Source organism: Peromyscus eremicus, chromosome 6 (assembly GCF_949786415.1).
Source record: "Peromyscus eremicus chromosome 6, PerEre_H2_v1, whole genome shotgun sequence".
Classification (NCBI taxonomy): Eukaryota; Metazoa; Chordata; class Mammalia; order Rodentia; family Cricetidae; genus Peromyscus; species Peromyscus eremicus.
In genome coordinates, this window is record NC_081421.1 from 118,031,710 (window position 1) to 118,103,798 (window position 72,089).

The window sequence follows — 72,089 nt, forward strand, 5'->3', positions numbered from 1 at the left end:
GATTTTGCTGGTGTGAGATTATTTATTACCTATGTTTTCATGGGTATATTTAACCTCCTTGGGTTGGGGTTTTCCTTCTAGTACCTTCTACAGGGCTGGATTTGTGAGAAGATATTGTTTAAATTTGATTTTGTCTCAAAGTGTCTTGTTTTCTCCATCTACAGTGTTTGGAAGTTTTGCTGGGTATAGTAGTCCAGGCTGGCATCTGTGGTCTCTTAGAGACTACATGACATCTCTCCAGGCCCTTCTTGCCATTAGAGTCTCCTTTGAGAAGTGTTTCTAGTTTTTTAGTACCATAATGGAATTAAACTCCAAAATGAGCTTTGAAGAGGGGAGTGATACTCACATCATATTTATTCAGACAGATAAGTGCAAAATAAAACTTTAAAAGTAGATTTAGATAAATTGCCTGATATTACATGATTGTGTGTGTATGTGAGAGACAGTGTGTGTGTACGTGCATGTGTGTGTGTGTGTGTGTGTGTGTGTGTGTGTGTGATGAGTTTCTGGGTATTCTGAAGATCTGACATAATAAATGGTTTAATGAACTGATGGATTAAAAACCTGAATAGACTATTGGAATGGTGAATGGTGGACAACAAGACTGCTTGAAGTGGGTCACTGAGCAGAGAGTCCATTAGCATAGCTACATCTTGCCATGTCTCCTTATTGTAACTGCTTTGCTCTATTTCCTGTTTGCCATGAGGTGAGTAACTGCCAGCATTTGCTCCTGTCTCTACAATGTTCTGCTTCACTATGGGCCCAGAGTTGTTGGCACCATAAACTATGAGCTGAAATCTCTGGAAAAAGGAACCAAAATACATTTTATCTCTTAAGTTTCTTCTGTTGGGGATCTGGTCACAGTGATGGTGCAGTCTAACACAACCTCCTTTTTTCCCTAGGCTTTTGGGACACAGGAATTTCCTCAACATTCTCCTTTACACATCATGTATTTAAAGCCTGTTTTTAATGCGCCATTCCCTGAGCTCTTTGTAGTAAATGCTTCAAAACTGAGGCTTTAGACTTTTCTTTTCTGTTTGTACTCATGACCTCAAAAATGCCATAGCTAGAAGAATTTGTAGGGAGGATGTCTCTGATGATTACACCCTTAACCCATTCTCATGGTAACTAATGTCCAAGCTCCTAGGATGCTTCGCTTGCCAGTTCCTTCCATAATTTTGTCTTTATTTGGAAGATGGCAATTATGTCCTTCTGTCTCCAGATCTTAAATGGTTTTCTCTAGTTTGTTTTTTACCCGGTTTGTTGTGAAACCTTTCAACTGCCAACTTCATCTAAAATTTACCTTCTTTCTTCCGTCTCCATTGGAGAGCCAGGCCTTCGTCACCTCTTATCTACATCATCTCACTGGCTTCCCAGTCAATGCTCAGCTAATCCCCTGGTTTCTGTTCTCATTCTCAGTACATGAGGCATGGGTGCTAAGTCAGGGCCAATCATGTCACTCTTCTTCAGACAATGCTGTAAAGGCTATCAATTTAACACAAGGTAAGAGCAAGTCAGTGGATCCCCAACTCTCTTACCACACACCAGCCAACTCAGTATCATCTCCCTGACATCACACAGGCCTTCTTCTTTGCTTATTCATCAGTCTCCTGACATTCCTCAAACATTGCAGAGTTTGCCCCTCCTCGGACCTTTAGCCACTGGTTCTCTCTGCCTGGAAGACTGCCTCTGTCCTCAGCTGCACAATGTGTTTGTTCCTTTATCTCTCTTATTGCCTTGTACCTAGGCCTTGTTCTTCCAGGATGTCTTTCCTATTCACTCTCATTGCTGTTTTGTTTTCTCTGGAGTACTTGTCATGAACCAACTCTCTGCATGTATTTGCACTACATCCCCATACTGTAACATAATTGCCAAGGACACAGATTTAGGATTGTTTTATTCATTGGTAGTTCTCTGTGGCAGAGCTATAATTTTTTAGACAATGTACACACACACACACACACACACACACACACACACACACACACACACACACGGAAGCAGACATGTTTAATAACCAGGTGATTCTTGCTACATAGTGAGCAAGCCCCTAGGGATTTCACCTTTGAACAAACAGCAAACAGTTAAATTTTGTAAAATGTTGGAAAAAATGTTTCTGTGGATTACAAGAAGTTTTACAGAGCTAGAAGGTGTAATATTTAGATAGTCATGAAACAAATTGTATAAATTAGTATCATCTAAGTTCAAAATGTCAGTTACCTGTGTTAGTATGGTCATAAACATGTTTCAGTGTTTCTACAACACATTTTTTTAAGAATCAAGAAAATGGAAAACTATTTTGGGAGATAGTTCTATAATCTACAGAACAAGGCAATTTCTCATGACCATTAAAAATCTCTATAGATCCCAAGGGACTCCAGATAGGAGCAGCCAGACATCTTGGCATCCATGCAAAATTGGGTATGACAATTCATTAAAAACATCTTTTGGAAAGGACTGGTGGTTTTCTAAATTGTGAGGTGTGGGGAGGGGGTTAAAAAGACATAAAACCAAACAATCAAAAGACTGAAATCCTAAAACCATGTTCAACTGGCTGACAGCTTTTCTTAAAAAAAAAAAAAAAAAAAAAAAAAAGAAAAGATTCCAAGTGTCACAATACAGTATTCATTTTCAAACAAATAAAATGAAGTGTATGAACAGGAGGAAATAAGTGGAGATGGACACAGCATGCGTCAATGTCCATGGCAATCTTGCTCAGTTGCATGCATTTACGAACTCCGGAGTTCTGCACCTCATCTTCCTGGAAATAATAATATGTGGAATTTAGGACTATTTGTTTGTAATTTAGGAACATAGTGTTTCATCTTTTTGAAGTAAATGAGACTTATTCCTAATGACATTATCTTACCGTGAATATACGCACTTCTCAATCAACTCACAGCTTGGTGCTATGGATAACAGGAAATGCCATCTAAGGAGGTTGCCTGCATGCTGGAATCCCACACAGACGAATGGTAGAGAGGAGACTATGGAAAACGAGACCCATCCTGGTAGGTGAGCAGCATTACTGAGCCAATCAGCTTTGCAACCAGGTGGCTAATTTCATATACTAGGAAGGAAGAGGTTCACAAAAATGAAAGTTTTGAACTGAGTTTTTTTTTTTCCTGCTTTTCAAGCTTGAAAAATAAACCAGAGATCTGACTGTCTTTATCCACCCCTCTCTGCTTTCTTAATTTATATAATACCCTTGTTAGGCATTCTGATCACAGTCTTTAGTATTTTAGTTCTCTGTTCTCAGATAAAATCAAATTGGCATGAATTACTAATTTCTTAGTAGTTGAACTATTGGTAGTTCTGTCCATACAGGGTATCATCAGAAAAATATTTCAAACAGAAGATTGAAACTTACAGAAGAAAAAGTGGTTCTGACTGTGGACAACTTAAGATTTCAACTTTAATCAAAGTGAATAAAAATAATTCTACACACATACACACACACACACACACACACACACACACACACACACACACACACACAGCTGAAGTTTGATCTGTGGATCCCAGACAGTCCCTGTTAAGCCCAAGGAAGGCACCCTTTAAACAAGTATGCACACATAGGTCCTGGGCTGCACATTTGGATGATTTGTGGCATAGAATCAGAAATTGTTTCAACTTTTTTGAAGGGGAAGAATAGCACAGTTTAGAAAAAAAATGTACAAAACCTGGAGTGATCTCAATTCCTGGAAACACCCATTTTTTTAGTAAATGTAAATCACGGAGAAGTGACTCTCAAATTGTTTATTCTTGACTGGGAGTGTGTATCAGTGTGGAAGGGCTGTGTGTGTGTGTGTGTGTGTGTGTGTGTGTGTGTGTCTGTGTGTCTGTGTGTGTGTGTCTGTGTGTGTGTGTGTGTGCATACACGATTGGAATGAGGCAAACAAAGCAATACAAATATTCCATTGCTTGCCTTTGTTGACAGAGGCTGGAGACATAGCCTCTAGAATGCTGAGGAAGAATTTTTGCAGAAATACATGAGAAAAGTACCCCAAACTACCTGCTTTTCTCCACACTTTACATTTGTTTCTCTGCATCTTGGGCAAAAATAACTTTAAAGGCGCGCACACACACACACACACACACACATACACACACACAGACACACAAACACACATACACACATACACACACACACAACACAACACAAAGGTGATTCATGGAGCCACAGAACTAAATGAGAACGCTCTTAAAACATTCACAAGAATGAGAAGTTCCTTGGATCCCCCTCATCTCCATGCACACATCCTCAATTAAAACAATGCCCCTGATAGCAGGCAGTGTAATCTGCATTTTATTTCACTCATGAGCAAAATAACAAGTTACTCAGGCCTGCGGCACTCATGAGTGATATGGGGCGTGTAATATCCTTTCCATTGAGTTTCCTATTATTAAGCTTGAAATAAGGAGTTCAGAATTAACTGTGACAATGATTTTATCTAGTGTTGGCATCACCATTAGCTTTTGCAGTTTACTGCTAATAAAAGTTTAAATTTGCTATTACTTCTAATAACCTTCTTGCCACCTTAGCTGTAGAAATTAGACAAAGAACCCTGCTGACATGTGGCTAGTGACATTTTCTGAAAGTGTGGAAAACTATGATGACAACAGTGACTGTTATTTACCAAAGTATAATAAAGTCAGGCCTTGCTGGCCTTGGGCAGCCTAATCTAAAGCACCTGCTTCTGGGGGCTTGCAGGGGCGGGCCTATAAAAGAACAAAGCATAAGATGTTGGTTTCTGTCATTGTTGTTCCAAGCCTCAGAGACCAGTTTCATAGCAATCCAGTATATTCTAAAGTAAGAAAAATAATCAGTGACATGGCCTGCAGGAATGAGGAGAATGTCTAAGTAACTCATAGTCTGGTTAATACAGACACTCAGATTCACTCAAAGCAACGGGAGTGGACCTGCACGGTTATGCTTCCCACCAAATCCCAGCAGTTATTCATTGGACCTATCATCTGAGATACTGGTCATTGCTCTTCCTCTGATTTGTTCCCCTAACTATAGGAATAAGATTGCTTTCATGCCCCTATACTCTCAGCAGAGTTAGTAGATCTCAGGGCATTTAGACTTCTGATTATATCTCAGATTTATCTGGTAGCCTTGTTCCAATAAAAATTCCACTAATAGTGAACATAAATGTGAAAATGGGACTCAGAATACAGAGAAATATGATAATGAGTCCAAAGCATTATTAAGGCATTTACTTTGAGTCACATAAAAGTAATTATCAGCTTGGACTGAAAGTGCACACATGCAGTCATATTTTGGGATGGCTCTGGCACATCACCTTCTGTCCCAGCACATTTCACTGCAAGTCATGCTGTGTCATCGGAGGTTTGGATGCATGTTCACTGGGTCACTATGGTTATTCTCCAAATTCCTCAACATAGGGTAACTTGTCAGTCAGTTAAAAGCACACCTTTGGCAATGTTTTTTGTTTAGTTAGTATTTCTTTCCTTAGTTTCTTCTCATTTTTACATTATTGAATTTTGTTAAGAAACAAATAACAAAGAAAGAAAGAAGTTCATTTTCTAACCCGGGGCATCCACTGGGCTTCTTCAGTTTGCCAAGAAGTGAGAAGTTAGCACTTGACTGCAGGGCTCTGAGCAAGACTAGCCTGTAAGAGGCCTAAGAAGCTGGTGAGCACATGAGAATGACTGAGCTCTGAATGGGTTGTTTAGTACAGGAGGCCCAGACCTCTCACAGCCTTGACACAGTACACAGTGCTGCAGCGTGTGGAGGCCTTTTGGTCCACTACTCATTCTTCAGGCTTCACTTGCTGGAACACCATAATCACTTCCTGGTGGGTGTTAGGCGTACATACATCTTTCCCTTTCCTCCTCCATGGTTCTTTATCTTAGTTCAATACTTTAAATTAGGATTTTACTGCTGCTTTTTTCTGGACTAGATCAGTGAGGTAAGATGTACAAGTGTTAATGCTGGTCTGACTGGGTCTGGAAAGGTGCAATGTGGAGGATGCCCATGAGACCACATGCAAAGGGAGCATATGGATCTGGGCAGGAGACCAAATGGTATACTCATATTATGACCTTCTTGGTGACCCAGGAAGTATCCCTTATGGCTTTTGTTAAATTTCATAATTCCCTCTCAAGTCTAGGAAATGCAATCTTAGCATTCAGAGCCAGAAAGCAATGGTATCTTTTCCTTAATGAGTCAGGGCCTCATTCCCTATGAATGTGAGCTATTCTTCTCACATCTGGGATTCATCTGTTTAACCACAAAATGTCGGTTAAGACAGAAAGAATTCAGTGGAGAAAGTGATACTCAAGGCCAGCCCATGTGAGTTGACTGGGAATTTGGTCAAAAGAGATAGAAAATGACTGAAAACCAGGTGAAAGCTACTGCTGGCGATTTAATGAGAACGGGAGCAAGGCAAGGCAACGTTGTTCTCCCTTCCCTGATGTGGGACAACACCTTTCACGTTTTAAAGATACTTGTGCCAATCTCTTATCTTCAGTCTAACCACGTTGTCTCTCTAAACTCCATCCCACTCTTTCATTATTTAAAAAACATCTTAAATTTGTTTTTACTTACATCTATGTGTGTGTGCCTGCTGTCTGTATGTGGACTGTGTGCATGTTCACAGAGTCTAGAAGAGGGTACTGTCAGGTCTGCTCGAGCTAGAGTTACAGGCAGGTGTGAACTGTCCACAGTGGGTACTGGGAGTCAAACTCCCATCTCTGCAAGAGCAGCGAGTGCTCTCAGCCATCCTGCCATCTCGCCAGCTCTTATTGGAAATTTTTGACTTTAAAACTTTTTGCTGCACCGGGGAAGGAAACCAAGACCTGTCCCAGTGCACAAGTCATTCCCAAAAGTGGTGCACTTGAGAGGCTGACAAGGGGAACAAGGGCCTCCTGTTTCCACACTGGGCCTTCATCCTGACACGGCTCAACTTTGAGGTGTAAAGGTGCTGATAGAGTTGTTCAAAGGACCCTTGTTTCAACATCATCAGACTCCAGTCAGGGCTATTAACAGTGAAGTGGTCAGGAGCGTGTAGCAGCACTGATATGAAATGATGCATTTCTGATTTCTATCACAGAGCTTTAGAAAATACAATTAATTCATAAATTATTTTTACAGTAATACTGGCTGTACTAATTTCCATAGGTGCCTTACATTTATTAATTTTAGGTAACTGTGAATGCTGTGTGTTTGATGAAATTCTTATTAAACTAGAAAAAAAACTTCTCTAAACTCATTATTTGCTCCATAAAACAGGCTGAAACTGTATATATATATATACAGTATATATATATATATATTCTGGACAAATTGTTTGCTATCCTGTTAACTATTTAACTGAGATTATTCATCTCTCAATTGTTGAAACCCGACAACAAACAATAAGGTGTCTTCTGGTGCACACAAACAGCTTTCACTCTGTTAATTGGGGCTAATGAGAGGCCACTGAACTTTCCTCCCCCTGTTTTGTTGCTTCTCTAAATTGTAGGCTGATGGCATTTAGAACAGTGACTTCCCATCCCTCGCTTGCATTCTTTTTATTATCCACTAGCACTCTGTTTTCCCTCTCAGTGTCACCATATGAGATCGCCAGGGGAGCAGCTCTGCTTATCATATGTGCGAGGGAGATTAGCTTAAGGTGAACCGATGCAGTCACTGGCTGGAAGGGGAACTTCCATTTAGGATAAGGGAAAGAGTCCCAGATAATTAAGTAGGATTCATTTATCCTCTGTTATTTAAAGACACTTTTCTCCTTAAAAGCAAAGACACCAGACTCTTCTGTTACATTCTGCACTTATTAACAACACGGGGTCTCTTGTTCCTTTTACCAGCCCTATGGGATGGGCAGTATTTCTATGGGAAATCAGCCTGGAGCCCCAGCTGAAAAAGGAACATGAGAGAAGAGGAAGCAGAAGGTCTCAGTAAGACAGCTTTGAACTTGATTTCTACTCCACAGTTTCCCTTGTTTGTTTAGGCATGTGACAAAGATCCTCTGTGTTTTATGTTTCCTTATTTAATTTATGGAATGATAAAAGATTTAGTGGGGCTTGGAGTCACCTGTTTTGCTGAATGAGCTCAGGATTCATTCATTCATAAAACTGAAATTCTGCTGTGTTCCACATGGGATAAAATTTTAGGAATGCAACATTAACAAGTAGCTATCCTTTTTTGACTTAGTTGTGAAATAGCAGGAAAAAACACCACAAAACAATGGGATTTCATTGTCCTATAGGTTAACAGCATAGTGATGTAAAGAGACAGACCAAGGAGGACTTAGGATGGAGAAAGGCAGCTTAGAGACAGTGACATGTCGGAGGTTCAGAAAAGGGGACAAGTTATCAAAATCAGATATATTTTAAGTTATATTTGGACAAAAATATTCAAGAAACCAGTAACACAATATTCAATAGAGAGTAACACAAAGAAAAGTCTAGGAATCACAAATACATAGTGTGGAGGAGAAAAGGGTTCCCCAAGGTAACAAGACTAGTAGTAGGCAGGGAAAGAGGTAGGTCTAAGATCATGGCTAGAAAAGGCTAGACACAGATTCTGATGATTTCCTGATTTGGAATTCTATCCTTTATTATCAGTCTTTATTTTTACAAATTTATTTATTTATTTATATATTTATATATTTATATATTTATTTATTTATTTATTTATTTATTTATTTATTTATTTTTATGTGTATGTGTGTGCCTGAGTGTGTGTGCATCACCTTCATTCTGTGTCTGCAGAGGCCACCAGAGAGCACTGGGATCCCCTGAGACTGACGCTACAGTGCTCTTAACCACTGGGCCAAATTTCCAGTTCCTATCTTCATAGTCTTTCCTCAGTTCAGTATATGTGTATGTGTGTGTGCACATGAGGTATATATGTGTATGCATGAGTATATGCATGTGTGCATTATGTATGTAAACATACATTGAAATGAGTCCTTCACATAAATGCTTACTACTTTAAAGCTCATATGGTCTTTACAACCAACTTGTGGGATACATTATAATCATGTTCTAATGGTACTAAAATCTCAACAGACCTTGAAAGAAGTCATCAGCTAGATTTATAATCCTTCCCTGAACTTTTAAAAACAGATAGGCAAGTTCTAGCTATTTGAGTCTGTTTTTGAAACAGTTAAAATTTTAAAAGTTGCCTTTGATGAGATAAAGTGAAGGGGGGGGGAGAAGAAAGAAAAGCAGCCTAGCCATCCAGCCAAGCAAAGGTGGGTGGCATGTCACTTTAGTCACTTTATCTGTGTGTGAATCAAGCACTCTCATGGACTGGAAGAATTGTAAATATTTCTCCAGTGATTGGAAATTTGCAGAGAATACTCTGTCAGTAGGTGACTTTTCACACTTGAATTATTACAAATTTAGATCCAGAGATATATGAATAATGGATAGGCAGATAATTTACCTATGTATGTGTAACATAAGAACTGGATTCTGCATAGAATGCACATTTTCCAGCCAATGGTATCATTTTCCGTATGAAAATATATAAATTTGCATATTTTAAGTGAGATCTGTGATGTTGTAATCTTTCAACCCAGACCAGTTAATTACAGAAGCCGCAGTGAAAACATTTAGGAAAAAAAAATCACAATACAAAAATAACATAGCCTGTATCCAATACCTAGCAGATTTAAGTGCTTACAATAAATAGCCTCTTTAAATGGTATGGTTTTTTAAAATATAGCCCATGGTTCATAAACATTTTAATCCTGTTCTGGAAAACATGTGACTAAAATTTTTATAGTTATAATACATTATTTTAAAATGTACTTTGCAATCTAATGCTCTTAAAGAAAATTCTGCTTTTCTATTGTTCTTTTATATATATGTATACAGAGAGGATAGAGTATATTTCTGAAATCTGAGAAAAAACCAAAATGGACAGGGAGAAATGGAGGGTTTGAGGAGGAGATAATTCTTTCTCCTTCTGGGAATGTTTTAACAGCATTTATTGTAATGTTGGACTTGCTAAGAAGTCTATGACAGAGGTTAATAGGTACCCCCTGCCCTGCAAGCACACTTTGTCTAATTTCACTTCATTTGTAATCTTTGTGATCTTGAGCAACAGTTTCTATGATGCTCACAGACATTGTTTCCTTGAATTCATATTCTAAAATGTGTAAAATTCTCTTAACAAAATCAAAGTCCACCATAAATAAGATAAAAGCTACAATTTTTTATTTTAAAATGTATTTTTATTTTAATTGTATGCATGGCAGGAGCATTTGCACATGAGCAAGATACCTGCAGAGGCCAAAAGTGGGGACTGGATGTTCTGCACCTGGGTTACAGGTGGTTGTGAGACGCCAAGTGTCTGTGCCAGGAACTGAACTCAGGGCCTCTGCAAGAGCAGCATTTGCACTTAACTACCTGAGCAATCTCTCCAGCCTCAGTTTGCATAGGGACTCCACCAGCAGACCCCCTGTTTTGTCTTGTTTTTCTCTGTAGTTGAAGAACCATAATTATAATGTTGATTCCATGAGCATAGAAGAAACGTAAAGTAAATGCAACCTTATAAACCCCCATGAAAGGGGGCATTTTTCAAGCTGTTCTAGGTCACGGGGAGTTTAGTTTCTTCCTTTGTTCTATAACATTGATAGGAAGGGCTTGTGAATCTGTAATTATTTTCCCTGTCTTTCTTTGGGGTTAAGCCAATGGGAAGCCCTGGTGGAAAAGTGGAGGGCATGTGAGAAAAATGAATTCCCTTGGTGTGAGTACTCTAAGTGTCTCCGTTCCTTTACCATTGGCCACAGATCCAGCTGGATAGCACTTTCTTCAGACTCAGAGCTCATCAACTCTCTAAACTTCCCTGCCTTTGAGCTTCAAACTTGGGCTTGGAGGGATCTTTGGGAACAGTGTCTCCATTCTCCTTGCCTCCCCTCAACAGTGTTCCATCTTTTATGATTTAAACACTCCTTCATTAGTTCTTTTTCATGTGTCATTGTTTTGTGACAGAATTCTGATGAATGCAACTTTGCTAAAGCCATAAAAATGAAGGTATATGAAGAATATAAACCAAATTTGGGCACAGAATAAACTGAAGTTAATTTCCTATGCCTCCGTATACCACATGAAGAATGTGACAATAAAGCACATGATATTTGGAAGGAAAAGGAGACTAAGTTAGGAATTGTATATTATCAACATGATGCCAACTTCAGCCCTTACCATGCAAGAATGATGTGCAGCTGGTACCAATTTGAACTGGAAAACAAATACTTTTGCTTCCATCTCAAATTTGTTTTTAAAATATGACTGATAATTTTCTAATATAAGGGGGTGCAAAAAAATAAGGACTTTCATGAGCTGACCCCAGGCAAATCCCAAGCCATTTTGCTGAGTATTTTATGTATTCTCCAATCTGTTCAGAATCCTCTGGTAATGGGAACCCTGGACATCTGAGGTCTGTGCTTAAATGACAAATACCATACCATAATGACTAACGTCTAACTCCATTAGTGCAGTGTGTGTGTGTGGGGGGGGGCGGGGGTGTTGTTCTGTTTCATTTGGTGCCTTATTTCTTGCTTCACACTTTCTCAGTCTCTGGTACCACTTCCTACCATGAGTTGGAAATGAATTTTTTAAAATAAGCACTTGTACTTTGAACCATAAAACAAAATTTGAAGCAGAAATCAGAGGAAGAAGGTAAATTACTTTTAGTGCTCTGCAAAGAAACTTTAACTTGGCTATTTCCTCTTGTTTTGAACCTCTGAAAAATCAATACAGAAACATATCATATTCTGAAGGCAGGTCAACTGTGCACTAGATGTTTTTAACAGTTGGCTTTGAAGGCGATACTTATGCCCCCTTGACATGAATCTACAGTTCTTTGCACTAAGTGTCCCCATGAAACTACATTTTTGCTCAGGCTATCCATCTCAATGGTTATTACTTTTTACTGTTCCAGGCCCCTATCTTCTATTATGGATTCACTGATAGATCAATATGACAGAGGCAAGATAAAAGTCAGTTAGCTGTACATGTCTATTATGAGCCTGAAAATCCAGACACACATTTTTCCTGACAGAAGCCAGGCACATAACCGAGTCATTACGTGTCTGGGTGGTTTTCTAGTCCTTTCTGTACAAACTCACATTTCTAGACATGTTTCTTAATTTTGAGGTCCTCATGGCCTGTCAGGGAGTTAGGAGTGAGTGGTTCCCTCGGGGAGAGAGTGATTTTAAAATACAATCTTCACTTTTGAAAGGAGAGGACAAAACACATTTGCTGCTACACCGAGGCAGTAAAAAGGAATGCTGACACACTCAGTTTCTAAACCATAGGCAAGTGGACTGTAAAACCAAGTGGTGGTTCAAAGTCAAGGGGAATATCTTTGCAGTCCTCTAGTGGGTAATGGGAATGAGGAAACTGTCTTTGGGTTGGTTGGAAACCCCAGGTTCCCTCTGGAGTTGATCACTTCAGCTATTCATCATTCACCATTTTGAGAGAGGAAATTAAGCTGCCAAACATTTAAGCTAGCATCCACTAGATGCTCAACAACATCTACCATTAGCCTTCTAGGTTGTGTGCCAACCAGCAAGGTTACCCACCTGGAGCTCTGAATAAATAAGGAGCCGATTTCAACATTTCCCCACACAGTTCCCAGAAGGCTCCCTTGTGCATCAGAGATATGCAGTTAGCTTTTGACATTTCTTCAGATCAATTTTGAGTATTTAACCCCTCATCCACATTCTTGCACCACATACATTTAATATAGCAGACTGCACTGTGCTTCAAAAAGTTCTTCCAAGGAAATCCCCACATAGCCTGGGAAGGGGCCACCACACTAAGAAGCATAGGAGAAATAGTAGGCCAAGCTGCATGTGTCCAGTTATGGGGGTTAGTTGTTCCTACTGGGTTCCATGGAAACTAAGCCTGCATAGTAGTTTACTGTTCCTTTTGTTTGCTTGCTTGCTAAAAGTGAAAATCCCAAACAAACAAACAAACAAACAAAAAACAAAGCAAGCAAGCAAACAAACAAACAGAAAAACCCAAACCTTTGGCTGCTTGTTTAGAACAGTACTCCATTTTGCTTCTTCTTTCTTGGGAGAATAAGAATGTAGGCTACTGGGGCTGGAAAGATGGCTCAGAGGTTAAGAGAACCAACTGCTCTTCCAGAGGTCCTGAGTTCAATTCCCAGCACCCACATGGTGGCTCACAACCATCTGTAATGAGATCTGGTGCCCTCTTCTGTGTACATAATAAATAAATCTTAAAAAAAAAAAAAGAATGGAGGCTACTTCCCCTGTCATGGGCAGAGATCTCCTTCTAACAACAGAAAATCAACTTGAGTTTTGGGGTTTTGTATGTAAGGGTAAAAGAGGGTAAAAATATTCTCCCTTCACAGTCATGATACTCAGGTAGCTTGAAGAATGGACTGGAGGCAAGTAAAACCAAATGTGAGTCACCCAAATTTATGAAAAGAGGTTAATTGTAGATGGAATTTTCTTTCCTGGCCACCAGTCCCAAGTAACCACACAGAGGCTTATATTAATTACAAATGCTTGGCCAATAGCTCAGGCTTGTTACTAGCTAATTCTTACATTTAAATTAACCCATATTTCTTATCTATGCTTTTCCATGTGACTGCTTTTCTCAGTATGGCATGCCCATCTTGCTTCTCTCTTCGTCTGCTGGTAACTCTTCAGCTCTACCCTCCTTTCTCCCAGCATTCTCAGTTTGGCTCTCCTGCCTAACTTTATTCTATTCAGCTATTGACTAGTCAGATTCTTTATTAAACCAATCTAAGTGACCAATCTTCACAGAGTATAGAAGGATTATTCCACAGCAGGTAATTTAGGCAAAAATATTAAAGACCTGAATAGAAGGTATAGTCAATGAAGAAAAGGAATGGCAGAAGATACGTAGGCAGGAAACAGACTATCTGGATACTCAATGACACATAACAAAGCAAATTCATCTTCATGTCTGCTGTTTGAGAAGAGACAATAGAGATAAATCAGAAACAGCCCTTATGTCACCTGACATTGCTGGAACTTACCTACTGAAGTCGGCCATGACTTGTAAACTAAGGTATAACAAGTGGTGTCCTTTCCTTATACACATCAATGTCAGGACTAAGGAGGGCCTGAGTATCACTGAAAGAAGGGAAAGGAGGAACAGAGATGGTCCGCTGTGACTATCAGTGCCTGGGACTCAATGGCAAACGGTTTCTGTGGTTTCACCATTTAATGTATCAAGGGAAGGGCAGTAAACAAACAATATCTCAAAGAAGTCATGCTGAGAGGCCTTGTTTTCTCTTGTAATGTTCTACTTACCAATATTCACATGCCTGTGATCTAAGTAAAGAAAAACTAAGGTGTGGAAAAGGAGGGAGAGAAGAAGAGAGAGAGGAGGGAAGCAAAGAAACAAAGATACATTTAATATCTTTATTGAGATATAATTCATATGTATACAAATTACTTATTTAAAGCTGACAATTAAGTGAATTATAGTATATTTAGGGAGCTGTATAACCAACATAATAATTTAATGTTATATATTTGTTACCTAAAAAGAAATATTTTGTACTCATTACCAGTGATTTCTCATGTCCTTCACCCTCTCCCCCCAGATCAAGGAAATTACCAATCTGTTTTCCTTCATTGTTTTCTAGTCTGGATATTTCATATACATGTAATCATACAGTATCATCTGTGGTGACTGGTTTCTTGCACTTAGAATAATGACTTCAATTACTCTTTACATTGTCACACACATCATTTCTCCATTCTTTTCTATTTTTGACTAGTACTTACTTTTATGGCAATGTCAAGTTTTATTTATCCATTCATCAGTTAGTTGATATTTGAAGTATTTCCTTTTCTGGGCTATTTGGTAATAGTCTTCTGGACATACTTGTCATGTGTTTGCATGAACTTGGGTTTGCATTTCTCTTGGGTGAATGATGAAGAGGAGAAATGCTGTTTAACATGTTGAGGGATTTCTGGACTGTTTTCCAAGGTGCCTACAGTGTCTGCAGCTCTACCGGCCTTGTTTAGTTTCCCTAGTCTTTGCTGCCTTTTATTGCCAGTTGCCATGTGTCTTTGATTCTAGGCATTCTAGTGAGGTCGAAAGGTTAACTCATGGTAGTGTGATTGGTGTTCCCTGTAGGTTTGTGTTTTTGCCTTGTGATCAAATGAGTAATTTTTCTGTTGTTTACAGGGTATCTTCCCCTGGAATTTACAAAAGATTTGTTTATTTTTGCTTTATGTACAGGAATGTTTTGTCTGTATATATGTAAGTGTGCTGTATGCATACCTGGTGCCAGCAGGAGGCCAGAAGGGGGTGCTAGATCCTCTGGAACTGGAGTTACTGATCTTTGTAAGCTGCCATGTGGGTTTAAGGGACTGAACCCAGGTCCTCTGCAAGAGCAGCAAGTGCCACTAAATGCTGAGCCATCTCTCGAACCTCTCTCTTGTATTTTTTAATCTCTTTACATTTTGTTGAAAATTATCTAGTCACCAATTCATGCCATAATATTTCTTAGTACACAGGACAAAACACAGGAGCTTAAAACACTGAGCACTGTGTGGGTTGTCATGGCATCTGATGTCAGTGATGTGGCTCAGACCTAAACTCCTTCAGCTGTCTGGAGAGTGGCTAGTTGTTGGCCAACCTCCTAGATTATTCTTAAGGTCATAATGGAACAACTCACTTCTCCTTCATGCATCTCCTACCTTTTCACATAAAAAGCCAGACATGTCCTTCCTAAATAAAGACAAATTTGCCTAAGTAGATATGACAACCTGTAAGGGCTCTGGTCTACTGCTTTTGTTCCATGGCTATGTGCATTGCAAGATTGCAAGTCATGTGACTAAACTCAAGAGACAAGGTACACACTGCATGGTGTGAACAGTAGGTTTACAGAAAAGGCACAGATGTTATGAAGGTTGAACACCTAGGGATAGACACACCTAGAGTTAGCCCACCACAGAGAAGAGGAAGGAGTGGCTGGTGGGTGTCAACCAATGCTTCATGGTCTCATTAGCTCTTAGATTCATTGGTGTTAACCAGATCCATTAGTTTTCTCCTGGGGCTAACTATTCCCTCAGAAAAGCAGTTCTAGTTTGAAAAAGAGAGACAATATTTACATGACAAATGGATATCCTATTGTTTGAAAACAGCTCCAGTGTCATGATGAGAATTCAGGACAGACCTAGACCCAGTGGTGACAGGTACTCCAAAATACTTTGAAAAGTGTTTAGCACTGGAATACTGACATTGTTTAAGTATTTATAAATGTCATATCATGTTTTACGCAAAGTTAATAGAGTGTCTTGTAGCATTTCAGCGCTAAACAAAATTGCTTCTGTCTTCTGTTTATATAGAATCTGCGGTGTGGATGCTTACATACTATGGCTCAATACCAAGAAAGGACACTCCACATTGACACAGATTCACGGTCCATTAAGCTGCAGGTTTGCCTTGATATGGATCTCTCTGATGTATTACTATGATATCCTATTTTTGTTGACTCAGTTACTCTGTCAGCAAAACCAAACATTTTGGCCTGTGGCCCAGGCTTGAGCTGTCTATGGAGGATATGTTTTTGCCTTTACCACCATGACAGTAATGAGCAACTGGCATTAGTTTGATTTGCATAATTGTGTGCTTCCAACTTCCAGTCTATGTCAGTAGGAGACAACTTATTGTGATGATATCCACAGCATATTATCTGTTTTGTGCAATCAGCATTTATTTATGTAAATTCTATCATTACAAGGGGTCATTTTCTAACATTGTACCATGAAATTACATTCTCAGCCAACAAGCAGCAAGGAAGGACCATAGCTAGAGAGCTGGGCATATTTTGTCATTCATAGCTGTTGGTCAAAGAGGTGGAAGGGATATTTGTGGTGGCTGCTTGCTTGTTTGCTTGTTTATGTGAGTTTATGTTAAGGATTGACAAGCAAGATAACAATCTGGTAGTCTGTCTATCAGATTTAGAGAGAATGCCATTAAGCAGGCAGCTCTCCTCTCTCTGACAAACATCTATACAGCACAAAAGCTTTCACGTTCATCTGAGATTTTCTTTAGGAGTAACTTATGGTCTAAGAATTATTTTATGTTTCATAGATGATAAGTGAATATTTTCTTTGATAAGCAAAAATTCTCTACTTAATATGTAAGAGATAAGAAGATAGAATAACTAGGTGGGATATTCTACTTGTCCAAGTACCTGACAAAGCAGGAAGGAATCCGGATGAATCTGGTATTTCATAGACCAAACCTCACAACGTTGCTCAGAAGAATGCAGTCCAGGTTGGCTATATTATCTGCCTCATCTTTACAGGCAGATGAGCCTGCTAGGCTCAGTGTAACTGGAGCTGTAATTTATGCATTTCTTTGATAGTTATCTCTAGTTAAGCACAAAGGGATGTCAGCATTTAACCCCACTTCAAGACATGACAATGTAGAAAAAAGGAACATAAAGAAAAAAAAAGAAAGAAAAAACCAGCAGCCAACCACTTAAGCCTAGTTGACACCTGTCAAAAGGAGTCCTTAGTAAGAGGAGGGTAATTAGGGTGTTACTCTGTTGTGAGAGTGCCGTTCTCAGCCTGCTATGTATTGCTCTTCAGGCTGTTTGGGGGAAGAGTAATATGTGAGAAAAATAAAAATGAATCAAAGAAACTAGAAAAAAAAAGAACCCAGAAATCACATTTCACACTTCAGAAATCCTACATTTCAGATTTGTTCTGTAGGTGACTGAGGCAATAGCTCTGCAGGGAAAGTGCTTGTCTTGCAAACACAAAGGCCCAAGTTCAAGGCCCAGAACCCACACTTTTTTATGAGCCAGGAATGGTAGAGCATGCTTGTAATCCCAGCGTTAGGGAAGTGAGATAGGTAGGCCCTAGGTTCACAGCCTAGTCTGCCTGGGGAGTTCCAAGCCAGGCCTGGTTTCAAAATCTAAAAGGTAGACAACTCCTGAAGAATGATACCCAAGGTAGAGGTGGTACTCTGACAGCCTCTCACATGTGCACAGAGGTGCTTATACACTTGTACACACACAGACACACACACACAGACACACACACATACACACACACACACACACACACGCACGCACGCACACACACATGAAGAATTTATTTTATTTGCAGGGGTTCTTTTTGGAAACCTCACTGATCATTGAACTGAAAAGTGTAAAGTGGAATATAACAAATTCTTTTCTGTGACTCAAGTTTCTTACATAGGATAACTGTTTGAAAGAACATCTTGCTAGGTTTCCATCTCTATGTGCTTTTATTCCTCTCAGTTTTCTGCAGTTTGTTATACAGCCTGGAACTGATTCACAGGTGTACAATGCAAACATATCATGGATGCTTTCTCCTCTGAGAACTTCAATTCATAACTCAGTTATGTTTCTCATAATGGTCAGCTCATCCTATTTTCAACTACCTTTCTCAATAACAGTATTGTCAGTGCATGTTCTATGAATGAAATGTCTGTATATATCATGCAGAATTTGCTGCCACTTTGGTTTCTGCTTAAACGACTAACTGGCAAGTAAAACTGGGTCAGGATTTAGTCATGAAGTGAATGACACGATGGTGCGGTGTACAGTGCTTGCGCCTAGGGTTTATCTAATGCCCTGATATTTTCTGCCATCCATGTAAGGAAGATTAGCCTTGGCATTCATTGAGTCCTTAATTCCCTCACTGGTCAACTACAATCAATCTCTGAGGACCTATCTCAGCTGATCTTTGGCCCAGCCTTGTTATTTGTGTGATGCTTTACTTGTCCAAGTGGGCTAGAACTGGAAAGGTCCAGTGATGCTATTTCTCACTCAGGATGAGTTCTCAAAGGGAGAGAGGGAGGTTGCCAAAGAAACATGAAGGTAACAAGCACAATAGCAGGCCACTCCTCCCTCCCTCGTCTCTGCTAACAAAGAGTTCAGGTGAGTGACTGCAAGGAGGGAAATCTGGCCATGGAAGAAACGCTGGGCAAACCAGAGTTCCAGCCACTGCTTCGTCCATAGTGGGGAAGTCACACTCCACACACATGTCAAATGGAAAAGACAGTGTTTCTGAGGAGCCCACTGTGTATTCAGAGGAGGGGAAGGTTGAAAGCCAATGTGAAATGTTATCTGAAAACCAGAGATCCATAGCAGTAAGCCTCAAAAGAAGACTGTTAATCCCCAGAGGAGGTTCAAGACAACAGAAGGCTGGAGTTAAGGAACCTAGGCCGAGCCATGTGAGGCTGTGAAAGAGGACGACTGACGGAAATGACAGTGGCCGTCAGAAAGGAAGTTAATACATTTGGCCACGGGGACTGACAAAAGCATCTGGAAACAATAAAAGGCGGAATTTATTTTTTCTTGGGAAGCTTTCTTTGAAAATAACTCTCTAGTGAAGAACAAAAACCACAATAACTATATCTTCAGTATTTCACTTTTCATGTTTTAGGAATGGATCTAAGAAACAAACACAAAATCTTGGCTTTGTTAATTAAGTGGAATTATGGGTTCTAAACAATCCTTTGTAGCCTTTCTGATTTCATGAGGTCTGACTTGACGTGGGAGGAGGAGCCGGGGGCATAAGGAGACAGTTTAATGAATACTTTCCTTTATCCCCCATAGCCACCCTTTATTCAGCTCACCCTCCTTTGGACACATGGAAACATCATACAAACTATGAACAAAAATTAAGGGTGCTTTTTTCTTGGTTAATGACAAAGGGGAAAAACTCAGGCCAATCATTGACAATATAGAATGTAGTCATATCAAAGACAACATAATCAGAGGAGAGGGGGTTATAAACTACCCAATTGACTCAGCAGGTATCACCAAAATATTTGCAGGTTGCTTGGTAACCCAATTAAAAGTCTCTATTTAAATCCCGGATCATTAGTGACTGAAAATCACTATCATTTGATGGCTCATCTCAGTCCAGTTCTTAGGGGAGATTTTCCTACATCAAAAAACCACCAACATATTTGGCACTAATTGGCTCCCTTGGTGGCAATCTCAGCCTATAGGCCAAGAATTGAGTGGACCTGGGAGGATAAATGATTCCCCAGCCCGAGAGTTGGTGCTTCTCAGCACAGACTGAAGGACACTGGTGGGTTAAGATGAGATTTTACAGAGATATTACCTGTCTTTGGATAAATTGAGTTACTCTCTTTTTTAAGAATATTATATTGTTTGCAAGTTCTTTTTTAAAAAGTAATTATATTTTAGGACTTTCTTTTAAAAACAACTCTTCTTCCTATCTCCTTACCTTTCTTACCCTTTCCCCAGCTTACAATGATCAAGAGAAATAGTCTTAAATTATATCATCTTTTAAAACTAGAAGTCAGGGCTAAAGGCACTGATGTGACACTGTAAAAGTGAGCTATATTATCACTAAAATTAGCTGAGTGACAGCCTAACTACTTCACAGATGTGATAAGCTCAGAGAGATGCTCAGATTTACAATTAAATAAATATCCGGGAGTCTTAGTACTATTATTTTTCTATTGAAAATGGCTTTGATACTGAACTTTGGGAATAGTGGATTCTCTATATATTGTGGCATTGAAAGTAACAAATAATTTCAAAACCATCAGCAGAGAGACATGAGTGAGAAGAACAAATCATTAGATATTTTTAAGATACCGCTGGAAACCTTATTGTGACTAGCCAGAAATGATAGTGGAACTAAACGATATTTGGCATATGATCCTTTGACATTTGCATGATTCTGACCATAGCAAAATAAATCCACTGTATTCACAGTACAGTACAGTGCTTTATAAATGGAAAGAGGGACCATAGCTATGAGCGTAATGTTACAAAAATTAAAATTAAACATAAAAAGGTTGATGAAGCATTAGTATAACAGAGAGGTGGAAAGCCTGGGCTCCAGCTACATCACGTATGTCTTTTGACCAGTTTTTGTATTTGTAACACTGGAAACAGAGATTTAAAAAGCTATCTTTTTACCTCAGTGATGCCGAGATTCTTTCAGAAGAGGTATCTTTGTGATTTTTTTTTTTGCTATTGGTATAGTAGGCATAAAGCCAATTTTATCTTAAGCTTTTTAATAAAATTTCTAAAATGGCAAAACCCGCTGAGTTTATTGGACTACAGCACCTCCTAGAATGAACCTCGGAGGATCTATATGAGATCATGGAAAGGTAGGTTTCATTTCATTTGGCTACAGTGTCATATAAGTAGAGATCAGGTTTGTTGATTAGTATTCAATGAAGCAATGGGTAAAACCTCTATTTTGTAGCAATGAATTTTTCAATATAGATGTCAAGATAACAATAAAGGTGAAATTCTGAGTTCCTAAATTGCATTGACTTCCAACCATTTAAAATTTCAGAAAGATTGAGATTTTTTTCCAAACTGCTCATTACTAATAACAGACCAGGAGATTTTCTTATTTTTGAACTCTGTTGTTAATTTTTGCTACATTTGGGACAGTGTTTCAAATGTACTTATTAGGTCATCTTTTATTCAGTTGTACTTGCGGTTTAATTTTTCATATGTGAATTTATACTTTATATATAGCACAATTTAATTTCATAGGCATTCAAATAGAAATTGCTCCTTTTCTACCACTGATGTATACATTCTGGTTTCAGACTGGTGAAGATGATCCATTTTCACAAATGCACCCAAAGGTGTTCTGAAATCATGGGAGGGACACAAGTGGCTATTTCAAACCATGATGCAAAAAAATGCCCACAAAATACAGTATTTTACCCTTTAAAGTTGGTTAAAAAAATACTAGCTCCAAATGTTTCTAAGTTAAAAAAAAGTTTGTGTTCAATTAAATTAGGGAATTGTATTGCTTCTATTAAAGAATCAGAAAATTAGTAACATCTTTGGACATCCTACGGTGGGAGAAAGGCAGTGCTAAGAACTTGATCTGGAATGCCTTATACAAGTTTGATCAGAAAATGTGCTTCTGCTCATTCCTTTTCTTATATTCTGAAGAATAAAGTGTATAATAAAATAGTTGGTACCTTGGTAGGAACAACCAGAGATGTTATAGATGTCTTTGTGGACATTTCTTCCATCTCCTTAACTGGAATCCTTCCTCGTTACCTTCCCGTTTTCATTGTTACTGTGGTGGGGTTATGACACAGTTGACCTTAAGATAACGTGGTCCCCACAGAAACATACAGGCCCTTAAAGGGATGGATTTTTCTCTTTGTACTCACAGAGAAAGCAAATCAGCCTGAAAGCAGAGGATTGACTCAGGGTCATGGCTGGCTTGAATATGGAGGGGAGCACGTCGAAAGCCAAGCTGGTGACTTTCAAGAACTGAGAGTGGCCATAGATGATAGCTAGAAATGAAATACACAGGCTTCAGTTCAAAACCACAGCAGCTGAATTTGGTCAGAACCTGAGTGATCTTGAAAGATGATCTTTTATCAGTATATCCAAATGAAAAATCCTTTTCACTAACAACTCCATTTTGGCATTGTGAGTTCTGAGCAGGGGATCGAACAGAAGAGAGCTACAGAACTCTTCTCAAGGACATGGACGCTTTTTCCTCTACAGTGTTTGGTAATTGGCACACAGCAATAGAGAACTAATAAATTCACATAACCAAATCTCAGTGTGTTTATCATATTCCATGCCCTGCATGTTGTCAATACTAGAAACCCTGGCAGCCCTCAAAATCTGAAATGTCTTCAGTACTCTGACAAGCGGCAAATGCCTGAATGGACATATCAGATATTAAGACTCCTGCTCCTATTCCTGAAAATATTAGTCTTCCTTCTTAGTCTTTTTGTTGCCTCCTCTTCCTTTTTAGGCTTTTACAAATCCATATTTCACACTGGTAATGTAAAGTGAGGACAAGATATTTAGCCTTCATGCATATGCCTGGCAAGTTCTAGGATTTGAATCTGAAATGCCTTCCCCAATGCTCATGTTTTGAACTGGTTCCTAGAAGGTGGTATTAGTTTGAAAGTTTACAAATACTTCTGAAGACAAGGACTAACTAGTAGAAGTAGATCATTAGGGAGAGCCTATGCTAATTACAACCTGGCCTCTGGTTGAAGTGTTTTCTGATTCCTTTGAATAGCTCTTCTCTATCATGTGTATTTGCTGCTGTGATGGTCCTCTTGAGTGCATGTATCCTAGAAACTATGAATAGAAACTTTTGAAAGTTTGAGTCAAGACAAACCATTCCTTCCTTAAGCTCTGTTAGTTAGATTTTATGGCCACAGTGACATGATAGTTACTAGTACATCGTGGTTAAAAAAAATATAATATTTAGTAATTCTTTTTACTTTTTTTGATGTGGTGTCTCTCTACAAAGTCATGGCTGTCCTGGAGCTCACTATATAGACAAGGCTAGCCTTGAACTCACAGAGATCTGCCTATCTCTGCTTCCTTAGTGCAGGATTTAAAGCAGGCACCACTACTTTTAATAATCCACATAGGGCTTCATAACTGTAAGTTTAGATAATGCTTCAAAAATTATTCTAATTACTTGATTTAGAAAAAAAGTCTTATACCCATTCAATTAAGAAGACAATATCTAGTACTGTTTCTTTTTTTTCTTTTTTATTTTGCAATACAATTCAGTTCTACATATCAGCCACAGATTCCCTTGTTCTCCCCCCTCCCGCCCCCCTCACCTTTCCACCAGCCCACCCCCCATTCCCGCCTCCTCCAGGGCAAAGCCTTCCCCGGGGACTGAGATCAACTTGGTAGACTCAGTCCAGGTAGGTCCAGTTCCCTCTTCCCAGGCCGAGCCAAGCGATCCTGCATAGGCCCCAGGTTTCAAACAGCCAACTCATGCAATGAGCACAGGACCCGGTCCCACTGCCTGGATGCCTCCCAAACTTGGAACCCAGAGCTTGAGAAGAGTAAAGATTCTCTAAATAGCCAAAATTCAAAGGAAGATATCTTTGTCCTTGATATCCCAATGCACCCAAGTGTCTCTGGTGTCTTCTAGTCCATACCAGTAGTATCTTTCTTGAAATTCTCTTATTCAGTTGAACTGTTGTGGTGATATATTGTGTGCCCTAATAAAGCTTACCTGGGGATCAGAGGACAAAGCCAGCCACTAAATTAGACATAGAGGTCAGGCAGTGGTGGCACACACCTTTAATCCTATCACTTAGGAGGCAGAGGTTTGTCTGGATCTATGTGAGTTCAAGGCCACACTGGGCTACATGAGAAAAACAGAACCAGGCAGTAGTGACACACACTTTTAATCTCAAGAAGCAATATGGCAGGACACAGAAAGGTATACAAGGCATGAGGAAACAGGAACTTGCTCTCTTGAGGCTGAGGATTTCATAGAGCTAAGCTAGTGGCTGGCTGTTCTGCTTCTCTGATATTTCATTTTTCATCCCAATATCTGGCTCTGGGTTTTTTATTATAAGACCTTTTAAGGTTTGTGTTACAAACTGTTTGTCTTACTCCTGCACTTCAGTAATTAGTAGATAGGGGTGGTGACTGTAATTTATCTTGGTATTTGAATTCCTCTGATGTATCAGCAGTTCCTCAGTTCAACATTTATTAATGGTTACTATCAATAACAATATTCTCTTCAATTTCAATTCCAAACCACAAAACTTGAAAAAAATGTTCTTTAAATACATTTCACAATCCACTAGGAAAATCATCTTTTCAAGAACAATAATGGAAAATTATCTAAACACCTATAGAGGGCTTATGTAGCATATTTTATTACATTTCCTTTTCTATGTTCCTTAACCACAATGCAATGCTAAATTCTGTTATATAGTTAAATCTTAATGCAATATAATGATAAATTAAATGTGAATTAAGCTCTCTAAAACCATTAAGTGAGAGGAAAATTTCCATTTCCCCCACTTAACAAGACTATTTTTTAACAGTTCCTTCCTCTCATTAAGTGAAGACATCATTGAGAATTTCTCAGTAAAAGGTCATGTTGAAGACTGGAAAACCAATATTTTCTTTCAGCATCAAAACAGACTGGTGCTGCTTCCCTGGTAGAGTTTCAGGTGAACTAGTTGGCGTGAATGCTGCTGTAACCCTGCACTGAAATAAGCGTGTTGAAGTGATAGACTTGTGCTTTACTCTGCTACGTCTTGCCTTTCAGGTCTTGCCTGATGAGATTTCCTGCTCAGTTTCTGGAAAGGTGGGAAAAACTTTCAGGAATAATTGAATTGTTTTCTTTCTCTAATTCACTTTGTCTTTTCTTCAAACAGAGAGGGAGAACAAGGAATAGGAGACCATGGTAAATGAAGACCACATGAGAATAGGAAGAAACAAAGTGCTAGAGAGGCCCACAGAAATCCACAAAGATACCCCCACAACAGACTGCTGGCAATGGTCGAGAGACAATCCGAACTGACCTACTCTGGTGATGGGATGGCCAAACACCCTAATTGTCGTGCTAGAAACCTCATCCAACTACTGATGGATCTGGAGGCAGAGATCCATGACTAGGCCCCAGGTGGATCTCTGGGAGTCCAATTAGCGAGAATGAGGAGGGTTTATATGAGAGAGAATTGTTGAGACCAAGGTCGGATAAAGCACAGAGACAAATAGCCAAACAAACGGAAACACATGAAATATGAACCAATGGCTGAGGGGTCACCAACTGGATCAGGCCCTCTGAGTGGGTGAGACAGTTGATTGGCCTGATCTGTTTGGGAGGCATCCAGGCAGTGGGACCGGGTCCTGTGCTCATTGCATGAGTTGGCTGTTTGAAACCTGGGGCCTATGCAGGGTCCCTTGGCTCAGCATGGGAGGAGGGGACTGGACCTACCTGGACTGAGTCCACCAGGTTGATCTCAGTCTGTGGGGAAGGCTTTGCCCTGGAGGAGATTGGAATGGGGGGCGGGCTGGGGGGAAGGTGAGGGGGGCGGGAGGGGGGAGAACAAGGGAATCTGTGGCTGATATGTAGAACTGAATTGTATTGCAAAATAAAAATTAAAAAAAAAAAAAAAAATAGTTGAATCTATTAAATTTTAAGTGTGAGTCAAGAGACTGCACTATTCTAAATGAGGTACTGATACCCTTGTTGACTAACCTTAGAATGATGAGAAAAACATATAATGTCTTTATTTGAATTAGTCACTTACACAGTCTAAGACTTTCAGATTTGTTTTTTGCTTATTTGGAAATGATGAAATGTAGAAACAAAGGAGAAGCAAAAAATGCTATTTGTTGATTATATACTCTCCATCCACAGTTCTGCTTTTACCATTGCATCCTTAACATTGACTTATATAAACATATTATTTCACTGACTTCATTGATGAGAGAATAGATTCTAGGAAGGTCATTTGTTGGATACCATTTGTCTAATCTGAATAGGTGCTGGTCTCATAGGAGGTAGTGTGGTGGTATTGTGTTCCCCAAAATATTGTGCACCCTAATAAACTTATCTGGTTTCAGAGACAGAACAGCCACAATATTAAACATGAGGATAGGCAGTGGTAGCATACGCCTTTAATCGTAGCATTCCAGAATCAGAAATCCATGTGTTCAATGACACAGCCAAGCATGGTGACTCATGCCTTTAATCCCAGAAAGCAAGCCTTTAATCCCAGGGAGTGACGGCAGAAAGAGAAAGATATATAAGGCATGAAGACCAGAAACTAGAAGCATTTGGCTGGTTAAGCATTTGGCTGGTTAAACTTTCAGGCTTCTAGAAGCAGTTCAGCTGAAAGCCATTCGGATATGAGGACACAGAGGCTTCCAGTCTGAGGAAACAAGATCAGCTGAGAAGTTGGCCAGGTGAGGTTAGCTGTGGCTTGTTCTGTCTCTTGGATCTTCCAGCATTTCACCCCAATAACTGGCCTCCGGGTTTGATTTTATTAATAAGACTCTTTGAGATTCCTGCTACAAGGTAGAGTTACAGCAAGAGTCCACATCCACGTTTGCTCCTTAAGCCATTTACCCTCTTACCCTCCCTTTGCCCTGTAGTAAGACCAAGGCTTTGTGTGTGAAGGTGGGGTTTCTTGGGCATTGCTAAATGGTCTTCTAGTCTGTACATTTCAGGTTTTATTCCCTTTATACATGTAGGAAATTTACATCTTGTTATTCTAATTCATTTATATTCTACTCACAATGAGGCTTAGTGTTTATTGAGAGCAATTTGATCTGTAACCCAGGCGACTTTATTTTTTTTTAATGTTACTGGGAGCAAAATGTTGATATAAACAAAAGGAAAGTAACTCAAGCTGTAAGATTAAAAGCAAACTTGAATCCCTAGGTTTTTGCCCAAAATAACATGCTGTAAACTTGGCAAAACTTCTCCCTGTTTATACTTTTGATTACCTCAAATTAGAATCATAAACACAGAAGTGTATTTGTTGCTCTTAAGGATTACTGAGTGTGTGTGTGTGTGTGTGTGTGTGTGTGTGTGTCTGTGTCTGTGTCTGTGTGTGTGTGTACATGTCTTAAACTTCTATTTTCCTGCAGACATCAATTGGTAGACTATTTCCTTTTTTAAATAACAATACTTATGGTTATTTTTCTTATGCTAATCGGTATTGTGAAAAAGCTTAGAACAGATGTGGACTTGAATGGGTGATATCAATGACTTCATGCAAAGTTGGAGATGCTAGTTTTTAAATCAAAGAGATCTTGGTATATCAAAAGTGAACTTTCTAAATTGCCTTAAAATAGTTGAAGTTGTGAGAAACACAATTTGTTGTAACTTGCTGAGCTAAAGAAATAAATCCTACTCTATAGATTGACTTCCTAATGTCATGAGTCAATTTAGAAATTAGGGACAAGATAAATGCCTTTCCTCTTGGTGCACCAATGTATTTAGCTTAATCATGAGCATCACTGGAGACAGATTGAAAAATAAATTGTTCACTGTCTCCAAGACAAACCCCAAATAGGAAACTTGATATTCTGCACAAACTCTGTCTCTGAAATATGCTTTGAAAAGGCATGGTATAATTATGTGTAGCATTATAGAGATTCTCGTGTTTATAAATATTTTCAGAAGGCTTTGAAATTGTTTGCAAATCTGAAGTTTATAAATGACTTATGAAATCCACAAATTTGCTAAATATGTTTCTGCATTTTTGCATTATGCACTGTGATTTTTCTTTCTATGTGGTGTAAGTCAAACGAAAATGGTTTACAATAGGGCTAGATGGGACTACATTTTCCAAACAAAAGAAGCATCTGTTTTTCTAATTTAGATTTTGAATTTACTTTGGCTTCACAATTGGTTCCACTGCAAACAATGTGGTTCAAATGACAATGACATTGATTGCAGTTTTACTCTGTATCCAACACTGTCAACTCTCCTCAACTAAGGACAACTAAGCCTTCCAGCACCTCTGAATGAATCTCAGGTATTGTTTGAAACAATGATACAGATAGAAGGGTGACTTTGTAGAAGCCTGCCAAGTTTGCACAAAGCCACAGATCCCTGGAACCTTTAAATGACCAGGCCACAGTAGCTTATCTCTTGATGTACCTTTTCAATTGTTAGACAGGGTTCTTATAAGCATAGTTTCCCCACTTTGCTTATTTTCCCAGCACATTTTGACATGGTTCCATTCAAATAGGCCGTGGGACATCTGAGCTTTGCCTCTCTATTAATTGTCTTCCTCCAGCCTATTTGCTGCAATCCCTACTTCCTATCTTTGCCAGCATGAAATACTTAAAATGTGTGGTGTTCTGAAGCCTTCATAGTATCCTCATGCCTTACAGGACTTTATTGTCAAATAAGAGTCCATTAATTCCTTATGTTTACCCTATATACGAAAGACCAACTCCCTCAAGAGGAGAAGTCGGCCTTCTCTTTACTGAATTTCATTCATCTATCTATTGAGGAAACACTTACTGATTACTTGCCATATAGATGCTGATTTGTAGGCACAAATTATCGTATTTTCTTTGTAATGATAGTTATTGCTTCAATAATCCATGGACTCGAATGAAAACACACTGCTGATTCAGTTGACAAACATAATTGGTGAACTGTTTGCAGCATGACCTGTGATCTGTGTTTATGATATCAGAGCACGTTATGTTGTAAGCCTCTTAAAGTTCCAGCATCTTAGATATGATGACTATCTTGTCCCTTATGAGTTACATTGAAATCTTACTCATCTATGATCAAGAAAGAAATTTCTGATCACCTCACAAGAGAGTTTTTACTGCTGTGATATACTAGTGTTATTTTGGTGATTAGTTAGGTATTAAAGTGTTATCCTTTCCAATAAGATAAACTTTTTGGAAACTTATTTGAAATGGTTATGAATAAGATAATACAATGATGTATTGTCTGGAGTTCATTCCTTCATAGTGTAAGCAGAGTTTAATGATATCTTCTTAAATGGTAATTTATCGTAAAGAGGTATTACCAGCTAAAATGTTTAATTACTATCTCAATTAACACTTCACTGAGAAAGCCAATAATATCCTATCATCTGATCTTATTTTGTACCATATTTTGCATTAAACAAACATGTAACTTTTGTTTGAATTTCTTTCAAAAATGGTAAATAAATAACCTGTTTCTGGATTTAGGTAGACTTGTCTACAAATTTGCTTTTATTGCTCATAAATTGCATAATCAAAGATAAATGATTTTATTCTAAATAAAACTCAGTTTTTTCTGTTGTGAAATGGAATAATAAAAGCAATTTCACTAACGAACACATGGAACATGTAGGAAACAGCTCAATACAAAGTAGCCATCCTGGAAATTCTAATTTAGTTCTACTAAAATGGTTTTCAAACTGAGGTTAAATGTGTTGAAAGAGATAAATCAAATCTTAGTAGATCATGAATGAAGCAGAAAGTTATAATGACGTGGAGCTTTATGTAAAGTTATATGTTGTAACTTTATAGTAAAGGGAGCAACCAATGCTGGTGACTGTGTTATTAATTAAAGCCTTTGCATAGTCTACTGACAGGATTACTGAGGCACTTATTATCACTGCACGGCAACTGCAGCACAAAGTAGCTAATGTGTCCATTTTATGAGCTTGGAAACTGAGGTTTACCAGAGAAGCCACTTTCATCAAGGTTAATTATGATAAATTATGCAGGGGGCAGGACTTGACTCCAGCTGCATTCATTTCTCCATATCTCACACTTTCCAATAGCCTGCCATTCTAATTAGCATTATTTAAATATAAGTAGCAATTAGCTCTGTCAAGAGAATCAAATCATCAGTTCTGACTTCATATTTATTAAATGTCTATTATATGCCAAATATTATGAGCAGGCTTGAATAAATATTTTATAACATACTCCTTTAGTTGATTTAGCTATTAGTTACGCTTATTAGGCATCAACCCTGCCACTGTAAACTGCCAGCAAGACAGTAGAGAAGATACATCCTTTAGTTAAAAGGTTCTATTTTTGCATAAGATATTTTAGGTTTTTGAGTAGTATCAGGCACTCAGAAAAATTGAGAAGAAAGTACAGAGATTTCCCAGCATCCCTTGGCTTTACAGATGCATAGCCTCACATGTTTTCAGCCACCCACTTGGATGGTGTAGTATGATAGCTGATGAACCATTGCTGACAAGTCAGTCACACAAAAACCTTGCTCTATATTAGTGCTTATTCTTGATGTACATTCTAGGAATTTGGACAAATATCACTGTATGGCATGTTTCTACTATGACAGTACCACACAGAGTGTTTCACTTCTCTTGAAAAGCCTCCGTAAGCCTATGGTTCAGTACTGTGACACCATCTCTAACCACTGGTAACCACCAATATTTTTATCATTTCCACAGGTTTGCCTTTTCCATAATGTCATATATTTAGAGATATGCAATGCATAGGATGGATAGTCCAATTGGATTTTTCCACTTAAAAATCCTTCCCTTTTGTCCCTTGTGGCAGTAGCTCCTTTCTTTCAGTACTAAATTATCCCTTATCCTGGTGTTCCATACTCTATTTTTCCACGTACTGAATGAAGGGCATCTTACTTACTTTTGAGTTTTGGCAATTACAATAAAGCTGCCATAGTCATTTGTGTGATAGGTTTTTTGTTGTGTGGTTTGGTTTGTTGTTATTGTTTGGGGGTTTTGTATTACTTTGTTTTTCTGGAGAGTAACTTTCAAATTCTTTGCTTAGTTATCAAGTATAGACAATACATCATTTGGTAAGATTATTTTCAGTTTCATAAGAAACTGCCAAAACTTCTAAAGTGGCAGAACCACTTTGCATTCTTCACAGCAGTGACTAGGAATCTAACTTGTTACACATCCCCACCAGTATTCAGTTCTGCCAAAGTGCAGACATTGGCTATCCTGTCAAGTGTGTGACGGCATTTGCTGGTGGCATTTGATTTGCAGCATCATTCTAAGTGTGGATTTTTCACCCACAGATTTTTTTTGGAGGGGTGTCTGTTAATGTCTTTGGTCCATTTTTATTTGGTGGTTTTTCTTCTCATTATTGAATATATATTGTTTTTGAGACAAGGTTTCTCTGTGTAGCTTTGGAGCCTGTCCTGGAACTCATTCTGTAGACCAGGCTGGCCTTGAACTCACAGAGATCTGCCTGCCTCTATCTCCCAAGTGCTGTGATTAAAGGCATGCAGCACCATGCCTGGCCTGAGTATTTATTTCTTGATATACTTTGGGATAGATTTCAGTGTTAGATGAGCTTTTTGCAAATATTTCCTGTAGATGTAACCAACCGTCTTATTAAATAAGAAACACAGAACCAATGTGAAGAAGAAAGCTAAGAGATCAGAGCTAAGAGCCTTACCTGCCTGCTGCAGCTAGCCTTTTCAGCCAAGAGATCTCTCCGAAAGAGACCTACTTCCTGTCTGTTTGTCCTTATATAGACTTTCTGTTCTGCCTTTTCATTAGTTGTAAAAACGAACCACATGACTGCCTCGTCACTGTCTGTTGGCTGTATCCTTGAACACACAGAGATCTACCTAGCTCTGCCTACCAAGTGGTGGGATTAGAGGCATGCACCACCACCGCCCAGCTTTTGCTATGGCTCTAATAGCTCTGACCCCCGGGGCAACTTTATTTATTAACATACAATTAAAATCACATTTCAGTACAAATAAAATACCACCATAATTTCCTTAAGCCCATGGCTTACCAATTTGTTCCCTTGATTTTATCTTTTGCAGACAAAGATCTCATTGCTTTAATAAAGCCCAGAGGAAAAATTTCTGTAACTGAAAGTTTTCCTGTTCCCCACCCATGCTGCAGCCACTCAGACCCAAGTAAACACACAGAGGCTTCTATTAATTAAAATGGCTTGACCATTAGCTCAGGCTTCCTACTGACTAGCTCTTACACTTAAACTCAGCCCATTTTTGTTAATCTATATGTCACTACATTTTCCATGGCTTTACCTGTGTTCCATTACATGCTGCTCCCTGAACGGTGGACTAACATCTCCTGACTCAGCCTTCCTCTTTCCAGAATTCTCCTTGTCTGCTTATATCACCTATTCTTCCTGCCTGGCTACTGGCCAATCAGCATTTTATTTATCAACCAATCAGAGCAACACATATTCACAACATACAGAACATTCCACAGCAAATTTCTTTCTTGGATAAATGTTGTATCTTTAAAAAAAAATTGTCACCTAATATGTTTTAACCAATATTAGTCTGGCTCAACTACAATTTTGTAGAAGTCTAGATTTTGTCCTATGTAATTTGGTAGTTGCTTGATGGTTTTGTGTTTAACATTTGGGTCTGTGGCCAACATTTATAAAAATGTAAAGTACATGTCTATATCTCCCCACATCAAATAAGATAAAAAAATTCCAGGACCACTTATTGAAACCCTACCCTTTCTCAATTTTCAAGTCTTTTCTACTTTCTCAATGAGAAATTGACTGTATTTATGAGATATCTTTCTGGGATCTCCAGTATATTTTACTATCTGTTTATCTATTCTCTTGCCAAAACCATGCTGTCTAAGTTATTGCACCTTCAGAGTCTTTCAACATGTTAAACAATGACAGTCTTCCAATTTTGTTCCTTTCCTTCTACATTGCACAGTTATGGCTCAGATGGGTATTTATTAAAATCTTGAACTCTGTAGATATGCTCAAAATAACTCTCTTGGATTTTAATGGAGATTGCATTTACCTATAGACCAAGTAGGGAATAACTGCCCTTTGGTAAAATGGTCCTTGTATCTCTCTGGTTATTTTGCTATTTAAAGTGATTTCACCAAAGTTTTATAGATACTTCATATAGATATTTTGTGTTTGTTTTAGGTATTTGCTTAAAAATATAATGGCAAGGGATGTTCATCTAGATACTCTATATTTTAGGTTTCATATTATAATATTTTACAATTGATATGTGGGTTATGAGTTGACCTTTATGTACTAATAAGCTGCTATAATCTTGTTATAATTGTTTACTAACTCAAGGGTTTTGTTAGTAATGTAGTTATTGTTTGTTTGAGTAGTGTTAGAGTTTGAATCAAGGGCTTTGCACATGCAAGGCAATTGATCAATCACCAAGCTGCCCCCAAAATGGGAGATTTTAATTGATTAGTTTGATTGTACTATAAATACAATTCTGTTATCTACGAACAAAGAACTTGAATTTTTTCTTCATGGAATACACAGTATTCTTTCTGACTCTTGTCATATTTCATTTTGGTGATCTACTTTCATGACCAAGTTAGAAAAATGTCTTTCAGTTATTCTTAGAAAAATTATGGAGAGCTGATAAAGCTTCCATCTCAAATATCTGGTAGAAATAATGAATGATTCCATCTGCTCCTGATAATTTCTGCTTGGGAAGGTTTTTGATTACCAATTCAACTTACAGCTTACTTAAATTGTCTATTTTATCTGAATTTTGGCAGATGTTTCTTTCAAGAAAATCATTTCTTTCTTCTATGGTATCAAATATGTGAGCAGGGAATTGGACATGAAATTTATTTTCTTTGTAATGTCCATTGAGTATGAAGAGATATTCTACTCTTCACATCTGGTATTAATAAATTGTGTCCTTTCTTAAATTCCTCTGATTAAATACATTGATTTTATGCATCTTTTCAACAAACTAGATTTTTTCCTCTTTCTCTGAAGATTTTATTTTCATTAATTTCTGTTCAGATTCCTATTTTACATTTCTGCGGATGACCTTGGGCTTAATTTACTCTTTATGGTGTAAGATGAACACTTCAGTGTTTGATTTCAGATATTATTCTTTTGCAATATATGATGCATATTATTCACCTAATTTCTGTCTGCTTCATCCCATAAATTCTGATAAGTTGCATTTAGTGAAATATTTAAATCTTTATGCTTATTCTTCTTTGTCCCTTGTAATACTTTGAAGTATTTTTAAATTCTCTATATTTGTAATCTTTCCAGTTATCTCCCTTTTACTGGTTTCTCATTTAATTCTATTCTGTAACGGGAGCAGAAATAGCAACATTGCTGTTTTGTATTTTTTATTTTCTTTTAATTGGAGGAGATACATTTTATGGTTGATAATGTGGTGCATCTCATAAATCCTCTTTGTGACCTTGAGAACAATAAGTTCTATGTTATTATCTGAAGTCTTCTGTAGCTGTCAATCTCATCCAGTTGATTGATGGCATTGTTGATTTCAACTTGTGTCCTTAGCGATTTTTTTGTCTGAAGGATCTGTCCATTTCTGATGGGGCTTTTTATATCTTTACTATAATCATGGGTCCATTTATTTCTTCTTGTAGTTCTGTCAACTTTTGTCTCCTATATTTGGATTCTTTGGGTTTTGTTTATTTGTTTCATTTTGTTTTGCTTGATGAAAGAAAGGACTCTCCATGTAAACAGTCTCTGATCTCTTCTAATTTGTTAGTATTTAAATTTTTGTATTTATCATTTATTATTATTTTGTATTCATTATCTGTATGACTTATATTTATTTTATAATACCATTCTGGGGTTTTTTTGAGAGCATAGTTGAGCTTTGTATGTAATTCATTCTCTTTTCTTTCTTTCCAAAATAAGTTTATACTATAATTTTTAAAAAATTTAATGGTTATCATGGAGTTTGGATACACTTACAACTAATATAATTTGTTTTACATTTATGACTAATACATCATACTAATCTCAGACCACTTCGAAATGGCACTACTTTATTTCACAGGTACAATTCATTATGAAAAGTGAGCTTTATTCCTCCTTCCTGTTTGCTAAAACAAAACAAAAACAAAAATCCATATTTCTTTTAACTATAAGTAATTTCCACTTTATCGAAGGGATATATTTTCTAAGACTACAGTGGATACCCAATATTCTAAGAATATAGTTCCAAGCCCTGTATATGCTACTGTGCTTTTCTGTGTGAAGAAACTTCATAACTTAAGCATACTAAGATTAATAACAATAACTAATAATAAAATAATTAAAACCATATTCAGAATAAAGTTTACATGAATGTAATCTTTCCTTCAAATGCTCTGGTTCGTGTAGATCTTATCAATCTCAGCATAAGTACTTTTCTTCTCTTTCTAATCAAGAACGCTTAATATTTTCCTTAAGTTGTTTACAGCTGTCTCTTCAGAATATCCAAATTGATAAAATTATTACTCTTGATCTTTGGGATTAACTAAAAAAAGACAAAATTGCACATAAAGACTGTAATAACATGACAGTAAATCCAAAGACCAAGATGGCTTCTAAATGCCTAATAAAAAGGTAGCACATACACCACAGACACACGGAACACATCAGTCGTTCATGTTCTGGACAACGAAGAGCATCATAGTACAAAATTGTATCAAATTACTTGAGTGACATACATTTTGTAAACTATTTATTCTGTAAATTTGTTTGTAAACTTGTGAATTATTTATTTCTAGAAATTTCCTGTGAATATTTTTGAACAATGGTTAGGAATAAGTAATTGGAACCACAGAAAATGAAACTAAGGATAATATGGACCTATTATATGTAAAACCACAAATAAATATACACATGTTAGATAAATATTTGAGTATACATATTGAAATAAATTGCTGTTGTTGGTGTTTTGAACAAATGGTGATGTTAGATCAATTAAGGAAAATAACAGTATTTATTTTTACCTGTGCTTGTTTCTTCTTTGATATTCTTCATTTATGTAGATTCATGGGTTTTGTTGTTGTTTTGTTCATTTATTTGTTGTTTGTTTTGAGACAGTGTTTCACTATACAGAGCTTTGGCCTTAAACAACCATACAATCCAGACTGCTTTCCAACATATGGGCAATCCTCCTGCCTCAGCTCTCTAAGTGCTAGGAAGATTTGCATCTTTTGAATAATGTTGCCTTCTAATTTTTTTCAAACACTTTTTTTTAAAGATTTATTTATTTATCATGTATACAGTGTTCTGCCTGCATGTATGGCTGTATGCCAGAAGAAGGCACCAGTTCTCACAATAGATAGTTATGAGCCACAGTTATGAGCCACCATGCGGTTGCTGGGAATTGAACTCAGGACCTCTGGAAGAGTAGCCAGTGCTCTGAACTTCTGAGCCATTTCTCCAGCCCTCAAACACTTCTTGTAAGGCAATTCTACTAATATCAAATCCTGCCCTCAACCCCTTCTTTATTGTTCCACCTTTAATGTTGAATCATTTATCAGGAAATGGAATTTCTAGGCTGGTTTGTTCTTCCTGTTCATATTTCAGATATTTAGATCTAGTATTTGCTTTCTTGTACGTCTTATGAGGAAAAGTTTTAAACAATTCTAACCTTTGTTCCTTTCTGTATAAGGTATCTTTGTTCTTTATCTTTATTTAAAATGTTTTAGTCTATGATTGTATATAGTTTAGAAATCATGCTGATGCAGAGTTTTTTTGGGCAAAACAGGGATTCTTTCATTGTTTTCACCCTAGCACTCCTTCTACATCTAACATTTGTTTTCACTCTAACTGTATGGCTACATGTAGGGTTTTTTGTTTTGTTTTGCTTTTCAGTTGTTTCTTGCATTCATCCAACTCAATGTCAATATCAGAAGAGAAAGGCAAAAATACCAGACTATTGCAGAGCAATTTTCCAAGTGTAACCACAAATGATTTTTATCCCATTATTCCTATTTTCTAGATATGAAACCAAGGATTACTGAGGATCGTAACTGGCTATATGATAGCAATAAAGAGCATCTGAGTTCCAAGATCAAATCAATTCAGTATGGTCATATCAACAACTTCATTTCTCAGAACCAACTGTTTTTACTTTCTGTGTCAGTTTTCCGTGAATGCAACAAATATCTGAGCTGATTAATTTGTAAGGCAAAAAGGTTTGTTTGGGCTTAATGATTTGGAGGTTTCTGTCCAGAATTCATTTGTCCCATTTCTTTGAGACCTATTAGCAAGGCAGGAACCATATCATTGTGAAGAGAGGATGGTTGAGCTCTGCCATCCACTTCGTGACTAGGATGTGATGAATACCACAGAAAGAGTGAGAGTCTAATTCTCAAGGGAATGCCTTCTGTGACCAGAAGACATCCCATTAGGCCCCACCCCCGTAAAGTTTCTACTGTTTCCTAATAATGCTTAGATGGTGACTCATCCTGAGACAGATAGCTTTTGGGGACATTTAATATAGAAACTACAATACATTGAAAAATCTATATTGAAGTTTAAATCTTTATCATGTCTAGTATTAGATATCTCACCTTGTTTGGAAAAAAAGATTATAATAGATAATTTTTCTCCAAACAAAACTATCCAGAAACACATCTGATCACCTGAAAGTACAGAGTAAGAGTTGAAGCAGATTCTGTGACAATAAAGTTAATTGGCATATGTAAATTTAAATGACAAATCAATAAAAAGACCTTCATTTCTCTCAATTTTGTTGCATGAAGAGAAGGCTAATAGACTTCATAGAATCTTTTTAAATCAGAGAAAAATGATATAAATGTTAGTTTGCTGTGTATATGTGCTGAACTGTATTAGTCTACCATGTAGTTATAACATATCAATAATTTGAGAGAGATTAGAGAAAAACAAATGCAAGTTTTGCAGTCAGATTTTGTGCATAACACTGCTTAATAGATAAAAAGAAGAATGTAGCATAGCTGCTTAATAGATAAAAAGAAAAGTGTAGCATGGCCTTTGGCAATAGTGGCCTGCACATGCAGATGGTCACTAAACAGTTAACAATGTACAGCTGCAAGGAATACTTGCATGAGACTGGGTACCAGTGGATTATGAGTGAGTTAGGGCAAAGATGCTCCACAGAGGAGGAATACAGGATCAGAATGTTAAAGGATGCACACAAAGAACTTTAAACAGGTTCAGGTAGCTGGATTTCCTTCTCCATTCAGAAGTGTGGCAGGAATCTAAGTTAGAGGAGAAAGAAGAGGCCAATGGCAGAAATCACAAGTCATGACTGCATTCAAGAAGTTGATAGTTAGGCCTGAAAATAACAAATTAATTAAGTACTTTTAATTTATTAAATACATTATCTGGCCAGAATGATATTTTAAGAGAAAGAGTCTGTTTTGGTAAACTACGATATACAGCTACTCTAGTCAATGAGAAGAATGTAAGACAATTCTGGCCCCATTTAATGGACTTAGAAGTATTTACTAGCTGTAGAAAAAGAGTGCAGGAGTATTCTCAGGATTATGAGGCAGGTGAGACACAGAGATATCATTTTTACTGTCATAATAAACCTTGGAGAACTAACAGAATTATGTGGAGATAAGAGTCATGTTTTAGAGACATTGAGTATAGGCTTCTTATAAGAAATGTATGTTTTGATGTCTATAGAAATCACAAGCACAGCTTGTGAAATTAGATGTAAGGGTTTTTGCTAATAAAATGAAACTTTGGAAATTATTACTGTAGCTAGGATTTAAATTTATATGAAGATTACACTTGGCTTCTTGTCTTTGGGGTAAATAAAAAGGACTTCCACTGCTATCATAATAAATATAATAAATAAATATCAAATAAAAAGAACACAAATGCAACAGAAAGCAGGAACAGATACCCAAGAAACATGTATTATTCAAAGGAAGATTTGAAAAAATTGAAGGATATGATCAAAAACAAAAAGAGAAAAGAAGCAGAGTTTCATGTAAGAACCGATACAAGTTATTTTGGAACTGATGTGAATGGACATCATGGTTTCGTTGATAGCAGAGGCCCCATGCCTGTAGAAATTTATACATAACACCAACAAATACATATACCTAAGGAGAAAGTAAAATGGTGCCAAGAATATTGATGAAGGAAGTCCAGATATGAGTGTGTAGTGCAGCCCTGTAATCCCAGCTTGCCAGCAGGCCAGGCAGGAAGGTCATGAGTCCTAGGGCAGGCAAAGCTGCTTAGGTGAGCTTTGTCTCATAAACAAGAGAAAGGAATCACAGCCTAGAACTACTCTACATGCCAAGTCTCATGGAAAAGTCTCATTTTATGTCTGTATTGTAGGTTAAAATTATTGCTATGCCTTATACTTTCATAGGTACTTCCTCAAAATGGCAAATTTTATGGTTGCCTGACTTTAAAGCTCTTCATGTGTTGACCTCTTCTTGGCCATACAGCTTTAATTCTCAGTTTTTTTACACATGCATTTTATTCCAGTCAGATCCATTTTCATTTGGTTCCTCAAATGCAACATACTCTCTCTTGTCCTGTGAGTCCATAGATGACATTTCTTCACACACACTCCTCATATCACTGTTTTCCAAGACAGTCCTGTGTGTTCTTGAAGCCAACTCTCAGTGTCCAGTCTCCCTTCTTGTGTTCCATTCCCTGTCTCTGTGCTCAGGCTCTGGTCAAGACATTCCTGCACCTCCACTAGTTTAGTTTGGTGACTTGTTTTTGTTACAAAACCATGCATTCCTAGAAGTCACAATAGTTGCATTTTGCATTTGTTTACCCAGGGCATAAACCAGTGTTTGCCTTCAGCAATGTAAATATTGTTAGGTCCCTAACAAATGCTTCTGAATCAGTGTAGATTTTTCATTCAAGAAGACTTGGCATGAAAGGAATACTAGCATTAATTAAGTTCCTACTAAATGCCACACATAGGTTTTATAGATGATGAATGTGTTAAATCTTTAAACAATCATTAACTTAGCTGCAAATTATTATTCCCCAGCTTATTGGTGAAAAAGGCATGAAGTAGAAAAGTTAGATGACTTTACCTGATCATATAATTAATAATTCCTAGACCAGAATTTTTCATTACCTAATTCTACTTCTACTGTACCTATGTTATTTACTGTTGCCTTTGTTGAACATGATGAAAATAGGTATAAAGCCTACTGAGTTAATCTTTCCTGCTTATTACATGCTGTGTCAAAAAAACCAAAACAAAACAAAAAAGAGAAACAACCAAAAAAAATTGACTGATAGGTCACTGATGTTTTCTTGTAACTGGCTTTACCTCCCCTCTTGTCTCCATAATTGAGTTGAATTGAACCAAGCTTAAGTTTCTGGCTCTTGATAGTAATTTCTTAAGACCAAGAGCACCTTTTATATTATATATGCCATTATGAAAGCACAATATTCATCAGGTCATAAGTCAAGCAAATGTTGCCATAGCATGGTTATAAAATTAAAGATTTTTATATGTCATCCAAACCTTTTCTGCAGGTCTTACAGAATCCCTTTTTAGATTGTAGCATTGGTGATTCTTTGGAATCCTGTAATCCGGGTTGCATTAGTTGGATATTGTCTCCTTTAGCCACACTTTGGATTATATAACATTAACAAGACAAAGGCTCATGATATAAGCTTAGCAATGTTATCTAATGTTGACGTTTTAATCTCAAAAAAGATATTATTAGGTGGAGTCTGTGGGAGGTAATCAGATCTGGAGTAGATCCTTCATGTACTAATATCCTGCTATAATCTTGTTATAATTGTTTACTAATTCAAGGGTTTTGTTAGTAATGTAGTTATTGTTGTTTGTTTTGAGTAGTGTTAGAGTTTGGATCAAGGGCTTTGCACATGCAAGGCAACTGATCAACCACCAAGCTGCCCCCAAAATGAGAGATTTTAATTGATTAGTTTGATTGTACTATAAATACAATTCTGTTATTTACAAAGAAAGAACTTGAATTTTTTTCTTTGTGGAATACACAGCATTCTTTTTGACTCTTTCTTCCTTTCCTATTTATATTCCATTTATATCTTTCTCTTGTCTTACTGCTTTTGTAGGACTTCAAGCACTACAATTGAAAGAGTGGAGAGAATGGGAAACATTGTTTCATTTCTGATGTGCCGAATAGTGCAATAGTGGCACTATTGTGGGGAACTAATATCTGTATAGCTAAACTGAAAGTCCTTTCGACTGGAGTACTATGTGTCTAGTACAGTAAACCTAGCCAATAACCCAAGAACACCACTTACTACTATTATGTTAAATTGGTGTAATATCTGTTTATCCTTCTAAATATTTATCCGTATACTCAACTCTCATCAAAGAGGCTTCTTTTTGCAGCACACAAAAGTTATTACAAAGAACTTGTTTGATGTTACCAAAAAAAACATGTTACTAGCATACCAAACATGATGCCTTTAAACACTGAAAAATGTCTGGGTGGGTGGCAGATTAATGCTGTCAGTTCTTGTTTGTCATGTCTGAAACCCAAGTTAATGTTTGCAAAATTCTTTAAGATGAGTAAGCACTGATTTACAGCTAGAGAGATGGAATAAGAGGGCTCATTGTTAACAAACATTTTACTAGACAAAGAGAGGAAAACCAAGTTTGCCTTTCAGCTTTTGTTACAAATTATTCACTTTACTCAAAGAAAATTCTAAGAAAATTGGATCCAATATCAGCAAACTCCCTCATTATTAGTTATTCATTTAAGGATATGACCTGCTTTCAAAGAGACCCATATTCATCCAAATATTTGCAAACTTTTAATCTTCAAACTAAAATGAATAGTTTCAAATGTGAAAAATCATAAGTATTTTTAATTTGAAGAAAATTTAATTTGGTTGTACAACATATTAAAACTACATTCTAAGCCAGTCAGTAATTTAATTATTCAGGTACAATGATAATTTAATGAAATACATGACAGGACCTTATGGTGATATACTGTGTACCCCAATAAATAAAGCTTGCCAGAGGATCAAAGGACAGAGTCAGCCACTAGATTAGACATAGAGGCCAGACAATGGTGGCATACACACTTAGTCCTATCACTCAGGATGCAGAGATCTGTCTGGATCTCTGTGAGTTCAAGGCCACACTGGAAACAATGCCAGGCAGTGGTGGAACACACCTTTAATCCCAGTACTGGGAAGCACACATACCTTTAATCCCCAGGAAGTGATGGCAAGGTGAAGAAAGGTATATAAGGCGTGATGAAACAGGAACTAAAGCAGTTCAGCTGAGATCCTTTAGGGTGAAGACTCAGAGGATTTCAGTCAGAGGATTTGTGGGGTTGGTGAGGTAATAGGTGGTGGTTGTAGCTTGCTCTGTTTCTCTGATCTTTCAACCTTCACCCTGATATCTGGCTCTGGGTTTTTGTTGTAAGACCACCTTAGATTTGAACAACAGGACCTTGCATGTGTCCTTAACATCTCCTATTTCTTAAAACAATTTCAATATTATCTGACTAAAACTTGTAATTCAATTATAAAAACTTACATGGCTATGTTTATGTGTATACTTAACCAGACCTGGAATAATCATAAACTTTTACATCTACAGCTCTTCTTCTTCACAAGTTATCATGGGTTATTGAGAGCTTTTCATTTCACTTTTCTGTGCAACAAAACATTTCACATCTTTCTAGTTCATAGATGTCTTATTTAGTTTAAAATACTCCTTAACTCTGATACTATAGTACATGAAAATTTTTGTTTATAAGAATTAAGTAAATAATTTCTTGCTCAGTTCATTTACCCCAGTCTTTACTTATCTCCACAATTTCTACCAGCATGACTATGAGGACTTAAGATATGAAGGTGTTGACTGTGTCAGACATGTGTGTTTTGTAAGTTTACTTTTCTCATCACTGGGCTCCCTATCAACCCTCCTTGAAAGACAGGAATTGGTTACCTGAGCCTAAAGTAAGAATGCTGCTGTGTGGTCAGAAGTTTCTCATCTCACCCAGCCTGTAGTCCCACAGCTGGTTACAAAATAATTGCTTAGTGGCTTATACTAATTAGAAACTGTGTGTCCTGTGGCTTCAGCTTCTTGCTACCTAGCTCTTTCATCTTAAATTAACCCATTCTTATTAATCTATATGCTGCCATGTGGCCGTGGCATTACCAATCTGCTGGCATCTTGTTGCCCCTTTGGCTGACAGCTGGCGTCTCTCTCGACTCCCCCCTTCTTCTCTCTATATCTCTGCTTGGATTTCCCGCCTAGCTGTAAGCTTTCTTACCATAGGCTAAATCAACTTCATTTATTATCCAATGGGAACCACACATATTCACAGTGTACAGAAAGACATCCCACAGCACTGCTGCTGGTCTTTTTATGGTTGATGACCACTACCATTTTCCTTCTGTTCTATTAGACAAGATCATGCAGAACAGAAAAACTTTACAAACCCATCCTGGTCTTTTCTTTTTTCTTCTCTTTCTCTTTTTCTTCTTTCCTTCCTTCCTTCCTTCCTTCCTTCCTTCCTTCCTTCCTTCCTTCCTTTCTTTCTTCCTCTTTCTCTCTTCTAATTAAACACAGTCTTTTCTCATAATATACAATCTAACCACAGTTTGCCTTCCCTCTGCTCTTCCCAACACCCCTTACCTCCCCTACTCCCCGGATCTACTCCCCATCAGTCTCCCTTCAGAAAAACATGAGGCCTCCAAAAGACAATAACCATACATCACAAAGCAAAATACTCTTAAGACAAGGAAAAAGTCCTCACAGCAAGACTGGACAAGGCAACCCAAACGGAGGAAAAGAGTCCTACGTGCAGTCAAACAAGTTAAAGACACACTCACTCCCACAGTCAGGAGTCCCACAAAAACACCAAGCCAACAGCCACAATGTACACACAGAGGACCTTATGCAGACCCCGGAAGGCCCATGCTTGCTGCTTCAGTCTCTGTGATCCACATACCCCTGCTTAGTTGATTCAGTGGGCCATGTCCTCCTGGTGTCCTCCACCCTTTTGTTAATATTTTATAGTATTTTGTTGGCATATAAATCAATTAAGGTGATACTCATAAACTGGAGCATCAGCACACCAATTAGAAAAAAAATGGTGACATGTGATCATTGTACTCAACAGTGTCTGGTTCTTCTATTTTCGTTTCATGTTTATACTCCTTTTACTTATTCACATATATCAAGTGACTAGGAATAAAATCACATTATGAAATTTATGAGACACTCAGCATCATCTAAACCTTTAAGAATGAACAGTAGAGGCTGTTCAAGTGGTTCTTTTAAAATCTCAATATTTACAAGTTGTTAAGAAGAAATGTTTTCAAGGATCAAAGGTCTCATGTCTGTTACATGAGCCCAGCTCTGTATTGCAGGTAATTTTACATTTACTATTCTAAGATAAAACATAATTTAATTATAGGTGGCTTTGCTTTCCTCAATATTTATGCTTACTTTTCTTAAAGGTTATTTTTTTGTTATATATATATATATATATATATATATATATATATATATATATATATATATATATATATAAAATCATGTCATTGTACAATGTGACAATTAATACTTTTGCCCAATCTTTAAATGTCAGCTAATTTTTTCCTAACTTTTCATTTTCAGTTCCAAAGATATTTGAATACAAATATAATATTGTCATATCATCTCATCTTTCATTTAGACTCACATTACAACAACCTTGTGTAGCTATTTTGAAGGAAATACTATCATAAACTGTAGATAAGTTTATGGATCCTGTTACATTATTTTCTCAGTGAAATAGTTTATTGCTTCCTAACAAAGCAGTAATATGCTATGAATGAGATGTGGGATATACAACACAATACTCCATTTGCTAGCTGATACAAATAATACAAGCAGGGCAGGTAGAATTTAGCAATGCACGATATTTATGTACTTACTACAGAACGATGATAGTCTTGCAATTATGTTTAGAACCAAATAAAATGTCATCTCCGGAGTAGGAAGAATGCACTGTAATGTGTGTAATATTGGTTCCCAGCATGCAGTTGGTGAACCAATAGAAAATGATACAGTGATGGTGTAAATGGTGTTGGAATGCGTGGGATACAGTTCTTAATGCTGGTCATTTCAGATGTAAAAATGATAAGTTTAATCATTTGAAGCTTGGTTTTCTTAGTTAATTTGGCTGGCTAGGTAGATTCCTGCTCCCTCTTTAAACCTTTGTGAACCAGAGTCCCACACTTGATGGAAGCAAATGATTTTTTTTTGGGTTTTCGAGACAGGGTTTCTCTGTGTAGCTTTGCGCCTTTCCTGGAACTCACTTGATAGCCCAGGCTGGCCTCGAACTCACAGAGATCCACCTGGCTCTGCCTCCCGAGTGTTGGGATTAAAGGCGTGTGCCACCACTGATTTTTTTTTAAGGCTCATTGCTTTTCATAGAAGGTGCAACTTCTCTAAGTCAGTTACAATCACCCGTATAGTTCAAGGTTTTAGCTTTCACCTAGACTATTGCAACACTTTTCTGTGATGATATTTTATTTGTGCTGAAATGTGGTGATATTTATTTGTATGTTAATAAACAAAGTTTGCCTGGAGATCAGAGGAAATAGCAAGCCATTTTAAGTAAACACAAAAGTCAGGCAGTGGTAGCACACGTCCTTAATCTGATCACTTGGCAGGCAGGGTTTCTGTGTGTTCAAGTCCATACTAGGGAACACAGCCAAGTGTGGTGATACACACCTTTAATGCCAGTACCAACCATAGAGACCTGGAGGTCTGTACAGACAAGCAGTGACAAGGAAGTGAGGTAGCTGGGCTAAGAGTCAATGAGAGGGCAGAACAGCAAGGCAATAAAGGCATGGGTAGACAGGAAGTAACTCACTTTGGAAGCTGTGGTGTGGTGAGGTAAGGTTAGCTGGTGGCTATTCCTATTTCCCTTATCTCTAAGGCTTTCACCCTTATATTTAGCTTTGTGTTTCTTTATTTAATAAGACCACTTAGAAATTCATCTATACTTTTCTAAATGGCCACAATATTTCACTTAATTTCCAAATTATCAGAGTATTTTATTTAAAATACAAATCCAGATATAATTAAATCCTAATTAAAAATTCACAGAAGAAATAGAACCCTCATATATCTTAAATTGTTATTGCATTCTTTTAGTGTGTGTGTGTGTGTGTGTGTGTGTGTGTGTGTGTGTGTATGTGTGTGTGTACATTTCATAGTGTATGTAGAGGTCAGAGGACAACCTATGAGAGTCATGTCCCTCTTCCCACCATATGGGTGCCAGTGATGAACTCAGGTCATCAGACTTATCTGTCACAAGTGCTATAACCTACTGAGCCACCTCACCAGCCCTTGTAAAAATGATACATTAATGACGATCATATTAAATCACTTAGAAAATGTCTTTCACTTAATTTCTTAAACTGGTAAACACAATCTCAACATGTGATCCAAAAATCCCATACCCAAGAATCTATCTAATAAATTTATATATACATATGAAGACTTTTGTGTGAATGCTTGTAGCATGTCTTAGGTTTCTATTGCTGTGATAAAACACCATAATCAAAAGCAACCTAGGGAAGAAAGGGTTTGTTTTAGTTTGCAGTTCTATGTGATAGTCTATCATTATAATCGAAGGAAGACAGGGCAGGAACTCAAACAGGGCAGTGACCTACAGGCAGAAATCAAAGTCATATAAAACCATGGAGGAGTGCTGCTTACTGGATTGCTCCTCATGGCCTATTCAGCCTTTATTTTTAAAATATACCCCATGACCACGTGTCCGGGGTGGCACCACCCACTGTGGACTATGCCCTCCTACATCAATCACTAATTAAGAAAATAACCTTACAGATGGCCTATTCTTATGGAAATATTTTCTCAATTATGATTTCCTCTTCTTAGATAACTCTGACTTGTATCAAGTTGACAAAAAAACTACCCAACACATGGCATCTTTATTCATAATAAATATAAATGAATAAAAATATCAAAATGCTCATCAACTGGTGAATAGATGCAATGGTCACATAACCTATGATTTCCTTAGGTGCAAAGTCCAGAAATGGAAGTAGATTGATAGAGAAAGTAGATGGTTATTTACTGACTTGGAGTGTGGGGAGTGAGGAGTGCTAATGTGAATAAGAGTGAACAATATGTGCATAATTATCCTAGAAGTAGATTGTGTTGATGAGAGTTGATTCCCACATACCACTATTTCCTTGACCCTACCTCTTTACCAGGCATGCTTCTAATGCAGGCTTTAAGTCTCAACTTATGCCATATCTCCAAGGAAACATACATCACTCTGCCTACCTATCATACTTTTGGTTCCTCATTATGTCTTAATTTATCATTAATAATCACTGAATTGTAAACTTAAAGGACATTTTAAGAAAGTCAATTATGAATATAATCAAAATACAATGAATGAAATTCTCAAAGAATTAATAAAAATATAATCTTAAAAAAGATATTCATATCTTCCAATATGAAATGAATACCAATTTTAGCTGTATGAAGATTATTGAGTTGTATAGATTTTAGGTCTGGTTAATTTTAATGTGTGAGGATATTATTTACAAATTTTTTATAATCAAGTTTATGAAATTACAAAAGGATATGTAAATTATATCTCAATAAAGCTATCTAAAATAAGCAAAACAAAACTAACAAAAACAGGAGATGTTTCAGAAGCTACTGATCACAGCATATAGCTCATGCCATTCACAGGATGCTTCCACACTGACCTCTTGCCTAACTCTTACTCAGATCTTATTTGGCCATTGGTCACTAAATAAACTCCTGAAGTATGTCTAGCAATTGTTCATTCATGCTAAACTCTTTCTTGATTCAGTGTTCTTGTTCATTCAGTGGTCTGTATACCTCGAACCCAAACTGTTCAACAAGTCCACTTCTTATTATCCTTCAAGCCTCAGCTCATGATCCATCTCTAAAGAAATACATTTTGGTCTTCATGTTAACCCTTCCACCCATGATTCCTTATTTTAAGTGCATCTATTTGTATTGTTAATTTTAGTATTTTTAAAAGCAGCTCATGGCAGAGATTCTACTCAAAATACTTGATGAATAATTAATTAATTTGTGAATTGGCTGATAGAGTCCAGAAAATATGGAGTATTCTTACGGAATTTTTTATGAACTTCCTCCTCAACCTTATCTTTGTCAGCTGAATTTCAGGAAAAATGATATAATGTCATTTACACAAGATCACAGGTTAAAATATTTCAATTATGAATTCACATCAGTTCATGTTTTCCAGAATGTGAAATGGCAATTTTCTAACCAAACCCATCACTTGCATGTAGATGGATCGTGTGTGTGCGTGTTGTGACTGGTGGCTCTTGCAATGATGATCGATCACACTGACTCACAAGCTGTCATTGTCTGACATGATTTACAGTTCACAATAGAGACCACAAGGGAAGATGGATGACCACTTGGGGACCACCTGTTACAAGTGAGGGATGCTGTATCATTTTCTCCTGTTAGAACATTGCTTCATCAGAAGGTTTGGGAAAGTTAGTCAGCAGGCAGAGGGTACACATGCATTCTAGGCAAACGAAACATCAGCAAATGACACATTTCAGGGAGAGTTTTTTAATTATTTGTTTAATTTATAGAGCTAGAGGTTTCATATTCTTTCATTTATTATTATTAGAACTGTTTGGAGGTTGTGGTATTACTGGCTTCTTTACTGAAAAGAAGGTACAAAAAAAAAAAAACCCACCTATTTCCTAGGTTAGTAATACCAAGCAGATATAGCACTTGCAGTATAAGTGATTTGTTTGTTTTGAGCCTCTAAGGATTGAGATTGAAAATAAATTGTATAAATATGCTTTAAAAACAAATTGTAGACATAAATATATTACATATTCACTACCATGCAAGTAATATAAGAAATACCATTTAGAAATCCATAGAAGGAATAATATGTAGCCTTAAGAATTTTTCATGTGAACTTTCAAATTGTCAAGCAGATGTCCATGTAGGATTATCTCTTTCACATTTGTGAAAAAAAAAATGACACCTTCTTAAAGGTTCATAGAGCTTGGTAAAAATGCAAGCAGAGTCTAGTTACAAAGAATTGGAATTTCTATTAGTGGTAGCATGGAAGATTAATTCTTTTTCAGGCTTTAATTTTAACATTTATTAAATATTGTGGAGACCAACTGATGATGGGATAGTAAGAATATCTCAGCCGTCTTCTTTGAAATCATCTTAAAATCCAAACCACAAAACAAGCAAAAATGAAAATATAGAAAACTGTCATGGAGTTGCTGAATGTATGTCTGGTTCACGAGGTCAACTATAGCAGTGTGCACGCCAGGTTCACAGAGAACATGAGGATTATTCAAAGGTAAGCTGTATTTGCTGAACTACCACATTGGTGACCTTCTTAAAACTGCCAAAGTCCAGTTGCTTTGTGGCATGGTGGATAGTTTTCTGGAGTGGAGGGATAGCGAAGATTGACACAAGAAAAGTGCTTGCTTACTCTCTTGAGGAAGAAAGATTAGAAACAAAAACAAAATCCATCAACCTACTCTGATGCAAGGGAAAATGTTACTGGCAAGCAACCTTTGATTAGTCAATTCACAAAAGTGATATGAACTCGAAATCACTGCTAGAAACCTGCTGACATACATTAGTTTGAGATGTGGGAAATTTAAACTAACCCCAGGGAAAAGCCAAGTCATAGGTTTTCCTTTGGTTGAGATATGTTTCAATACAACAAGTGTGAATGCAATCTACCCGACTCTCCAAGTGATTCCACTGATGCCCTTTCTAATGTATGCTGGGGTATTATCAGCCTAGGAAAATGTTCATTGATCTAGTCACTCATAAATTTTCATCTGTCTATGCATTGTCCTGTTATCAAATGTGGGTTCACATGGGTCCCTGGAAAAAAGACACAGAGGCACTCTAAGGATGAATATTAGCCTTTTCCCACTGCAGGGGGATCAGCCTCTGGTGACTGACTCACTGTCCCTTAGCAAAGGGCTTTTTTTATTGTTATACAATTCACACCTTTAGCAAGTCAATTTCTGTATATTTGCTGGGACCTCCCCAACCAAGTTTTCACAGGTTTTGAATCCCTAGAAAATTCTCAGATAAGATTTACATACTTCAAACAGAAGGTACCTGAGACAAAAGGTAGCAGTCACAAAAGGCAGATCAAAGCTAGGTGCTAACATGCCAGAATCAAACCAGCTGCAGATCTGAAGGAACTCATACTACATTGTCTTTTAATGTATAGTTGAGGTATTTCTTAGTTTTTAGATGCCACTTTTTCACAACCCAGAGTTACTGAACTTGAGAAGAGAGTATCTATTGAAGAACTGTCCAAATCAAATTGGAATGTCAGTAGAGTGTCTTGATAATTAATTGGTCTGGGCCACTGTGGGTAACACCATTCCCTACACTGGGCACTGAACTGTATAAAAGGGAAGAAGGTTAGCTGATACAGCAAGCAGACAATATGAATGCCTTCTACTTTCTCTGCTTTTGTCTATAAATATGACGTGACTATTTGCTTAAATTTCTGCCTTGACTTCCCTGAAATGATAGACTGTGACCTGGAATTATAAGGCAAATATGTTACTTTTCCTCCACTATGTTACTTTGGACAGGGTATTTAATCACAGCAACAGAAAAGTAGACCTGAAAAAAAATATATATTAGAAGTTTATGTGTAATTTATAGACACACATACTCATACACATACACATACCATAATCACAAGGAAACCTAAAAGTAAAGATGGTTTTCAAATTATAAGAGGAAAGAATTCATAATACACAACAATAAAAGGAGTGGATAAATGAGTATCATTACATGTTGAAATAATGAAATTACTGTATATGATGATACTCTAAACTAAATAAGGGCTAGAAGTAAAATATACAGAAATAAAGTCAAGGAACATTTAAATAAGGACTAACTGAAGGAAAGACACATTAAGCTAACAAATAAAAGATGAGTAATAGTGAAATTATTCAAAACCAAAATGAACTCAAATGTGTATCTTAATTAACTGAAGAGCATGGCATCAAAATTCAAAGTGCTAAGTTTTCAGTAAATATAAATAATAGAGAAGTATAACAGCAAGTCTTGACACATACAGTAGGCGTACAATAAGGAATGTTAAGAAAAAAACAAGTTAAAATAGTTATCTTCAATAAACATCTGTATTTATATTTTTAAATAGAGTGACTTTTCATTTTCTTTAAAAATTGTAAACTATGTTTTATACCACAAAGAAAATTGTTTGTAAATTCTACAAAGTAGATTTTATGAATGCTATATTCTCAAACCATTATAAAATAAAATCAGAACAATACCAATTATAGAATACTAACACTAAACCATAGAGAAATTAGAACACACCCATAATAACCCTTGACAGAAATAAAAATTGTGTTGTAAAGTAAGTGGGAACATGCTATAAAACTTTGTAACTACCATATACTGTAAGATAGGTATAGTTTTAGTGCTCAAAATAAATTGTATTGCACCAAACATTCATATTACTGAAGCAGTAAATAAATGATAATAGAAGTTCAGTGTAATGAAAGAGATAAAGTTGATTAAAAGCAGCAAATAAAGAAGAAAGAATAAATACATGAATGTACATTTTAGGACTATAAGCTAGAAGTATAATAAAGTAACATTGACTACAGGAATAAGACAATGTCAAAAATAAAAAACTACTGTTTGAGATGAAAAGCTGAAATTAAAAAAAAAAACTTCTTATCTATTAGCAAGCTAAGTATGGTAGAATAAATACAGATACTCAGAATCCAAACTGAAAATTGATATGTAACTTCAAATGAAGCCTAATATATTTCTCAACATTCTAAAATAGTTTTGAAAATGAAAATGAAGTATATGATCCTTTGGTAAAAAAATAACTTGCCAAATATGATCCCAAAAGATTTATAAATTCTAAAAACCTCCATAATTATAAAAGAGTTATAGTAGCACAACTCACTACATTAACACCAACACAGACAGCATCCAAGACAAATTGTTCAGAAGTACTGGGAAGAGGGGAAGCTGTGATGTGCATGACAATATGGAGAGAGAGAGAGAGAGAGAGAGAGAGAGAGAGAGAGAGAGAGAGAGAGAAAGAGAGAGAGAGAGAGATTCTATTTTTCATTGTGAAGTCACTATAACTGTGAACTAAGGGCACTCACACACAGCAGCAGCAGCAGCAGCAGCAGCAGCAGCAGCACAGAATCCAAAAGTATATATCATGAACAAAAAATTGAAGTTCCTTGGAATGCAGATTTGCTCAATAATGATTAATTCTTAAATGTAATTTAGGCTACCATAAGGTGGGAAAGTGTTTGCATGTACAGGCTTGGGAAAGTATATGTAATAAAGCTCACCTTCTACTAAAAATTGATTTTTAAAAAATATAATGAAATGTAAATAGATACATGGAATTTTCCTTAACACGCATACCAACACACACACACACACACACACACACACACACACACACACACATTACATTCAAGCTAAATGTCAAGTTTAAAGATCAAAGATAAAACTAACACCCATTAGATTCAAGACAGATATGAAACTAATAATTGTAAAAGAACAAATCAATAAACTGAAATTAAAAAATATGGGGACATCAACTTTGCACCTCTAGTGCTTTACAAAACTTTCACATGCTTGGTTATTATAACTCTCAGCTAGCTCAGAATGTTTCATTTTGATGAAGAACATCTATACAGCTGTTATCATAACTAGTGATCAGAGCCTCAATGCTGTTCCCTAAGACTGGACATGGGATAAGAATATTCATTTCCATAGAAGAATTGAAATAGATTCATACCTATTACCCTGCACAAAACTCAAGTCCAAGTGGATCAATATCCTCAGCATAAAACCAGATACACCGAACCTGACAGAAGAGAAAGCAGGAAATAGCCTTGAACATATTGGCACAGGAGACAACTTCTTAAACAGATCACCAATTGTGCAGGCAGTAAGATCAACAATTAATAAATAAGACCTCATGAAACACAAAAGCGTCTATAAGGCAAAGGACACTGTCCATAGGACAAAACAGCAGCCTACAGAATGGGAAAAAATCTTCACCAATCCCACATTTCACAGAGAACTAATTTCTAAAATATAGAGAGAACTCAAGAAACTAGACATAAGAATCCCAAATAATCCAATTAAAAATGGGGTACAGATTTATATAGAGAATTCTCAACATCAAAATCTCAAATGGCTGAGAAACACTTAAAGAAATATTCAACATCCTCAGCCATCAGGGAAATCACAATCAAAACAATACTGAGATTCCATTTTCATCTATCAGAATGGCTAAGATTAAAAACACAAGTGATAGCTGATGCTGGTGATAATGTGGAGCAAGGGGAACACTCCTCCATTGCTGGAGGAAATGTAAGTGTGTGGCACTTTGGAAGTCACTGTGGCAATTCCTCAGAAAACTGGGAATCAATCTACCTCACACCCAGCTATACCACTCTTGGTCATATATCCAAATGATATACCATACCATAAGGACACTTGTTCAACTATGTTCATAGCAGCTTTATTTGTAATGGACAGAAACTGGAAACAATCTAGATGTCCCTCAACTGAAGAACGGATAAAAAAAATGTGGCAAATTTACACAATGGAAGCTGTTCAATGGTGGCACTTACCTTTAATCCCAGCACTCCCGAGGCAGAGGCAGGCAGATCTCTGAGTTCAAGGCCAGCTTTGTCTACAAAGCAAGTTCCAGGATAGTCAGGACTACACAGAGAAACCCTGTCTTGAAACCAACAAACAAAAATATGGAATGTTACTCACCCATTAAAAACAATGACATCACGAAATTTACAGGCAAATGGATGGAACTGGAAAAAAATCATCCTTACTGAGGTAACCCAGACCCAGAAAGACAAACATGGTATGTACTCACTTGTAAAGGAGAACCATGCTACAATCCACAGACCCAGAGAAGCTAAGTAACAAGGGGTGCTCAAGGGAGGATGCTTGGATTTCCCTGGGAAGGGGAAGTAGAAGAGATTTTACAGTGGACAGGGGCAAGTGGGGATGGGAAGAGAAGGAATCAGGTGAGGGGCCATGAAGAGAGAGAATACTAGAAGAGAAGAAAAGTGGAGCATTTCTGGGTGAGGTAGGAACCTAGTGCAATGGTGACCCTACCTAAGACTACTAGTAACAGGAAATACATAGCCTGAACTGGACTTCTCATATAATCAGGGAAGACTTCCAGTGGAGGGACTGAGACACCAACCCAGCCACTAACCCTACCTAAGACTACTAGTAATAGGAGATACATAGCCTGAACTGGACTTCTCATATAATCAGGCAAGACTTCCAGTGGAGGGACTGAGACACCAACCCAGCCACTAACCCTACCTAAGACTACTAGTAATAGGAGATACATAGCCTGAACTGGACTTCTCATATAATCAGGCAAGACTTCCAGTGGAGGGACTGAGACACCAACCCAGCCACTAACCTTTCCACCTACAATTTGTCCTGCCTACAAGTTATGTTGGGTTAAAAGTGGTACTGATATTGTATGAGAGGCCAACCAATGACTGGTACACCTTGATACCCATGCCACAAGAGGGAGCCCACCCCTGATGCTGCCTGGAGCACCAGGAACTAGAAGATGGATAGCCTGGAGATCTGATATAGAACCAAACATGACTGGCCAAAATAATAATAATAATGTATTGATGTCTAATGATATTTGCTATGCTCATAGATTGGTGCCTAGCTCAGTTGTCTGTTGTCAGAAAGGCTTCGTCTAGCAACTGATGGAAACAGATGCAGAGACTCACAACCAAACATTAGGCAGAGCTCAGGGAATCCTGTGGAAGAAGGTAAGGAAGGATTGTAGGAGCCAGAGGTGTCAAGGACAGTACAAGAAAACCCACAGAATCAACTAACCTGGGCTCATAGGGGCTCACAGAGACTGAACTGACAACCAGGGAGTCTGTATGAGACTGACCTAGGCTCTCTGCATATATGTGACAGTTGTGTAGCTTGGTCTACTTCTGGGACTCCTAACAGTGGGAGCAGGGGCTGTCTCTGACTCTTTTGCTGGCTTTTGGGACCCTTTTCCTCTTACTGGGTTGCCTTGTCCAACCTTAATAGGAAAGGAGGTGCCTAGTCTTGATGCAACTTGATATGCCATGTTTTGTTGATATCCATGGGGATAAAATAATGATGATAATAAATAATAATAATAATAATAATAATAATAATAATAATAATAATAATAAATCACTAAGAAGAATATCCATTCCCATTGTATAACTTTTATCCAATGTGTGCTATATGAACTAAGGTGGGAAAAGGAAAATAAAACATTTTGTATTTGGATCTAGATCTCTTCTGTAACATTCTTCCACTTCTGGTCAATTCTTACCTTGATTGTCAGGCATTAATGAGCTACTTCACACTTTCTTGCAAAGTAAGAGGGTTAGTCACAGAACACCCTAAGGAGCACACGGTGAAGTGGTGGTACAATGCACAGTGTTTTAATTTTGTCAGTCCATCTTCTTCAGAGTTGAGGACATAGAAAATACTTGTGATTTTCTTTATGCACTGGAAGCATAGAGGAGACATGAGAAGAGGCTTCACTATCCATTCCGGGCCTCTTGTGTTCCACCATCAGAACATGCCCAACGCCTACGAATGTAAAGAGAATGAGGCATGACAGAACAGGCACAAAGGAATCCCATGTGCTCAACTGAGATGTAGGCAACCTCAGCCCAGAGCAAAAGTGACCAATTTGCCCACAGTCCTGAGAGACACAAAGACTTGCTGTTGTGAACCAGCCCAGAGATCTAATATAGAACCATTTAAAAGTTAGGGGAGACATAAGCAGAGGCCTAAAACAACCCTGCCTGGGTCTCTTGTGTTTCACCATCAGCTTGTTCCCAGTGACTTTTAGTTTAGAGAATAAGGCAATATGGGGTAAACACAAAGGAGTCCTGTTGGTAGGAATACATGGGCATCAGCTCTTGAGCAAAAATTATGAGGCTTCTTGCCTGGGCTGTAGAGTCAACTTGGCCCATGGTAATCTCAGACCCCATGTGCAAGATATGTATTGCTACATTTGTAGTTTGTTCTATTTATTCTGTTTCCTTTTTTTGTATGTGATAGAACACTGTTTTGTGAAAATAAGATTCTTCAGTTATCTCCTAAATGTCTGTAGAAAGGAAGTGCTGTTCTTTTCCCTCCCCACCTCCACAACTCTCCTATCTCTATAGAGCGACACTTCATTCTCAGCCCAAGAGTTATTGGCTCAGGCCAGCAGTTTGTCATAAAATATTTTATATGACATCCATGCTTTGTCCCAGCGCTTCTATTTCCTGTGGACTCTTAAAGATCTTTTTAATATCCTTCTTCTCAAATCCATCAATTTCCGTGTTAGGAGAGAAAAGGCCTTTGCAATTACCTGCCCTGTGTAATATTTTCCTGACTTTTTCTGAAAGAACCTCATTCTGTATTCTACATTTAATGTATTCCTTTGAAATGTTAGCTTATTTTTTTCTTGGACTATTTAATAGTATTATTTATACTTTGGTTTTCATTTTCTGCACCTTTTACTGTTCCCCTGAATTCTTTAACACCTGACTAGTTCACTCCAAAATATTACTACACTGTATACATTTTTCTTCTTTTCTGACTTTTTGTAGTGAGGTAGCCACTTTGAACTTTTACCTAATTTTGTACTTTTGATACAATTCCATAAAAAGGGGCATCATCTGTCACTTGTACCACTTCTTTCTGCATTATATAGACCTTTTTTCAACTTTTATTTCTTAGACGAATGACACGGTCTTCAGGAATACTGAGGAATGATAAATTATTTTTCTTCTCTCTTATTTGTTCTTGGGCCACTCAAGAGTTTGTTAATATTCTTAAATGATTCGTATCTCCTGAGTTACCATGTTTGCTAACGAAATCTCCCAACTATGTCTGTTTAGCTGAACTGTCCTCCTATCTGTGATCAGTGATGGTGGTGTGTCACAAACTTTCTTGAAAAGCAATGGTTCACAACAGCAAGTCTCTGTGTCTCTCAGGACTGTGGGCAAATTGGTCACTTTTGCTCTGGGCTGAGGTTGCCTACATCTCAGTTGAGCAGGTGGGATTCCTTTTTGCCTGTTCTGTCATGCCTCATTCTCTTTACATTAGTAGGCATTGGGCATGTTCTGACGGTGGAACACAAGAGGCCCGGAATGGATAGTGAAGCCTCTTCTCATGTCTCCTCTATGCTACCAGTGCATAAAGAAAATCACAAGTATATTCTATGTCCTCTACTCTGAAGAAGATGGACTGACAAAATTAAAACACTGTGCATTGTACCACCACTTCACCTTGTGCTCCATAGGGTGTTCTGTGACTAACTACCCTCTTACTTTGCAAGAAAAAAATCCTGAATTTTCCTTCTCATTCACTACATATTGCTTCATGTTCAGTCTGTTTATGATGTACAGCTCTTCTTCCATAGTTTGGCAACTTAGATGCCAATACACAGGATATCTATTCAACCATTTAAAAGTTAGGGGAGACATAAGCAGAGGTCTTAAACAACCCTGCCTGGGTCTCTTGTGTTTCACCATCAGCTTGTTCCCAGTGACTTTTAATTTAGAGAATAAGGCAACATGGTGAAAACACAAAGGAATCCTGTTGGTAGGAATACATGGGCATCAGCTCTTGGGCAAAAATTATGAGGCTTCTTGCCTGGGCTGTAGAGTCAACTTGGCCCATGGTAATCTCAGACCCCACGCTTCAACAAGAATGCAGTTGTTCATTTTCCTCCATGGACCTTGGCTTTGACTTTTAGGAGAATCTTCCTTCCCTGTTATCGTCTTAGGCCACATCTTGATAAGTGCTAAGAACATGTCTTCCCTAAATGTCATGCATATGTTGCAAATCACTTCCAGCAGACAGTATATGTTCATGAGCCTTGAACTTTATGGTCTTGAACAGGATGCTACCCTTCAAAGTGTGGTAAGCTTCCACAAGTATTGCCTTTTGGTCATTTCCAAACGTGAGTCAACAGAGACAAACATCTTAGATAAATGGAATTTTTAAACTTTGAGGAGTCTGGGCTTTTATTTATAGAGCTGTGCACTCTGCTCATCCAAATAATTTTCTGCTGCTGTCTGCTGTACTTAGGACATGTGAAATAATACACTGTCCTTGCCAACAGGCTAACAGCTTTTGTATGGCATGGCACCAGCCATATTTATTGTTAAAAGTGGAATTTTCAGAGACTGCTTTTAACTGTTTCAACTTGAGGCATAAGCAGTGGGCCTTTTCCAGAGAGTTTCCACATTACCAGACTCTCATTCACCACAGATAGAGGTTACAAACAAAGAATAGCTCTCTTAGCAGATACATGTTTTTCTTTCTCAGCCCTCCGACTGGTTTCTTACTAATTCCACCTTGAATTCATCAATCAGTACCTCACATATCTTAAACGCCTTCTGAATTTCTGTAAAAACATTCTTACCATATAGTTGCTTTTTCAATATATAGTAGGTGGTGATGGAACCAAGAATTTCGTTGCATGTGATAAAGACTGGGAGCTTCATGGCTTTCCATGCTAGAATCATCGTTATGAACCTCTACTGCTCTGCCTCCAAACCAATGCCATATTTTACTTTATTACTTGAATCCTTTCATGTTCAAAAGCTCAATCATTTGGATCAAACTTTGACTGCACATAACCAAGGAAAGCATGATAGAAGAAATTACTCTAGCTTAGTCAAATCCAAATTTTATTTCCCTTTCATGAAAAGGAAGTTTGAATAAAAACCGCACACAGCTACTCTGGGGACAGGGGCATGTTATAAGAGCCCATTTTTGTTTCTTTCTGATGGTACATTTTTACAATGAGTCCTCCTTCTGTGAGTTTACTTACAGCCTAAAATGGCTGCTATAGCTCTGCCTGCTGTATCTGGAAGAATAGGTAGAAAAGCATCCCTCAATCTGGAATTGCTTAGTTTCCTTTATGTAACTTTTCTTTCTTTTTCTCTTTCTTTTTCTTTCTTTCTTTTTCTTTTTTCTTTTTCTTTCTTCCTTTCTTTCTTTCTTTCTTTCTTTCTTTCTTTCTTTCTTTCTTTCTTTCTTTCTTTCTTTCCTTCCTTCCTTCCTTCCTTCCTTCTTTCCTTCCTTCCTTCCTTCTTTCCTTCCTTCCTTCCTCCCTCCCGCCCTTCCTTCCTTTTTGTATGTAGTCCTTCAATAAAAAGATAGTAACTTTACATTTTTTTGGCCACAACTTAAATGTGTAATCTTATCTTGTTAAAAAAAAGATGCTTGGAGCTGCAGTGTTTTACTTATTAACTGAATTCAGTTGGGATTTGGTGAATAAAGATGACAGAGGTCATAGGTATTGTATGATGTTATTAACAGTTGCATAACAGAGGAGTGGATTTAGTCTTTGCCTTGAGACTTATATTCATTTTTAAGCATGTTCAGTTAAACTTTAATATCCTGAAAGAACAGAAGGTTTTCTCTCCCCTTTATCATCTTCACATTACAATTTAAGCCATCTCTATTATAGCAGCAATTTACTCATTCTCTATGTACATATGCCACTTTCCCAACCTTTGTGGAAATTAATTTCAGCCATTACTCTCATCTTATTAAAAACATGGGATCTTTTCCTTTATATAGCACAACAATAATTCTTTTGCATAGACCTTGTCAAACTGACTAGTCTGTTTCCTTTTCTTTTAAGTACATTGGACACTGCTACTCTGTTTATCTAAATAGATTTTATAAAATTGGAAATAACCTTAGAAAGCATCTGATTTAATCTTCTTATTTTGCAGATGAAGATGCTGAAGCTTGGAGACAGAATACTAAGTCACTCCTATTATGCAGCAAGGAATTAATAAGCAGACTTCACGCTCATGGTGCTAAATTTGTTTGCAATGAATTGTGTCTAGGTATTTCCATCCCCTCTTAGTTTCATGATCCCTTCTTTTACTTTTCCTGCACATATCTGTGTATTGTATGGTTGCTTGTGTATGCATTCTAACATGGTGCACATATGTGTATGTGTAGGTCTGAGGTTGACCTAGCTAACTTCTCACCTTATGCATTGAGGCAGTGTGGTCTCTCAATTGAACACAGAACTAACCAATGTGACTAGTCTCTCTGGCCGTCTTGCTCTGGGGATTCCTTGGTACTGGAATTACTGGTGGGCTGTGGTGATATATTGTGCACCCTAGTAAAGCTTACCTGGGGATCAGAGGATAGAGCCAGCCACTAAATTAGACATAGAGGTCAGGCAGTGGTGGCACACACCTTTAATCCTATCACTGGGGGGAGGCAGAGATCCATCTGGATCTCTGTGAGTTCAAGGCCACACTGGGCTACATGAGAGAAACAGAACCAGTCAGTAGTGACACATGCCTTTAATCCCGGGAAGTAATATGTCAGGACACAGAAAGGTACATAAGGTGTGAGGAAACAGGAACTCGCTCTCTTGAGGCTGAGGATTTCATAGAGGTAAGCTAGTGGCTGGCTGTTCTGCTTCTCTGATCTTTCATTTTTCACCCCAATGTCTGGCTCTGGGCTTTTTATTATAAGACCTTTTAAGATTTGTGTTACAGTGGGCAGCCATACATCTCTGGAATTTATGTACAGTATGGAAGTATAAACTTTGGCCCTTACACTTTCAAGTCAAGTGCTTCAACTACAGAGCTATCTCTTGGCATTAGTGTTTTAGTAACACACTGAAAGTCTCCTTCTGATGGTGCCTAGGAGGTGGAGAACATAAGTCATGACCCAAAGTCACATTTCCTTTTCACATTTCTCTTCAGATGGGGATGGAGCACAGCATATTCATAAATCTGATATTTCCTCTCACAGAGGAAATCACACATATGATAATATATCTTCCACATCAGAACTCATGTATCTTCAAACACTTGAATTTCTATGATTGGACACCTTTTCTTTTTGTGGATTTATTTCCCTTGTGACCAATGGAAAGTGTCCTAAATGAAGTTTCCACCTGTCAAAAAGTCAACCCCACTTTTGGTACTTCTAGAGTAAATCTTGTTCCTCTCCCATTCATTCTGTTAATTGATTAAGTTAACAGAATTTGCTGAGTGCCAGTGATATTCAGGTTGCAAAGAAACTTGTCCATGACTTAAAATATGGGTGTGCGCACACACACTCACACCTTCAAGCATCTGGATTTCACTTGAACTCCAGAAGTACCCTGTCAAGTCCCAGCCCCTCCCACTGCTGTGACTTACTTCCTACTGTTTCCTTTATTGCAGGAATATAGAAAACAATAAATAGCTGAAATGTTCCTTGCATTGTACCAACTTATCATGTTGCTGTGTTCCTCCCTATCCTTTAAATTTGGGCCAGAGATGATAAACAAACTTGTGGTGGTTGTTTGATTGGAAGATGGAAGTGCGGTTTGGAATTCACTGGTGACTTCCAGGTTTAACATTTCATACTACTAGACTAGGCTTTTGGTATTATCATTACTCACATCTTGCTCTTCTTTCCACATTAAATTTCATATGCTGATACCATACATTCACTTTCACCTGTCTATTGGATTCAAATACCTTGAATTTTTGTGTTTGCTTTCCTAATTCTTTCCTCTTTCTATGTTCCACTATATCTCCCCTTCAATTATTTCTCAATTGCACTGTTGTTTTCAACAACAGAATTAACCATGAACCAGGGTCTGATATGATGTTTGACATTAAATAAATAAAGTTGCTCTTAAATGTAGATGAATCTTAAAGAGTCTTATTAATAAAATCAAACCTGTACCAGGTGTTGGGGTGAATCCTGGAAGATCAGAGAACCAGAACAAGCCACAGCTAACCTCACCTGGCCAACTTCTCAGCTGGTCTTGTTTCCTCAGACTGGAAGCTTCTGTGTCCTCATCCCAATGGCTCTCAGCTGAACTGTGCTGCTCAAAACCTAAATTCTTAACCAGCCAAATGCTTAACCAGCCAAATGCTTAACCTGCCAAATGCTTCTAGTTTCTGGTTCTCATGCCTTATATACCTTTCTGCTTTCTACCATCACTCCCTGGGATTAAAGGCTCGCTTTTTGGGATTAAAGGCGTGAGTCACCATGCTTGACTGTATCCTTGAACACATGAATTTCTGCCTCTGGAATGCTAGGATTAAAGGTGTGTGCTACCACTGCCCAACCTTTGTGTTTAACATTGTGGCTGTTCTGTCTCTGACCCCAGATAAGTTTATTAGGGTGCACAATATTTTGGGGAACACAATACCACCACACTTAAATTTATTAACTTATCTTTGTCATACCTTCTGCATAGTGGGTGCAATTGGAAGAATGAGCTAATTGACTTAAGATATTAGTATAGCTAGCTAAATACTCTCCAACAAATAGTATGGCAGGGAGGCAAAATAACTGATTAAAGTCTCCCCCACTGCATTGACTTATATTAAATAAACAATGTGGGTTTATTCTTACAAATTACATCTCATTCACAGACTCTTCTTCTCCTTCGTTTACGCTATGTTTACATGAGACAGCAAAAGAAGAAAGGGGTTTGCAATGAATCACATCTGAGTTTAAGCCCTGGCTCTATAGTAAACATGCCAAATGGGCAAGTTCCTTGAACCCTTTCAAGCTGAATTTATTTTGTTTGAGCACTGGAGGGGACATTATCTACATCACTGGGATGGTGTGAGCATTGATTTGAAATATCCACAGCCTACCTGTCTGGTGTGCGTTAAAGGGATGCAAAAGTCAGTTTGCTTTCCTATTTTCTAGGTGTCACTCATTGTTCCCTAGACCACTGGCAAGTCACAGGCACCTCAAAAGCCTTAGTGATCATTATCAATTATATTAAAGATCTATAAATGTAAGCATGTTCTTTCAGTCTTTAAAAATAAGATATGAAGGAAAAGATAATGTAACAATTTGGATAAGTAACATGCAGCTTTAAGCCCAGATTCAATGTATTGCTAGGCATCCCTATTTCCCTAAAAGGCCATGGCTAAGGAGGCTGCTTCCTGGTAGTAAAGAATTAATGTGACTTTATTTTGTATGAGTTTGGAGGGGAAACCCATATTTCTTTAGCATTTTCTCATCTTATCTATATAAAACGGCAACTGATTTAGGTAAAAGCTCTCCAGAAACTGGTCTTGTAAACTTAGCTCTAATAAACTAAATGTCAAAGTGATAAAAAGTCTTTGCTAAGGCAAAAATAAATCCACTTTGTGCCAATTCTGAAAAATATGCTTTGCTGTAGTTCTGAGAGGCATTTTGGTTTCCTCTTGGGGATCATTCACATAGTTTTTGCATGGCACACATTCCCAGGGAGAGCCTTCATGAAGTAACTGCAGTGTTCCTCGCAGTAGGAGTTACAATGAATCAGGAGAGAGCCTTGTGATCAGGAACTGCAGGAGGAACCCCTTTTCTTCAGAACAGCCAGCCTCTGCACAGCTGGTAGGAAGGGCCCTTGCGCATCAGGCACACAGGCCAGGAGGATGCACGAAAGAATGAGGGGTTCCTGAAAAAAAATGACATTTTACAGAGAATACTATAACATCCTTCGCGTAAAGGCTGAAAACGGAGTCTCTGGGTAAAGGGCAGGTCTGAAGAACAGCAAACACTGGAGCAAATGCCTTTGCATTTTTGTTGATGCCGGGCTCCTTCCCAAGCTGCACACCTGCCTCACTGTGATTTGACCTTTCACCCACCATTTTCAGCCCTTCAAAATTTCTCCATTCCCCATCACTTTCAACTTCTACTTTGTGAAACACTTCCTGGGCTGATTTGATCTAGGCTTTCACATATTATTTCTTTCTGGAAGTTTCTTCACACTTTTTTATGCATGGATAGCTCTTTTCAATCCTTAGTCAGTCTCAACTTAAGTTAGGGAACCCATTGAGCTCCAAACTTTCAGTGAATTACGGGTTTATAAAGGGTTTTCCAAATTTATCTTTTTAATAGACATCATGATACATTCATCGTTTCCAGATCCTAATGCAAAATGTGAGAGCAAGGTCCTGACTACATGAGGGGAATCCAGTCTTCTCTCTGTTGGGATGTTTTCAAACCAGAGTAGATAAGTGATCCTCAAGGAACCATAATCTCTCCCTAGACCTGCCTGACAGAAAGTCCATGGGAGCTGTCCAGTACATTGTACATTAAAATTCGCTATGGCACTGCCACATCTCAGACAGGAAAGCCCATACAAGATGCACATCCATCTTCTCTTCTTTGTTCTTATGCGCTGGCACCACATAGAGATCATGTGGAGCTCTGGCCAGGCCAGTGCCCAGAGCGTAAAAGACAGAGCACAGGGAAAAAACCCTGTAGAGACAGGGAAGGTGGTGGAAGGGCAGGTCTGAATTTGAACAAAGGCTGCACACCCTTCACACAACTCCATTGTCCCTTTGAATTTTATTGACAAACCACAAATTTTAAAATGAAGCAATGAAATGTATCAAGACAACTGCAGGATATTAAACTTCCAGAGCCCGGCTCGTGTGAGTCAGCACTTGAGTGAGTGCTCTGGCCAAGTGCCTTTGAAGCTGGCCTTGATTATAATAAAACTCTGTCTCTCTTCTGCTAAAATCACACGCACCCCCTCCACGCACAAACACTCAAATACATACACCAAACGCTAAGCTGCATAAGTATGGGGCTGTAGCGTTAACACAGTGTAGTGTGTAGAGTGAACAAGTGGATGGAGTGTATTGTCCCTATTGCAGCATGTGCTAAACTTTACAGAAGCTCATGTGTTGCTTGCCAAGGTCTACCAATCGCTTTGGTCTCTGCTCCATGCTTCAGAACACCAAGTTACTCACTCCAGAGTTCTTTGTATTCACTCTCACACCTGGAAACAGTTGTAATGGGTTCCTTGACCCTGAGGTCATATACTAAACTACAGACATAGTCACAGAATGTCTTTGTCTAGATAGTGTTGGCAGCCCCATCATCCAAGAACAAAAGCCCCAGCTTGTTCTTGTGCTGTCCTAATCCCTCTTACTGTGGTCTTTATTTGGCAGGTTAACCTGCTACCGCTCTGTATGGGATTGTATGGTTCTCCTGCTTCCGGTTCAAGTAAAGGATGGTGTGTTTCTACTTACATGAACTCTCTTTAGACTCCCTTTCTTTCTCCTGCACACATCTTATCCTTCAATGACTTAATGATGGAGTTGAACTGTAAACTGTTACTCTAGAGTGAAGTTTCTGTTACTATCAACTTCCTGGATGCTTCTTAATGTTAAATTCAATTAACATGCTACATTAAGTATGTTTTGTATTTCAAGATATGTGGTAGGTCTCAGAAAAACAAACAATAAATGAATCCATGATGTCATGTCCCCATAAGTGTATAACCTAACAGAATAAATAGACAAAAAAATTGAAGTGTAATATTATACAATGTACTAGACATAAGACAAAGGGAATCTTTGACAGCTAATTTGTTTCCAATGTTAGGAAAGTCATGAAATGAAGGGAGTGGGAGCTGTTTACTCTGAGTATTTTAGTAAAAAGAAAGAAAGAAAGAAAAGAAAAAGAAAAACTAGTTTCTAGAAAATCGTTGTGGCTAATGTATAACCTAAAATCATACAGCTAATGGTGATATTTTGTACTTCATAAAGGGTAGAAATAGAAAGACAATAAGTAGCAGTTATGAAGGGTCAATTTTAAATCAGGAAAAAAAAGTGTTTAAAACTGAGAGCCTTTGAAGACAATGTAGATGTCCGCAGATGATAGGCTTTCACACTGCTGGAATTACTCAGGATGATAAAGGAATGTTGGGTTGCTTGCTGACTCTAAGTGGTGGGTAACCCAAAGCAGTCACAAGAAAATGATTTGTTGTGCTGGACAGTGTTGGGGAACACCCAAGTCAGAATCTTAGACTGGAAGTGTTGACTGCACTCCCTCATCAGAGACATGGAGGCAATGGCACCTCTTTCAGAGGACACTCTGGAATCTAAATACGATCAAAGAAGTTGAAACTATGAAGTACAATGACCTGTGAGCCGTTATTACTTATATTGATGACAACAAACAGGACACTCTTTTCTTCTGACAGGTAAGTATTGGATTACAAGTGACCTCACAGTGAATGTTGGACTGAGAGTCAGGATCTCATCCATGGAATTAAGAATGCCACCTCCAAAGAACACTCTGCCTCCACGATGGAGCCAGTCTGACTTTTCACAGTTCCCAGAACTAGCTAGAAGTTAAATCATCCAAATTGTCGAATTCCTATGGTTATATGATTTTTCTCTCAGGATATTAGATAAAAATACCTGTTGGCTGGATTGATCCTTTCTTTAGTGAACAATACCCTTCTTTAATAAATCTTGACAGGAATTTTTTCACTTAGGCATTTTAGAAAGGTACAGAAGGAATTAATCAAGATGAACTGAGCACCCAGTTTTGAAATTACATGTGACATGCTGAGTGGTTGCTACGGCTTGGAGCATTAATTGCCATAGTCAGGCTGCTGCTGCATAAAAATACCTGAGATAAATTAACATAATTCCAATGAAGAAGAATGGTTTACTTTGCTTTATACTTTCAAAGGTTTAATCCATAGTGGGGCAACCGTGTTGCTTTGAGTAAATGCCAAAAAGGTGTGAGCATGTGGCTAAGGGGCCAGCTCACTTCATGGAAGCAGGCAGCAAAAGAGAGAAGCAGGTAGAGACCAAGGCTCTGCAAAGCCCTTTGTAAGGCACACCACTAACAACTAATTTCCTTCTCCTGTGCCACCTAAGGGTTGTAACATCTCCAAATAGCACCACAGGCTGATAACCAAACCTACAGAGCATGGTGCTTTTGTGTGTGTGTGGGGGGGTGGGTGGGTGTGGGTGTGGGTGTGTGTGTAGGGGGTACCTTAGACCCAAAGCATACCCATTTCTATCCCCAGTAACCACTTAAATGGCTGGCCCTCAACTCTGTGCTGTCCTTTCATTTTCGTCTTGATTTGCATGTTTGTCTTTAAGTCTTCTATTCCTTCTTCTTCTCCTTCTCCTTCTCCTTCTCCTTCTCCTTCTCCTTCTTCTTCTTCTTCTTCTTCTTCTTCTTCTTCTTCTTCTTCTCCTCCATCTTCTTCTCCTCCTCCTCCTCCTCCTGCTCCTCCTCCTCCTTCTCCTCCTTCTTCTTCTCTGTTCTTTTTTTTTTTTTTTTTTTTTTTTTTTTTTTTTTTTTTTAGTTTTGGTGCCTGACCTGGATCTCGCTCTGTAGACCAGGCTGGCCTCGAACTCACAGAGGTCTGCCTGGCTCTGCCTCCTGAGTGCTGGGATTAAAGGCATGTGCCACCACCACCCGGCTGTCTTCTACTTCTTAAACCTGTGCAAATTTTGAGCTAATCATGTTTTTGTGACAAAGAGAATATCATTTCATTGCTGTTTTTGTGCATATGTCTGAAATGTGTGCCGCATGGGTACATGTTGGTATGTGAGTGCCTGTGTGCACAGGCCATGGACTTTCACCTGTGGAGGTCAGAGGACGTGAATTTCTATCTTGTTGGAGACAGGGTCTCCTGTGCATTGCTGTGTGAGAGAGGCTAGCTGGTCCATGGGCTTCTGGGTCTTCTAGCTTCACCCCTCAAACATGCTGCGACTAAATCAGCTGCTATCCTGTCTTCCTTCCCCAGGTTCACAGGATCCAAATCCAGTTTCTTGGTCAAGGACAGCATGCTTTTTACTAACTGAATCATCCCTGTAGACCTAAGTGTGTCGTGTTATGAGAAAAGGCCCTAAGCTGTAACTCTCTCAAACCTACAGCAATTCTCCTACCTCTTCCTCTTAGTGATAGAATTAAAGACATGAGCCAGCTTGCCAGGCAGACACACTCTTTAACATGTTCTCAGTCTGGATTGTGTTCAGTAATATAAATGCAGATGTCTTCTACCTGAACTATTAACAAAACAGGAACTATGTGGATGCCTTTCCTCTACTTCTGCTACTGAAATGTTTCCATGAAGGAAATTTAGTAGATGCAACTCTCTTTGTTCTCTGTAAAAATCCAAGGTTCTTTGTGAAAATTTTCTAGGGATTCAATAACAGGTGTTTTGTAAGGTTTCATTGAGTTTAAGGGCAGACAATGAAAACCATCTAGGCTGAATGCTACTTTGTATACCCCAGGCTATCACTCAAATCTTCTTTCTTCTGTCTTTCTCTGTCTGCTTCCATCACAAGCTTTCCTCTTCCCATTTATAGAATTCCGAATTAAAAGCCTTTGGCTGCAACAAAGTGTTTTCTCGACGGGAGCTTGTTATTTAACTGTTTGAAAACCACCACACACTGGTTCCCCTTTTATATATTTAATCTCATAAATATGCACCAGAAAAAAAATATGAGAAAATGGTTATATACAACTAACCCTGAGGGAAAAAAAGGAATAACTTCTTAGCTTTTTATTTACTTAAAGAAATAATAAAGCAAGAAATCTCACCATTTCCTAGCTAAGTAGCTTAGGGTTTTTTTGTATTCTTTTTATCTGTCAAAGTATATCATTTAAAAGAGTTTATAAATGTTTTAATCACATAGAGTTTTTCTTTTAATTTTTATTTATCCTTCTATCATACAATACATTCAAACAACAGCTTTCCTTCCCTTGACTCCTCCCAGCTTCCCACCTCCCCTCTCCCCCATATCTACTCTCCCCTCTCCTGTCTCCCCTAATGCAAACTCTCTAGGCTAGTGTATCTCAGTACAAGATTTAGGACATGAATGAAGCTTTAGCCTCACCTCCAATTCAAGTTCTACGCCCCACACTGAGAAAATACTCCTCAGGCATTCACCACAAGGACCCTTATCTCACTCACATTTATTACATGTGTGTTTTATAGAGATAATCCATACATATACCATATATATATATATATATATATATATATATATATATATATATATATATATATGTAATTCCACTGAAAAAGGCACGTGTGCACATGCACGCGAGCACACACACACACACACACACACACACACACACATACACACACACACACACACACACACACGCAGTGGTTCTTTTGCAGCCTTTGACTTTATTTCCAATAGCCTGGTAGAAAGGAAATGAAAACGGCTTCCATCACAAGACCATCTCTCTGATCTTTTCCTGCCTGTCTTTGGAATGCAGAGAAAGACCAGCTTTCCCCTCTGGGCGGCAGTGCCGCATGCACGGTTCTTTCCACTCTGACTTTCATCCGCTGGGGCCATTACGAGCACCATCCACTTATATTCCATTACAATTGATTGAATATTATACATCAAAAAAAGCAGAAAGAAAATGTTTAAGATTTTATGAATGCCAGCAAAATGATTAGAGCTCACAAAAGCTTTGAATTCTGAAGCTTGGCTTCTATCTTGTCCTTACATAAGCATCTTTGATCTTCTCTTCACCCGGCTTTTAAGATGACTTTTATGTGGTCTTATGATTGTTTTATTATTTCAGGAGAATTTTAGTCATGTAGACTTTTTTTAAAAAAATAGAGATTATTTTTAAGAGAAACTTTCAGTTACATTATAAATTAGGGGATCCTAGACAGAATTGGTGGTTATTCTTTTCTGTGCTGAAATGGGTAGGGTTGCAAGAGCTGGTGTATAGTCCTCAGAATTCAACAACCATAGTATGGAGTTGGGCAAATGTTGACCCATTCTGATTCTATTTGCATTTTCTCTTTCTGCAATGGATGATTTTGTCATCATTTTCAGGGTTAACTTAGAAGGGATTTGGAAAGTATTTTACAAAAATGATCTATTAATAAAAAAATCCCAGGTTTAGAGAAAAGCATAATAAAAATTATTTAATAGGTAAGAAGATACTGTGCAAAGAACTGTCAACCACCTTTCAGGTGTTAGTATTTTCCCATTAGTAGCCATCCTTGAATGTGATTTTGTGTCCTTGGCAGGTTGCCAAAGCCCTGTAGCCGTCCTATGGAAAAGCCCATAGGAGTGATCTTTCAGAAAGCATCAGAATTTGGAAACACCTGGAAGCCTTCTTTTCTGCACACAGGCTGTCCACTGGAGTCTAAAAACAATATGATTTAGCTATTATGGCTTCACTGCATCCATATACTATCCATCTTGTCTGATATGTAATTATTGAGAATATTCTCTATAGCCAACACAGTTCAGGCACGGGAGACACACTTCCCGGGCAGCGGCGCAGGTCTGTCTGCTCTGAGGAGAAGAGTGACGACAAATGACTTTTCGATGAAAGTGTTTCTAAAAAAATAATTGGCTACGTACAGGATTCAGTGAAATTAACTTCCTCCTTTCTTTCAGTCGTGTGCTGGAGCTAGCGTTTCATTCCATTCCTGCTTTTCCCTTTTCTGACCTGAGCAGATCACCTCTCCAAACATGCCATGCTCTGTCACACCCATGCTAATCTCCATGTTTTTTCCTATGTCTTGTCCAGTGTTTAGGATATTTAGGCCCATTGTCTATCGAGTAGATGCCATGAAAACAAGCTCACTAAGGCCTGTGGAAAATTCTATAGCAGAGAACTCCCTTACCTCAACAAAAGATTTTCTAAATTCATTTTGACTACAAGTTCAACTTCCTCCCTGCTCAATATTATTTTGTGATACTTTACTTTCTTGGTCTATAAGTAATCTTCAAAACATCTATATAAATTTATTTCTTTACATTCTATTTCAAAGGCTAAGCTTCACAAGATGGTTGAATAAGAGAGATGAGCCCCCTTAGGAATAGGTTATAAAATAAAAATGAACTATTATAGAGCAAAAATGTAAGCAGGAGATTGTTTAAATTACTGAGAGAGAAAAGTTACAAAATACTGCCTTTCTATTAAGAGTATCACTTTTATTAAAAATGGAATAGAATTAGAAAATCTGTGATAACCATAGTATTAAAATATGGCAGTGTTTTTTAGGAGTAAAAATTTGGTGGTATGTGTAAGGTAATGAAATTGTTAACAGTAATAACTATGCAGCTAAGTGACCTAATATTTCTAAAGCATTTGAAGGATCTGCTTCAGGTAACTGTTACTATTTGACATTAACGCTGAAGCATTTCTATGGCATTACTACATGAGTAAAATTTTTGAATATGTGGGTTTATTCCATTTTCTTACAGTTATAATAATCTGCTTTTTAAAAATATGCCTTTATAAAGGTAATATATAAAAATTTCTACTCAGAACTGTCAATTCATTGACTTTCGTAGCAAAACTATGAATAGATTTTAAAACCTATGTCTTGGTGTGAGGTTTTGTTACAAAACTGTCTGCAAAGACGGAGACCCACGTCTCATCATAAATGAGTGCATTGCCCGATAGGTAGAAGCATTTGCAGCCACTATTCTCGGGTTCCTAACTGTTAGGTACCGTGTGACCGGGGCCTCAAGCTCTTGATCCTGTGACTTCCACACTAGGACACCTGAGCTGTGAGTCAACATAAAGCCCCTTCTCCTTAACTTCATTGTGCCGGGTATTTTATCAGGGCAAAGATAAAAGACATGTAGTACATGCCTTTTCATGGTTTCACAAGATGGCTGAATTCAGTTGACGTCATTTAGTACATCTCTAAGCAATATCTTTCACCTAATTTGAGGTCTAAATATTCAACTGCAGAGGGCCTTTGCTTATGCCACTCTCAATTCAATCAACACATATTCAATCTGCACCTATTACCTTTGAGATTAACCTACCCTGATGCCGAGCAGCTCATGCATACCTGACTTTTACATTAGGTTTTGTTTACAGATGTCTACCCCAGTATCAGTGGTATTTGACAAATCTGTTCTATGACATTCTATGACAATTTTTTTTTCAGTTTAGCCTCACCCAGAACAGCCATTTTTAAAGCTCTTTTTTCTTCTTGAGTTTAAATTTTGTCCTCTGCATATAGCACAGGGCCTAAAATACAGAAAATTCTTGATGAATACTTAACATTGAATGACAGTTGCAGGGGAAGAGATGAAACCAGTCATGTGTTGATGGGAACATATGCCTAACTGAGGATACATATCTCCAGACTAGGAGGAAGTCGTAGAGGAAAGAGCCCTGTTGCAATCCTAGCAGCCCAGCGTGTGAGAGTAAAGGGAGCAGAGCATCACTCTCTAAGTGGCTCTG